Raw genomic sequence first — 72,089 nt, 5'->3', positions numbered from 1 at the left:
ATTTAGACAGAGAGTTTCGATGGGTTTTCAGTATTGGTCTCAGGAGATCGGACCATGACATGTGCTCGTTCTGTCCTAGAACTTTCAGTGACGATGGGCACCTACACATTGACTGACCACTTTTTCGTGGTCGATATTCCGGACACTAACATGATACTGGGTGTTCAGTGGCTTATCACTCTAGGGAAGGTCACGACAGATTGGAAGACCCTAGAGATGGAGTGGGATGATGAGAAGACAGGGAGGCATGAGAAGATACGGGGACAGCACACATATTCGCCTCAGACTGTTTCGGCTCATCGGATGGAGGCAGTCTTCCAGAAGGGAGACATAGAGTGGGTAGTGGAACTGCGTGCATCAAAGGCAGGGACTACAGGGCAGACGGTACATCCAGAGATACAGTCCATCCTTGATTGTTATGCCATAGTGTTTGGAGAGATTCCACCAGGACAACCGCTGGATCGGGGGTTTGAACACACTATCGAGCTTGAGCAGGGCATCCAGGCAGTGATCACCACCCCCTATAGGCATCCCAAGGCCTATCGGGACGAGATAGAGAGGGCCATTCAGGAGTTGCTGGCTCTTGGGCACATCCGACGGAGCACGAGTCCTTTTGCTTCTTCTGTGGTGTTGGTGAAGAAGAAGGACGGTACATTGAGGATGTGCATTGACTACAGGGCCCTGAACAAGAGGACACTGAAGAACAAGTACCCCATACCTAGGATGGATGAGTTGAGAGGAGCACGGTTCTTCTCAAAGATTGATTTGAGATCAGGGTACCATCAGATTCGCGTGAGAGAGCAGGACATTCCCAAGACCGCCTTCAGATGTCATTATGGGCACTTTGAGTTTTTGGTGATGCCCTTCGGGTTAACAAACGCCCTAGCTACACTCCAGTCTTGCATGAATCACATCTTCCGTAGTCACCTGAGGAAGTTTGTGTTGGTGTTCTTTGATGATATACTCATTTACAGCAGGACGTGGGAGGAGCATCTCCAGCATATTGAGACAGTATTACGCATCTTGGAGGAGCAACAGTTCTATGCCAAGCTCTCCAAATGTGAGTTCGGGTTGACGGAGATGTTATACTTGGGACACATCATTGGAGTGGACGGAGTGAGGGTCCACGAGGAGAAGATTAGGGCCATCAGAGATTGGCCGGAGCCGAGAAACGTGACGGAACTTCGAGGATTCATTGGCATTTGTACTTACTACTGGAAGTTCGTCAAAGGTTTCTCACAACTTGCTGCACCCTTGACAGATTTGACGAGGAATGGGGCATTCAGTTTGTCGGATACAACGCAGTGAGCCTTTGACAGGCTTAAGGAGGTTATGAGAAGTTGCCCAGTGCTTGCATTGCCGGATTTTACGCAGCCATTTGTTTTGGAGTGTGATGCGTCGAGAGAGGGGATCGGTGCAGTATTGATGCAGGGAGGTCACCCTATAGGCTTTGAGAGCCGGAAGTTCCTTCCGCACGAGAGGTTGTATTCTATATACGACAAGGAGATGCTGGCCATCATGCATGCATTGGCTAAGTACCGGTAGTATTTGGTGGGGAACAGGTTCAGGGTGAGGACTGATCACAACAGCCTCAAGTTCTTTTTGGAGCAAAAGCAGTTGCAGGAGAGGCAGCAGAAGTGGATCAGTAAGATCCAAGCATATGACTTTGACATTGAGTATGTCAAGGGTAAGAACAACGTGGTAGCAGATGCCCTTTCACGTAGACCAGCCACGTTGTCTCTTATGAGCTTGGATACAGACTGGAGGGCTCGAATCTTAGTAGAGTACTCCAAAGACAGGTTTGCATGTGAGATTCTGGACGGACAGGTGGCAGATGACAGGTTCAGGGTGATTGATGAGATCATCTATTACAGGGATCGGATCTTCTTGACTGAGGGGTCTCAGCTCAAGAAGAAGATACTCCAGGCATCACATGATTCACCATTGGCAGGCCATCAGGGGTTTACCAAAACCTACAGGGCCATTAGAGAGAAGTTCTCCTGGAAGGGCCTCAAGGAGGACGTACTTCGGCATATCAGGGAGTGTGATGTTTGCCAGCTGAACAAGGGAGAGATGAGCCATCCCGCGGGTTTATTGCAGCTGCTACCCATTCTAGAGGGGAAATGGGAGAGCATTTTGATGGACTTCATCACAGGATTGCCCACGATATAGGGCAAGGATTGCATCTTTGTCGTCGTTGACCGACTGACAAAGTACGCGCATTTCTTTGCCATATCCGCATGCTACACAGCAGCACAGGTGGCCGAGCTGTTCTTCAGGGAGATCTTCCTAAGACCATTGTCAGTGATAGGGACCATCGTTTTATGGGCGGGTTTTGGCAGGAGCTTTTCCGGTTGGTGGGGACGGAGTTGACATCGAGTACCAATAATCACCCAAAGACGGATGGGCAGACAGAGATAGTTAACAAGTGGCTAGAGGGCTACTTGCGTAACTATGTCAGTGGGCAGCAGCGAGCATGGTTGAGGTGGCTACATCTAGGGGAGTACTGCTACAATACTTCACATCACATGTCCATTGGTATGTCACCATTCTATGCCTTATATGGGTATCATCCTTTATCTTTTGCTGACGTGATGTTTGGTGATAGCAAGGCTCCCAGAGCCAAGATTTGGATCCAAGAGAGTCAGGATATTCTCCAAGCTCTCAAGGATAACATGGCTACATCACAGAATCAGCAAAAACTGTATGCCGACAAGGTTAGATGGAGAGACAGTTCGAGGTAGGGGACATGGTCTACCTACGATTACAGCCATACCGACAATTGTCACTAAAGTAGAAGGGGGCTGAGAAGCTCAAGCCCCGCTTTTATGGGCCGTACAGGGTGATACGTAGGGTTGGACAGGTTGCATATGAGCTGGAGCTGCCCCAAGGCAGCAAGATTCATAACGTTTTTCATGTATCATGCTTGAAAAAGGCATTGGGGCAGCAGGTGACAGTGACAGATGAGCTACCACCCATGGATGACGAGGGGCATTTGGTATTGCAGCTGGAGGCTATCATTGATACCAGGGAGAGGCAGCTGCAGAGTAGGACGGTCCGAGAATTCTTGGTGAGGTGGAAGAATTTGTCGGATGAGGATGCCACTTAGGAGAGTGAGAGGATCTTGCAGCATCCATACTTTAGTTGCTTGAGGACAAGCAACATTTTGTCGGGGGAGATTGTAATATTCCTAATTAGCTATGGCTAATTGGAATATTCGATTTTGTTTAATTTTTGCTTTCTATAGTTATTTGTAAATAAAAAAGTGAGGAAGGGGGACATAACTCACGTTAGAATAAAAAGTCACTTCCTAGGTAGCACAAAGTTGTGACTTAAAGGGGAGCCAAGGGGGGCAAAGGGGGATGCAGAAATGGAGCCCACACAGACACATGGAGAGACTGCGCAGGAGGGAAGAACACGTGGGAAGAGGAGAAGCACATAGGAGGAGGTGAGCCTAGGGATTGTGAGAGGCAGAGGCTATAAAATAGAGAGGAGCCCCCTCATTTTGGATCATTCAGTTATGTGCATTTTGAGCTAGTCGTTCTGACTTCTGAGCACACTGGCTATTTAGCTGGTCTGTAGCACTGTTTAGTGCATTGAGTGTCTCCGTTCGGAGATCTCACCCTTAGCCTTGGGGGACTTCGAGTGCTTGCTTGGGCAAGGTATTTCCATTGCTATTTCAGTAGTAGTTTTATCAACATTTCAGCAACAGTTTCATCAACATTTTGGAGGACTGCGCAACACTTGGAGAGGGACACAGTTCTTTTTGGTTGTAGTGCTGGATTGGGGTTTTGTGGGTGGAGTTATGTTGGGAGATTGAGCAGGGGTCCAACTCTTGTCTCATTGGAGCATTTTTGGTAGGGTTTCAGGCAGAGTTTAGAGGGGTTTTCTCTAGTGGCAACGCAGGGAATTGAGGAACTGCGCAGAACCCCAAGAGGGTGTTTTTCGGGGGTCGGCCATTCCAGGAAAGCTTTTTGGGTTTTTCTGGGTTTCTTGAGTAGAGCCCGAATCCAGAGTTTCAGCTTTTTCCGAGGAGGGGAGCAGCCCCAAATCATCATTTGTTTTCTAGCAGCAACAATAGCATCCACGCAGAGAGGCCATTCTTGTCATTTTGAGAGTATTTCTTCACTTGCCTTGTGCAAGTCGAGGTGCCATCTGTCTAATCACCTCTTGTACTCATTTTATTGCTCAGGATAATAAAATGGCTTAGCATTTCTCGCTGCATTACTTGTGTATCTGCTTATATTTCCGGTTTACATTATTATATGCTATTCCACTGTTATTTTATCACTTCTGGGTTATTATATCATTTACACATATTTGGTTGGAGTTTTTGCTGGGGTTTGAGGAATATTATGGGTTAGGAATATTACAGTATAAGACCCGTGTGTACCTACGGGTCTTGGCGGGTTCTATAGCGAGACAGGTCACTCACATAGAACTCGTGGTTAAGACTCGTATCGAACCCTTATTCGACTCGTTGACCCTCGATTTGCAATTTTTTTATTTTTCTTCTTTTTCTTGGAAATGAGGTGGAGGGAAAGGGAAATTGGAGGCAAGAAAATACTTTATAAGCATCTCTCTCCCTTCCATTTGTCATTCTCTTATCATTTGAGTGTTTGACTCATTTCTATGAGTATTCAGTGACTCCATTGTACAATGAAGAGCTCTTGGAGGAGGCTAAAGGAGGATAAAGGAGGCTTCATCAAACCAGACCCAACTTCATCACAAACAAGTAGGCTTCATTAACAAACTTTGGATTGCTTGTTTGAATGTTTTCCATGTAAATATTTTTGTTTTCAATTTAATTTTTTTTTGGTTTTTAATTATTTTTTAATTTACAATTTTTTTTGGGCCTTATGGCTGAGTTTCTCAGCGACACATGGCCCCGCATGGCTGAGAAACTTAGCCACAGGGCCTCCGGGCTGAGGAAACTCTCTCCTCATGGGTTTCTCAGCCACAAACAACCTATGTGTGGCTAAGAAACTTAGCCATAGGGCCTGCAGGTTGAGGAGAGAGTCTCTTAAGCTCGAAGGCCATGTGGTTGAGTTTCTCAGCCACACAAGGCCCTGTGTGTCTCCTCAACCCGCAGGCCCTGTGGTTGAGTTTCTTAGCCACAAGGCACAAAAATAATAATTTAAAATTGTAAATTAAAAAATAAAAATAAAAACCAAAAAAAATAAAAAAAAAAGTTGAAACTGAATTGAGAAAGCAATTAAAAAAATTGAAACAAAAAAAATTACATTTAAATTATTGAATTTAGAATTGCAGATTCGAGAATATCAATTAAATTTTAAAAATTTAATTTTTTTCTTCCATATTCCGCCACTATGCCACCAAAGGGTGCTAGAAAGTCTCGTGATCCAGCATGGACGCATGGTCAACGACTCATTGTCGGTAATGACCACCATGTCAAGTGCAATTATTGCGATGCCACAATGCATGCAGATATAACAGGCTAAAATGCCACCTAGCTAGAATTCCTAGGAATGGTGTGAAATGTTGTCAAAAATTGCCCTGATGAAGTCACTGCTAAAATGGTAGCTGCTTTGGAAGCCATTAAAGAAGAAAGTTCTAAGAGGGAAAAAAGGAAGGATGAGATTCTTGGGATAGGTAGATCTTCATCTTAGAGTGAACCACAGATTCAAAGTGCAGGTACTGGTAACTCCTCTTCAAGTGTTGTGGCAAACATGAGTATAGCCTCTTATTTCTCCAGTCCTCGTACAACTCCAGGATCTCAACCAACCTTGGAGAGTTTTAATGAAAAGAATAGGAAGGAGGCAAATATGGTAGTGAGGAGGTTTTGGTACCATAATAGTCTTTCATTTAACTATGCAAAGTCTTATTTTTATTAGCCCATGGTGGATGCCATTGCAAGTGTTGGACCTGGATACAAAGCCCCATCTTATAATGCACTTAGGGGAAAGAGCTAGATGAAGAGCTTGAGCGTGTCAGGGAACAATTGGAGAGCATTAAAAGCTCATGGAAATTTACAGGTTGTACAATTATGTTTGATGGGTGGATAGATTAGAGGGGTAGAACAATAATAAATTTTGTTGTAGCTTTCCCTAAAGGAACCATGTTCCTAAAATCCATAGATGCATCTGCACATGTAAAATATGAACATTTGATTTTTACATTGTTGTCTGATGTGGTGGAGGAAGTTGGGGTTGCAAATTTTGTCCAAGTAAACACAAACAATGCAACAAATTATGTGGTAGTTGGAAGGTTGCTTTGTGCCAAATATCACACCATTTTTTGGACTCCATGCGCTGCCCATTACATAGACTTGATACTAGAGGACATTGGGAAGTTGGAGTGGGTGCACGATGTTGTGCAAGAGTGCAAGAAAATTACCAAGTATATTTATAATCATGCTTGGGTGTTTCACACAGGGTGAGCTTAATCACCCCGTTGTCACATCATTTGCTACAAACTTTCTTTCCCTCCAAATCCTTTTGTATGAGTACCAAGCTTTGAGAAGAATGTTTTGTAGCCAACAATGGATATTTTGGAAAGATAGCACAAAACCAGAAGCATTGTCTGCGAAAGCATCTATATTTGGTGATAGTTTGTAGGACAAAGTCACTGTGATTGTCAGCTTCACTGAAGCACTTGTGAAAGTCTTGAGATTGATAGATGGAGATAAACCTGCAATGGGATATATTTATGAGGGCATGGACAGGGCCAAAGAGGCCATCAAGACTTTCTATAAGGGAAATAAATCTAAATATATCCCTTTATGGAAAATTATTGATTCTAGATGGGACATGCAACTACATTCACCATTGCATGCAGCATGAGCATATCTCAATCAGAGCTTATTCTATAATGAGGGGTCTAACATCCAAAGAGATCCCGAGGTGATGAAAGGTGTCATCATATGCATTGGGAAGATGTTCTCGGATCAAGATATTCAAGACAAAATCAACATACAACGAGATATGTACAAGGAAGCATCTGGCATGTTTGGATTCAGCTCAAGCCAAAGTCTCAAGGACAAGAAAATGCCTTGTAATTGCAAATTGTTAGAATTTAGCTTGTAATTTTGCTAGTTCTGTTTTATATGTTTGGCATTGCAAACTGATAATCTTCGTTGTTATTTTCTTACAACGCATTGGTGGATAAATTGTGGCACTGAGGCACCACAATTACAAGAATTCGCCATCAGAGTTTTGAGTCAACCAACAATGCTTCTTCTTCTTAGCGCAATTGGTCAGTGTTTGAGCACATCCATAGCAAAAAGAGAAATAAATTGGAGCATTAGAGGTTGGAGAAGTTGGTTTTCATATACCACAACCTTTGAATGCTCACAGAACAAGTGCAACCAAAGGATACATATCCAATTTTGTTGGTACTATTGATTTAGAGTCTGATTGGGTTGTGGAGGAGTCCCCTGATTTGAGTTGGCTTGATGAAGAGATTGAGGATCTCTCTAGTTTGCCATCTCAAATGGAGACTCCAAATACACCTGCCTCACAATTGCTTCAACCTTCCGATGTTGGCACTAGCTCCACGAGGGATTATTGTAGGCATAGACGTCCATGAGTGATAAGACTCAAGATTCCTATGAGACAATCATTTATCATTTATGACATATGTATTTGAATTTTGAACTTACTGCCATTTTTTATTTTAATTATGGAATCATGATTCCTTTTCTTATTCAGTATCTAAATGTTTTGCTTACAAAAATCGAATATGTTATCTTGTACTTTTATAGATATGAGATGATGTTATGAATTATTGCATATATTGTGGTTTTTATAACTTATAAGGATTGGAATTGTCATTTTTCTTTTTTGTCCTTAAAATTTACCATAGTTTAAGTTTTTTTTTGTATTTTGACGAGTCGTTCCCGAGTCTTATACGGGTTATTCCCGAGTTTGATATCAGTCGACGAGTCAATAGCCAGACGAGTCTTATACGAGTACGAGTCGTGCAACATTGGCCTTGAGATAAGGGTAGGGTTTTTAAATAGTCATATATTATATTTTGTAGTGTGAAAATTTCCTTGAAATGCAACAGCTAGAATTTATTCTTCTAACTAATGAAATTATCCAGTTTATTTGATAGGACAAATATCGAATAAATCACATTGCAATTTCTTCAAAATAAAAACGTTGAGGAAAATAAATTGGAAATTGAGAAAAATAGAGCACACAATAAAATTGACACCGTTAGTTTTGGACAAATGTCCTTAGGGAAACCTAATGTGGGAAAACCGGTGCAACAGATGAGGGTTTTATTATTATTATGCAGTAGAGAAAATTATGAGTACAATTTGGATGCCAAATGGCGATCCTTAGTAAAACAATCTGGCCAAAAGTTAGTGAGATAATTTTTGTCTCACCCAACCCTGATCTCAACTCTAAAACTGGCTCAAAATGGCTACTTGAACAACCCTGCGTTAGTCTCCGCATAGGCCAATTCGTACTGCTTATGGAACTTCCGACAAATCAACAATCGAATGATCAAACCCCAAAGCGACTTTGTTGTTCCTTATGCTGGACAGCGAAAGCTACTCCAATCACTACTCTAGAACTGCGTCAATCCTTTAGGAGTTGCATCACCCTCTCTTGGCTCAGAGTTTGTTGATCTTCTCTCAGTCTGCCCGACAGAATCTCCCCAACGCTCCCTCTAAGGCCCGACGTCAGCCTCTACGACTTCTGCATCATCTGCGTCAGCCCTCTGCGTCCTCTGCATCAGCGTTACGGCCTCTGTGTCGGCCATTCTAGGGCCTGCGTTGTCTCTCTCGGCACTGTGCTGCCTCTCTGCTATGTATTCTTCAGCCTCAGATGAAAATCCCTTGTTGAACTGCCCCTCGCAGCAACTCTGATCACTAACTCCATTTCCTCAGCAAACCTCTGTTGAAATTTCTAAGTCTAACCCGTTAGAAATTTTCCCGCACTATTTGGTTTATTTCTCCTACTTGTTTAATTACTGAACAAGTTATTTAACCATATAAATACTGAAATAAACACAATGCAGTCTCAACCATCTACAGATAATCAACTGAAATAAATAGACAAACACACAAGGGACACTGTTATTTTTGGACAATCGTCCCTGGAAAAACCCAACTTGGGAAAACCGGTGCAACAATTCTGAGGGTTTTATTATTAAGCAACTTTTCTTGAGTACAACTCGGTGCCAAACTGGCTCACCCGACAGAGAAATCAATCTGGCAGTAATACCTCTCTTCAGAAGCAGATATTCGAAAAGTCTGCTCCATGAAAACTCTCCAATGCCTCTCTAAGGCATTATGTCAGCCCTCTTGGCCTCTGTGTTAGCCTAAAACCCTCTGCGCCAGCCTTCTGATGCTCTTTGCAGGCTCTCTGGCCCTCTGTGTCACTTCTGCAGCCTCTGCGTCACGTAGGCCCTCTGGCCCTCTGCGCAGTCACTATGGCCCTCTGCGTAGCTTCTGCTGGCTTTGCGTCTGCCTCTTTGCCTCTGCGTTGGTCTTCCGACGCTATCTTTGCCTCTCTGCAATACACTCACTGCAACTCTGATCACTAGTTCGATTTCTCTTAGCAAACCCTGCGCTAGAAAATTGAACTCATTGATCAATCTTGGTGTGTCTCCAACTGACCCTCAAGCCTCCTCTTATACTTTTTTTGTTGAGTCTTCAACGGTCGAGATTACATCTCTAATCAATGGCTAAGATTAGATTTGGCTTGATCCATGTCATTTAGAACCTTCTAACTCAATTTTATATTAATACCCATTAATATTTTTATTTTCCTAAGTTTAGACTTAGGAACCCATTAAAAATATTAATTATTTTAATATCTCTCTCACCATGTAGAATTTCCCCAAACCATTTCTGGGTCTTGGATAACTCCTGTGCTTTAGCTTCTCCAACAATTTTCATGGCTAGATCACATTTGATGCTACCCCAAATCAACAACCGCGCCCCAGAAAAATCGAATTCTTGATCCTCTCAGTGTATCTCCAAATGACCCTCAAGCCTCCTCTTAAACTTTTCCTATTGACGATTCAACGATTGAGATTAAGTCCCTAATCAACAACTAAGATTAGATCTCGCTTGAGCCTCGTCACTTAGAACATTCTCACCCATATTTTTATTAATACACATTAATATTTTTATTTTCCTAAGTTTAGACTTAGGAACTCATTAAAAATATTAATTATTTTAATAACTCCTCATCCGGGTGGAATTTCTCCAAACGATTTCTAGGTCTTGGAGATCTTATGTGCCTTAGCCTCTCCACCAAATTTCATGGCTAGAGCACATTCGATGCTACCCAAAATCAACACAGGCCCTTGCGCAGCCTCACTGAGGAAAAACTCAGTCTCTTGTTGTTGCCTCTCTGGAACTGGAAACTCCTCTAGAATCTCACTGCTACTACTTCTTTGCTGCTTCTCTTCTATCTCTGGCTCGAATTCTCTTCCTGGCTGAATCTCTGCTCTCTAGGAAATTCGATATGCTTACATCACTCACCCACTCAATGTAGCTATTTCCCTCCCAGAGTCCCGCTTTCATAATCTCTCGTTGCTGAGCCAACATACATGATTAGACCCCTATCAACGATTAAGATCATCTCAAACTCAACCCGTGTGAGTTTCTAGAGCATTCTCACCTTTCTCAATTAATTTAATCACTTTTCCTAAGTTAGACTTAGAAATATTTAAATATTGATCAAGTAACTTAATTAAGTTGTCTCTAGGTGTTTTCTCCAAAACCTTTTCTAGATTTTGGAGATCTTGTGTTTCTTAGCCTCTCTGACAAAAGTCGAGACTAGAACACATGTCCAATGCTACAAAAACTAACACTCCCTCTTTAGCGAGGAAGGTGTTCTGCCCCATAACATCTTCCCTCACATTGTTGATGGCTGACAACTATGACAACCTACCACTGCCCACTAAGCCACTGCATATACTCTGATTCATTTGCCACTTTGTAGCTGAACCACCATGCATCTGTGTTGTTGCTGACACTAGACTGTGCTTCCCACACTACTGCGAACTCTACTTTGTGCTGTAGTTGATCTCATGCTACTACGACTTCTTCAACTGCTGCAACTAAGAACCAAACTCTGAATCAACTGTGTCCTTGTACTAGCTCTGCAACTGTCTCTTGAGTCTCTAATTGCAACTAGCCTCTCCACTATTTACTGGGTCTCTGTTTGTGCCCTTATTGGTTTTGTGCCCCTCAATAATCGACTGCAACTAGTACTGCAACAGTCCCTCAAGATCTGACTGCAACAAGCTGATACTAATCCATCTGCTACTAAAACTGTGGGCCCCTGTTGTAAGGGTAATGATCCATGAGTAGAGTATACTACAGATGTTGCTCCTCTTTTATGGACCTTGCCCAAAACTCTGCGACTTTGCTGATTAAAGTTCAATGTCACCCTGCTTCTCTCCTAGAGGTATACCTGGATACAAGCAAATTCGTCCTCCAATCTGTTGGACAAATTATGTGAAAATTCTAAAAACCAGAATCCTATTGCAGAAAATGGCATTATGTCTTCTAATTGATAAAATTATTATTCATTTTATTGCTACGGCAACATCGAAATAAACACACTTCAACCTTCTCAAATAAAATTGCAGAAAATAAATAGCGCTGGAACTAAGAAAATACTAGCACACACACATAAAATTAACACTGTTATTTTTGGATAAATGTCCCCGGAAAAACCCAATGCGGGAAAATCAGTGCAGCAAATGAGGGTTTTATTTTATGATGCAACAGTGAAAATCTGAGTACATCTATGGATGCCTAACTAGCAATCCAAACAACAATAATATTTGGGCAAAATTATTGAAGGGAATTACCCTTCCTCCACAAGCAATCCCGACACAACTTGCCTTCAGAAAACTTGGTCTCCAGAAACCTCTACACCAGCCTCTATGCTGCTCTGCGCGGTCTCTTTGACATCAAGCCTTCAAGCAGTGTCTAATGAAGTCGTTTTCCCTGCCTCTACTGAGGAAATCATCTCTCTGACACTTTGGAACCTCTGCCCAACCTCTGGAGCTGAGAACAAATTTCTCTCCAGCAAATCGAACTACTAATCTGAAGCAACTGCGCATTCCTCTGCGCTACCTCACTAGGAATAACTCGACCTTATTGTTGTTGCCTCTTCAGATTTGGAAAATCTCCTCCAGACTCACTGTCCCTACCCCTCACTCACTACTTCGATCTCTGGCTCTCCGGCAACTGACTGCTGCTACTCTGGAAATCGATCCGTCAAGGAAATCGAATTTTTGGTGTTCTCAAGTGTATTCTCAAGTGCCCATCGACTTCCTCTTATAATCCATTGTTGAAGCTCCAACGGTCAAGATTAAAACTTAATCGATGGCTAAAATAGCTTCAGCGACCAAGATTAAAACTTAATCGATGGCTAAGATCATCTTGGAACCGATCCGTGAGTTTCTAGATGATTCTCACTTTGACTTAATTAATACTGATTAATTAACCAGTTTTCCTAAGTTTAGACTTTAGGAAACATTAAAAAATGGTTAATAATCTAATTAAGTCACTTCTAGGTGGAATTTCCAGAAACAATTTCTGGGTCTTGGAGATCTCATGTATTCTAGCATGTCCACCAAATTTCGTGGAAAGAACACATCCGATGTTACAAAAACTAACAAATTATCAATTTCTGCCGAATCTGTTGCCTGCTCCTGCTTCTCCTTCTTGTCCTTCTTCTTCTTGGGACACTGAGTACTGTAGTGACCAAACTCACCACATCTAAAGCACTTAATCTTCAACAAATCTTTCTTCTTCTTTTCTTCTCCCTTTGAGCCTTGTCCCTGACTGGGACCTTTTTTTGCCTTCCCCTTCTATGCAAGGGCAACATTCTCCTCGTCCTTCACACTCATTGATCCTTTGCTACTATTGTCGTTGATATTGCTCTCAACCAGAGCAAGCCTAAACCAAAGTAAGTGTCATCTCTTCCTGTGTGAATTCAATCCACAATCGATCCCAACTCGGTAGATTATCTCATCTAGTGATACCTTGGATGAAAGTAGGCCACTCTTGGGTGAAACCTTTGAGAGTTGTATGCACTAGTTCACTCTCTTGAGGTGTTTCTCCAACTGTTGCAAGCTCATCTCTGACATTCTGAATTCTTGTGAGATAAGGAGTGACCCCTTCACCCTTATGCATCCTAGTGGTCCTCAACTTCTCTTTCAAGAACATCTTTCGATTCTCGGAAGGATTATGGAAGAGCGTAGTAACTACATCTCACATTTCTTTGGTCATATTCATGGCTGTTGCTAGGTGTGAGACTATATGATCCCGAACTCCATCAAGGATCAACTGCTTTGCCTTGGCCATCTCCTTATTGTAATTCTCTAACTGTTGCGGGTCTATAGGTATGGCTATAACTCTCTTTACGTATGTCTTCAAACCATGCTCGTTTAGCCGGAAATACATTCTAGCTTTCCAGATACAATAATTAGAGGCTCCATCTAGCCTATCTTGATCTCAAAGTCCTGTTGAGGCCATTTATACACAACTCAAAAAACTGGAAATTAAACATGAATCTCCGCCCTTTCTTTCTTAGTTGCTTGCTCTACTGCACACACTCCTTTTTGGAATGCGTAGTTTTGCTTGCTGCTACTGTGAAAATTTCTGAATCTAATACATCAGAAACCCTTACTGCAATATCTAGTTTACTATCTCCCACTTGTTCTTTACATTAACAAGTTATTTAATAACATAAACATAGAAGTAAACACAATTGCATCATTCACAAATATACAGATCAACAACTAAAATAAACTGAGACAACACAAGGGACACCATTATTTTTGGACAATCTTCCCTGGAAAAACCCAATGCGGGAAAACCGATGCAGCGTATATGAGGGTTTTATTATTAAGCAGATTTCTAAATACAACTAGGGTGCTAGAAGTGGCTCACCCTTCAGAGAATATCCTTGGCAGTAGCACCTCTCTCCGGAGAAAGATATTATGGAAAATCAGCAACCGGATGAACAACCCCATGGTGACTCTAACTATTCCTTGTGTTGGACAGCGAAAGCTGCTGCGCCACCCTACCTAGAACTGCATCACCTTCTCTTGGTTGATCTGTTCTCAGTCTGCCCCACAAAACCTCCTTAGCGTAGCCTCTTTAGCCCAACATCTGTTGATTTGGGGTAGCATTGGATGTGCTCTAGCCATGAAAATTGGTGGAGAGGCTAAAGCACATGAGATCTCTAAGACCTAGAAATGGTTTGGGGAAATTCTGCCCCATTAGAGAGATATTAAAATAATTGATATTTTTAATGGGTTCTGTTGACCACTACTGGTCAACTACCCATGCAGTACACCCCCCTTTTCTTTGCAAAAAGGGGCAGCACCTGATCAGCGTTTCCGGGCCATCCTACAGTCATCAGCAGCTTGATCAATCTAATTGTAAACCCAGTCTGCATGTATTAATTGTAAATAATCTTAGCAGACATGAGTCGTGTATGTGTATTGCCTAGGTGGACCTAGTTTTCTAGTGGTAATCTACGTCCCGGAAGGTTTTTCGTCTCACCGATCCATGGATCGGCAGAGTTTTCCTTCAAACCTGACCCCAAAGCCGGGATGGATTTTGTCATTAGAACTTTAGGAGAATCCTAGTGTGTTGATCTGCTAGATTATAGTTGTCTCGCAGAACTGGGTGTTTTGTGAGGGTCTGTATTAAGTGGGTTTGTCCCCTTGAGATGTAAATTGTAAAAAGTCATCATGAAATGTGTCTTGAGGGTTGAAAATGTTTTAAATCCCCTTGTGAGTCCTAAGTCCTAGGTCCTAGGTGATGTTTCCAAAGGCTTGGTTCGATGATCCATTTAAAAAATGAAATAAAATAATAAAATAAATAAAAATTAAGAAATTTAAAAATTTAAAAAAATAATAATAAAATAATAAATAATAAAAAATTAAAAAAATTAAAAAATGAAATAAATAAAAATAATAATAAAAAATTTAAAAAATTTAAAAATTAAAAAAAAAAAAAAAAAATTAGAAAAATTTAAGTGAATAAATCGACGGATGAGATCAAGAGATGTCTTGATCCTCATCAACGGTCGAGATCATTTCTACATGGATCATTCGAACTAGCCGTTGGGATCATTTCCTTTATATAGGGTCTTAGGTGGTCATTTCAGATCATTGGATCTGTGAGTCTGATACTGAAGAAGCTCTCTTGTAAATCTGTTTCTGGTTAATAAAAGAAGACTTTGGGGTCCATATCTTGCTGGTGTTACTCTCTTAAAATGCTGTGAGATTGTTTCATTTTCTGCATATGTTATTTTCAGTCGTTAATAATAGCTTTTTGTAGAGTATTGTGAGCACAGGTATCTTGTTCACTTGCTGGGGTTTGGGTGCTGTTAGGGTTTCTGAAGTAATGGCAGGTATCTCCATTACTTCCTGAGATCTAGCAGCATTTTTGCCCTCTTTATTGACAGTTGTTTTGAGCTGTGCAGAAAACATCATTGAAGGAAATTTTGTGGGCGTTCGGGGAAGTTCTCGGCTGAACCAGCCAACTCCCGCAAGCATTTTGTGTTGAGCCCAGTTGGATTTGATCCTGGGTCTATCATTCGGTTTATTTTTTTTAAATTTGCATGAGAGATTTTCTGAAGTTCTTCACAGTGAAAATCTGAGAATCTTTATTTCTTTAAAACATTTCTGTGCTTATTGCTGAAATCTGGCTGTTAAAGGGGCCAAATCTGTAAATTATTAAGCTGATCTAGGGTTTTAAATTTTTGTTTATATATAATATAGGGGTTTGTCCTTTTTCTTCAACAGGTTGCAGGGTATTCTCTAAAATTTCGAAGGGTTTTACTTTGAATTTTCTGCATATATCTGCAAAGGCCATAAGATCACGATTCTTTTATTTCATTAGCCATTTGATACGGCCTGGAGGAAACGTTTGCTAATACGGCCTGGAGGAAAAGTGCAATCGCTTTGATCTCAGAATACATAGTGCAAGATGAGATAGAAGGTGAAGTTGGAACGTGTGGTGGCTGGATCATTGGTGTGCAGCTCGATCCCTTCAAGCAACGATTCTCTGCATTCTAAAAAAAGCATCATGCGGTCCTGTCTGGAGATGTAACACATACAGTGAGCGTTTCTGGGCTCCATTTACATGTCAGTGTGTTGGCTGAGCAATTTCTATGCTAAAGCCGTCAGCAGAGGAAGGTTTTCTCTGCATATGCACGAGAAATCGTTTTTCATTTCTTTTCTCTAAACGTGACTGCAAATGTAAGCCGTCCGTCCTCTTCACTATCACGCCGGAACCTGCAAATCAAATAAAAAAAAGTGAAATGCGGCTGAGCCACCAACTCCAGCGACTGTCTCAACGCATAAGATTTTTTGGATTCACGCCAGCAGCTCCAGATCTTACCGCTGTCGATTCATTTCACCGCGTGAGGGATACAGCCTTCGCCCGAATCTGCAGCTTCAAACCATGCGTTCAGCTCTCTCTCTCTGCGGGTAAATAACAACCCATCACGCATCAACGTTCCAGCTTCTTGGGTTTTACACATCTGCGCAGGTAAGTTTCAATCCGAACGCACGCACGGGGACAGGTAACAAAAACCTCTGTGGAAAATCGTATTCATTTGCATTCATCATTTCTCAGGGTTACGGTCTCATCGCCATCGCATTCCATTCGACTGTCTAGGGTTCACGCGTAGCTGCGATTCTGATCGTATTTTTTTTTTAAATGTATCAATCCTGTAGCGTTTGGAGTTTTTTTTTTTTTTTTTTTGGTAAAGCATATGGATTAGCATAGGTTTTCATATACGCCTTTGGATATAGTTTCATTTAGTTGGAATTAAATTTATGAAAATCAAAAAAGGTTTCACTATAGTTTCGTTGTATATTTAAAAAGAAAAATTTTTGTTAGTTTTTTATTTTTTATTTTTTAGATTTAATGATTTTAGATTTGTATTTTAATGTTTTAGCATTAGTTTAAAATTTGAATAGTTTTGTTTAGATTTAAAATAGTAGATTTTAATATTTATTCTTTAGATTTTGGTTAGATTTTAAAGCTTAGATTTAAATTTTTATTTTGGCTTAGTTTTAAGTTTCGATCTAGATTTTAATTAGATTTTATTTTTTGGTTTTAAAATAAAAAAAATAAAAAAGTCTTTAGGCTTAGTTTAATTTTTTAGTTTAATTTTTATTTTTATCAAGTTTCATTTCATAAAAAAATAAAAATAAATAAATAAATAAAATATATATATATATATATATATTTCAGAGAAATTTTGTGGAAATTTCTCTTCGTCAGATCCAGTCATTTTCGGGATTTATTATCTTTCATGCTGAGATCTAAAATTTTCAAGTCGAGACACGAAATTGACATCTGGTTAATGATTTATGATTCTCGTGGTGGTTTAGCATTCATCTTTTCGAAATTCTCAATTGCTGGATATCGTTTTGATCATTCTAGGAGCATTGTGATTTAGCTGATGATAGATGATTGTTGTTCATTGTCCATATTTTTATATCATTTAACAAGTAATCGTTTTAACCACAATCTCTTAAGGCACTGGTCTGCTAAATTAATCAAATCCATCGAGTGCTTTTTATATCGTGCCTCGTGTCTCCCAACCAACTGGTCGACAGTTAGTCTTGTCATCTCACAGGGACTACCCCCCTTAGCCGCGGGAGATAGGCTGAAACGGAGGGATCGGGGATCAGAGTGACAGCCCCCGGTCTGAGCGTTGTCGTGTCAATCCGCGCGACAACAGGTTCCTAAGTCTAAACTTAGGAAAATAAAAATATTAATGGGTATTAATATAAAACTAGGTGAGGATGTTCTAAAAGACATGGATCAAGCCAAATCTAATCTTAGCCGTTGATTAGAGATTTAATCTCAGCCATTGAAGACTTAACAGGAAAAGTATAAGAGGAGGCTTGAGGGTCAGTTGGAGACACACCAAGAGAGATCAAGGGTTCGATTTTCTAGAGTGGGGTTTGTTGAGAGAAATCGAACAAGTGATATGAGTTGCACTGAGGGGCAGTGAGTGTATAGTAGAGAGGCAGAGACAGTGCCGAAGGACCAATGCAGAGGCAGAGAAGGATACACAGAGCTAGCAAGAGCCACTCAGAGGGCCAGATTGACTGCACAGGGTTTGTGTGAGTGACGCAGAGAGCCAGAGAGCCAGCGTAGAGCAGCAGAAGGTTGACACAAAGGGTTCCAGGCTGACGCAGAGGCCAGGAGGGTTAACGCAAAGCCTCATAGAAGCGTTGGAGAGTTTTTTGTGGAGCAGACTTGCCGAATATCTGCTTCCGAAGAGAGGTATTATTGCGAGATTGATTTCTTTTTCGGGTGAGCCAGTTTGGCACCCAGTTGTAGTCAAGAAAGTTGCTTAATAATAAAACCCTCAGAACTGCTGCACCGATTTTCCCAAGTTGGGTTTTTCCAGGGACGATTGTCCAAAAATAACGGTTCCCCTTGTGTGTTTGTCTATTCTTTCAGTTGACGATCTATAGATGTTTCAGAATGTACTTGTGTTTATTTTCAATAATTATATGGTTAGATAACTTGTTAAGTAATTAAACAAGTAGGTGAAATAAACCATATAGTACAGGAAGAATTTCTAATGGGTTAGACTTAGAAATTTCAACAGCGTCAGCCTCTACAGCCCTCTACGCTGTCTGCAGCAGCCTCTACGGCTTTCTGCGTCACCCTCTGCATCCTCTGTGTCTGCCTCTTCGGCTTCTGCGTCCTCTGCGCTGGCCTCCTTAGCCTTTGCGTCAACCCTCCTAGGCTCTGCGCTACCTCTACCAGCACTTTGTTGCCTCTCTAATATGTACTCTTCAGAGTTGGATCGAAATCCCTTACTAAACTGCCCCTCATTGCAACTGATCACTCACTCAATTTCCTCAGCAAACCCAACCCCAGAAAATTGAATTCTTGATCTATCTTGGTGTATCTCCAACTAACCCTCAAGCCTCCTCTTATCCTTTTCCTCTTGACGGTTCAACAACCGAGATTAAGTCCCTAATGAATGACTAAGATTATAACTAGCTTGATCCTCGTCACTTAGAACTTTCTCACCCATTTTATATTAATACACATTAATATTTTTATTTTTCTAAGTTTAGACTTAGGGACCCATTAAAAATATTAATTATTTTAATCTCTCTTCATCCGGGTGGAATTTATCCAAACGATTTCTAGGTCTTGGAGATCTCATGTGCCTTAGCCTCTCCACCAAATTTCATGGCTAGAGCACATCCGATGCTACCCAAAATCAACACTCCCTCTTAGCGAGTAATGTGCTCTAGTAATGCCTCACCATAGAAGCATCACACTGATCCTACGCATAGGTCCTTTGTGCTGATGCTTGGCCCCACATCTACTGCACTGTTACTTCTTGTACTGCTCCCCATGACACTGCCACTGCCATTGCTACATTTGTATTGCAGCTCCCTCTCAACATGCTGCATCATGCTGCCCATAGCACTACCACTGCTAATTGTTGCACTGTAACTCAGTTACCGAGAAGTAAGTAACTGACTTCACCCAAACATTGACATCATGGTCAGTCTGGAAGCCTCGTGATGCTGAAGCTACCTCTACTGCTATCCTATTCTCCCTCTGCTGCCATTGCGTTGCTGCAACTTCTTCTGTGCCTCTCGCACTGCTGCAACCTCCACTGCATTGCTACAGACTTCTGCACTCTAGCACTGCCTTGCTGCTCCATCACATCTTGCTCCACTCAACACATGTCATCATGCTACTGTCATTAAGGGCTCTCATAGCTACATGTGTGTAGAAATTTTGAATAATTTAACACATTCAACAGAGATTATCTTGATCATGTACTATTGTTGAATACATACACAATACATAAGCTTCTCTACGTTGATCATCAATATAGCAACATCAATAACAATAAAAAGATCAAGAGCATTCACACATTAACACAGTATGTAACCCGGGGAAAGCATCTCGTTAAAAACCCTAACTATCTGTATATTAATGATTGAGAACATGTAACATTACAAAGTACAATGCTTATCACAAGCAATCCAGTACCAGCTCCACCTGTTACACACAATACAGCTTAGATCTGATCTCCAAATCTATTCCACTGCTTGCCTGCCTCTCAAGCTCAATACCTGCTCAAGGACTGATGAGAATGGTTTACCAAACTCGTATTTCACCTACAAATAATCACTCACACTGTGTTGGACGTGAGCACAAGCTACAATTCTTGATATTGGCCAATTCATTGGCATACTCAATCCCTCTGATTGTGCAAATCATCATGCACAACTATAGTCACAACTGATAGCAATCTGATTCTCTAACACCTGTCCCTGCTGAACTGAACATGCACTGACATGCAACTGAGTTAACTGATGTATTCTATAGTTGTATTATGAGTTAATAACTTGTGAATTAATTAATAACTAATTCACCCAACTCATCTCTAGTCTATTTGCCAGTTAGACTAAGTACAACCAGTTTAACAAAGCTAAACTGAACACAACTCCATCAACTGCACCTCCAGTCCACTAAACTCAACTCACTTGAGTTCTAATTGAAGTCCTGCATGCAAATATTAGTCATCCCATAAGTAACCACGTATTTCCTTCTGGGATTTGCATGTACCACATCCGTAGATCATCCTGAAGTGCTCCAAGAGAATAAGATCAAGTTTATAGTCCAAATATTATTATGAGACAATAATATTTGACTTTTCTATTTTTGACAGGCAGTCTAAAAATAGACTTTGATCACTTATACTGTGATCACTCACAGTGTGGTCACCCACACTGTGATCACTCATACTCTGGTCAAAAATAGAACTTGCGCCATAATTTGCATGCGGGCCCACTTAGTGAAGGCGACTCTTTTCAGTAAGCTCCATCATCTTGTTGCAATCTCAACACTCCCTCTCGACAAGATATGGATTATCAACAACCCCTATCCTGCCTCGGTGGTACTCGAATTTGCTCCTGGTGAGAGCCTTCGTCAGAATATCAGCATCCTGATCCTCCGTTGGAATGTATGAAAGCAACATGATCCTTCGCTGCACACAATCTCTGATATGATGGTACCTGATGTCAATATGTTTAGATCTATCATGAAATACAGGATTAGCCGAGAGTTTAATGCAACTCTGGTTATCACAATAAATCACAGTAGGATCCAAATGAGAACTGAACAAACCAACCAGGATCTTCCTCATTCATATAGCCTTGCATGCAGCCAAACTTGCTGCCATATACTCGGCCTCTGCTGAACTGAGTGCCACGGATCTCTGCTTCCTGCTGTACCAAGAAACTGTTGTTGATCCAATACTGAAGACCCCTCCTGATGTGCTCTTTCTGTCCGTTGGGCTCCTTGCCCAATCTGAATCCGTGAAGCCACATAGCTTCACCTCATCCTCCTATCTATACCACAAACCATATCCCGATGTGCCTCTCAAGTAGCACAATACATGCTTGCCCACCTTCCAGAAGAGCTTGGTAGGCTTAACCATAGCTTGTGAAAGCTAGTTAACTGCATAGCATATATCAGGTCGTGTATTGACCAAATACATCAGCGACTCCACCAACTGTCGATAAATAGTGGCATCCACTTCTTCTCCCGAAGTGGCATCCTCCTTCCTCCAACCTCCAAGAAGAGGAGTATCAACAAGCTTGCAGCCATGCATGTTGAACTTCTCCAGTATCTCCCGAGCATACTTGCCCTGAGAAACAAACAGTTCACCACTGCGCTGCCATATTTCCAATCCTAGGAAATAGTGAAGGAGGCCCAAATTCTTCATTTCAAACTCTGTAGCAAGATCCTTCTTGCATGACAGTATCAACAGCTCATCACCCGTTAGAATCAAATCATCAACATACAATACAATGATAAGCAACTTACCCTCCACCACAATCTGGTATAGGTTAGGATCCGCCTCGCTCTTGGAGAATCCAAGTCCTGTGAAATAGTTGTCTATCCGTGTGTACCAAGCACGTGGTGCTTGCTTCAACCCATACAACGCTCTCTTGAGCCTGCACACATGCGATTCGCTGCTGAAGACCTCAAAGCCTTCGGTTGCTCAATGTACACCTCCTCCTCAATGACTCTGTTGAGGAACGCAGTCTTCACATCTATCTGATGAATGTGCCATCCCATCTGCGTTGAGAGAGCAAGAATCATCCGTATGGAAGAATACCTTGTGACAGGTGCAAAGGTCTCCTCATAATCGATCCCATCTATCTGTGAAAAGCCTTGGGCAACAAATCTTGCCTTGTACTTCTCTACACTCCCGTCAGCTGCCTGCTTAACTTTGTAGATCCATCTCGAACCCACCACTGATTTCCCTTCCGGTCTAGGAACAATCTCCCATGCACTGTTTCTGACAATAGAATCATACTCTTCCACCATGGCATCTACCCATGCGGGATCCTCCACAGCTTCCTCGAAAGAGGATGGCTCAGTCACAACACACTTGCTCATAAGAGCCATGTATCCAGTGTACCGATCAGGTGATGTTAGGATATTCCGACACATAGGAAATAGTTAAGTACAACTTGGTCTAGTATAGAGTTAGGTATAGAGTTAGGTAAAGTGTGTTTTTTTACCTTGTACATTTTGTAACTTACAATCCAACGGTCACGATATGTAGTGATCCGACGGTTCATTCTCTCCTCGGTATTACCGACACTTGATCTGTGGCTTGACACCCGATTGGTCCATGATTTCTATTTAAAGCGCATGGAGGGTCATTTGTAGGGTAATCCGTCTATGAGAGAAGCATATCTAAATTTTCATTCTTTTATTAATAAATTGCCTGAAGTGGCCGCGTTAGCTCAAGCCGTGGACTGTTTCCTTCTTTGAGGGTTTTAACCACGTCAAAAATACTGGTGTATTGATCTGCGATCTGGTTGTGAGCGGTGTCCTTTGGTGTTCTATCTGAGGAACTTACCTTGTAAATTCTTACATGGTATCAGATCTATTTGAGGGCCGCGTCCGTTGGTGATCCAAATCTAAAGCCGGTAGAACTACATCCGACTTCTGTTTCCTAGATCTACTGTTTTTGACTGCTTTCGGGCCGAGAGGACTGCTCTGTTGTGTTGGGAGCATCTGTTCCAGTGAGGAACCCCTTCCGTTTCACGCGAAAAGGTTTCCAGTAGCCCTAGTTGCGTCAATTTTAAGATCTGGAGGTATACAGTGTTTATTTGCAGTTTACAGTTATTTTCTCTCTGTTTATTTCGGTTTCGGTTTATTTAGCTTTTCTATTACCGGATTTATACCTTTCATTTCTGCGTATGCTCTTTTCCCTGCGACTCTGTGCAATCTGGGCAAATCAGAAACAGAAATGAAGGATTTTTCTCATGCGTATGCTCTTTTCCTTGCGCCTTAGAGTGATCTCGGAAAATCAAAAACATTGAGGAAAATATTTAGTTTTTGGCTAAAGCTAACTTTGAGCCGCAAGGTTCATTTTTTATTTTAGTTTTTTCGGCTAAAGCTAACTTCGAGCCGCAAGGTTCGTTTTTTTTGTATGTCCGCGTTGGGTTTTGTGTTTTTTGTTTTGTAGGGAAAAAGAGCTTTCTCAAAGAAAGCACGCAACCCAAAGCATCAACCCCCCCTCTCTCTCTCTTAAATTTTTTGTATAGCTCAATTGGTTCAAAGCTATTTTAAGAGAGTAGAGGTCTTGGGTTCAAATCTCCTATTTGTGAGGGCAGTTTTTTCATTTCTGTACATTCCCGCACTTCGTCGGCATCTTCAACAACTTTTTTTAAAAAAGCCATAACTTCTTCATCCAGAAGCCGTTTTCAGAGTCGTTTTTTTTAAACCAGCCTAATTTTTCGAGATCTACCATTGGAACACTTAGTTTCAGCATCTTTAGCTTCAGTTTCCGTTGAAATGGAAAGTCAATACCAAGTTACCCTTGACAGCACCAACTACTTCCAATGGTTATCCTACATTGAGGATTTACTTAGAAGTAAAGGTCTCTACAGAATAGGCTCAGGCCGTTGACTGTTTCCCTCTTTGAGGGTTTTAACCACGTTAAAAATACAGGCTGCTAAATGGGAAAATAGGCAAGATCAAGCACGTGGATTGATAGGGATGTCTATTTCTCCAGATTCTTAGATTCCATATTGCAGAACTTGATACTCCTGATGAAGCAATGAAACAAATCAATAATATTTTTGGGATTAAAAATGAACTTAGAGCCCATCAACTTGAAAATGAGTTGCTTACATTGGACCCTAATAATTTTTCTTGCATTGAAGATTTCTTGTCCAAGTTCAAGACCTTAGATATCTCTTGGAAGGTGTTAAGGTTAAGAAAGAAGATAGTAACCTTATCTATTCCATTCTTACTAAGTTGGGACTAGCCTACTCTATGTTTGTTTCCACCTTCCATTCTACAAGAGAAGCCTTCATTTCTCAAGGAACAAACTACAAGTCCCCTTCCTTTGACTCTTTTTGTGATTCTTTAATAAGAGAACAAGAAAAACTCTTACACCTTGGTCTTCTTAATCTTGGAAACTCTTTCAAGAAAGCGTTAGCCGCCCAACAACAACCAAATTCAAAGAATCCTAAGAAGTCATATCTTAAAAAGAATGGTCCTAAACCAAACAAGGGTCCTAAGCAATCTCAACCTCAAAATGAAAAATCATTTCAACAAAATGATAAGACAAATAAAAACAAATGGAAGAAGACTGATAGACATTGCAACTTTTGTAATCGGGATGGCCACTTAGAATCCAAATGCTTTAAGAAGGTGGAAGCCTTGGAAGCAGCGATGAAGAAACATAACATCCATTTGGAGCATTCTTCAACTTCAACTTCATCTTCAGGAATGGCACTTTCTCCATGTGGTTGTCAATCATCGCGGTCTGGTTATGCATTAAATGTATCTTCTTCTTCTCATTCTCATGAGTGGCTCATTGATTCTGGAGCTTCTTATCACATGGCCAAAAACAAAGCCATGTTTTCTTCTTTAAATGATTGTAACACCAAAAATATATATGTTGGTGATGATAGATCTCTTAATGTTGCAGGGACTGGAACTGTTCATCTAGACAATGGTCAATTTAATGATGTATTATGCGTTCCAACCTTATCCTATAACCTTCTATTTGTATATCAGATAACTCATTCAGGTGAAGGTAAAATCGTTGAATTTTACCCCTCATGATGTTGTAATCAAGGACCTAAGAGATCCTAAACAGATTTTAGCTACTGGCATTGCTGATGATTCTACAAGGTTGTATAAGTTTCACAACTTTGGGTCATCAAATCTTTCCTCAGTATTTGTTGCTCATAACGATGAAGTGAGCAAACTTTGGCATGAGCGATTTGGTCACTTAAACTATCGCTCCCTTCAACATCTATGTAAAGAAAATATGGTGACAAGTCTTCCTATGGTATCTTGCAGAGACGGTGTTTGTTCCGGATGTGTACTAGGAAAACATCATCGGGACAGTTTTGAAAAACGTGCCTCTTTGCACGCCTCAGCCCCTTTACAGCTTGTGCATAGTGATTTATGTGGTCCACTTTCAGTTGTTTCATTCTCTGGCTGCAAGTATTTCTTAACTTTCATTGATGATTTCTCCAGACGCACTTGGGTATACTTCTTAAAACTCAAGAGTGAAGTATTTAACACATTTTTGGCCTTCAAGGCCTTTGTTGAAAAGCAATCTGGACATCAAATTCTTAAGCTAAGATCTGATAATGGCGAAGAATATGTTAAAAACACATTCATCAACTTTTGCACTGAGAATGGAATTCAAATGCAACATACTGTTCCATATACTCCACAACAAAATGGTGTAGCTGAAAGGAAGAATCGCACCTTAAAGGAAATGGCTAATTGTATGCTAGAATCTAAAGGACTTGGTCTTAGTTTTTGGGCAGAAGCAATTAACTGTGCAAATTACATAATAAATCGCACTCCTACTAAGGCTTTAAAGAATATCACTCCAGAAGAAGCATGGAGCTCAATCAAACCAGATGTAAGTCACTTTCGTGTTTTTGGAAGTGAAGCGTGGGCCCATATTCCAGATGAAAAGCATAAAGCTTTAGAACCTAAGAGTGAAAAATGTACTTTTGTTGGATATTCTGAAGATTTTAAAGGCTATAGACTTATTCCATTTAAGTCTAAAAATGTTATCATTAGAAGAGATGTAAAATTTGATGAAAATATATCGGCCTGCGAACCTAGTCCGGCAGATGTGCCACCTCTCCCTATCTCTTCTACTTTTGAAAACATCTCTTCTTTAGATGATGAAAGTGAGGATGACAATCCTCCCCCACCATCTCAGGATCCTCCTTCAGCTCCTCAGCTTCCAAAATGGGTTCGTGCTACTCGAGATGCAGCAGGTGATCTTGTCGGTGATCCTACAGATCAGCGATGCACACGTTCTTAGTTTGACAGAGCCTATTCTTTACTGGCTCAAGCTCCAGTAAATTATGATCCTGACACCTTTGTAGAAGCTTCAGGCCATCCAGATTGGGAAGCAGCTATGAATGAAGAATATCATTCATTATTGGCAAATGATACATGGGATCTTGTTCCTCTACCAAAGTGACGAAAACTTGTTAGATGCAAATGGGTTTACAGAACCAAGTATGGACCAGATGGGAAAGTTGATAAACATAAAGCTCGTCTTATTGCTAAAGGTTTTTCACAGGTTGAAGGCATTGACTACACTGAAACCTTCTCCCCTATCGCCAAAATGAACTCTATCCGCCTTGTTCTTTCCCTTGCTGCCTCGTTCAAATGGGAAGTCTATCAGATGGATGTTAAATCCGCCTTCCTGCATGGGGACTTGCATGAAGAAATCTATAAGGAACAACCTATCGGCTTAAGAAATCCCTTTATGGTCTCAAGCAAGCTCCTCGAGCTTGGTATGCCAAAATGGATAACTTTCTTTTAGAATCTGGCTTTTCTAGTTGTCATTCTGACAATACTGTCTACACCAAGAAAGTGGGCAAGTCTCTCATCATTCTTGTTCTTTATGTTGATGATCTTACCCTGACTGGTAGTGATCCCAACCTTATAAACCATGTGAAGTCTAGCCTTAAAAGGAAGTTTGAAATGACAGACTTAGGAAACTTACATTATTCTCTCGGTCTTCAAGTCTTGCAATCTAAGGAAGGTATTTCCCTTTATCAGTCCAAGTATGCCTGTGATATTCTACGCCACTTTCACATGGAAGACTGTTAGCCAGCCCCTTCTCTCTTTCAGTCTGGAGTCAAACTTTCAGTCACTTGTACTTCTCTTGAAGTTGATGCTACCTTATACCGTCAACTTGTAGGAAAACTTTTGTATCTAACTCATACTCGTCCTGACCTTTCCTTTGCTGTTGGCTTTGTTGCTCGGTTTATGCAAAACCCACGTGAAAGTCATTGGAAAGCAGCTAAAAGAATACTTCGTTATGTTCGAGGTACAGTTCAGTTTGGGATTCATTACAGTGCCGAAGCAGCTCCTCTATTGGTTGGTTTCACTGATTCTGATTGGGCTGGTGACCCTGATGATCGGAAGTCTACTGCCGGTTATGTGTTCACTCTTGGTTCAGGACCTATTACATGGGCTTGCAAGAAACAAGGTGCCATTTCTCTTTCATCAGTAGAAGCAGAGTATCGTGGTGCTATAGAAGCTAGTAAGGAAGCCTTGTGGCTTCGTCAGATCCTGTCAGAGTTTGGCTTTCAGCAGCAGCATCCGACTACACTTTGGTGTGATAATCAAAGTGCCATTCAGCTATGCAAAGATCCAGTCCAACATCAGCGCAGCAAACACATTGAACTGCACATGCACTTCATCAGAAAGCTCATTCATGACCATGTTCTTGAAGTGCAATATTGTTCAACAGATGATCAAGTTGCAGACATCTTTACAAAGGCTCTCACAGAGTCACTAAACTTTGATTTATGGTTGGAGTTCAGGAAGTTGTCACTAAGGGGGGATAGGCTCTAGTGCCTCCTTCTCCTATTGTGTCATATTTGTAAATCCTTCAATCTTATCCCAAGTTGTTCTTAAGGGGGGATGTTAGGATATTCCGACACATAGGAAATAGTTAAGTACAACTTTGTCTAGTATAGAGTTAGGTAAAGTGTGTTTCTTTACCTTGTACATTTTGTAACTTACAATTCGACGGTCACGATATGTAGTGATCCGACGGTTCATTCTCTCCTCGGTATTACCGACACTTGATCCGTGGCTTGACACCCGATTGGTCCATGATTTCTATTTAAAGCGCATGGAGGGTCATTTGTAGGGTAATCCGTCTATGAGAGAAGCATATGTAAATTTTCATTCTTTTATTAATAAATTGCCTGAAGTGGCCGCGTTGGCTCAGGCCGTGGACTGTTTCCCTCTTTGAGGGTTTTAACCACGTCAAAAATACTGGTGTATTGATCTGCGATCTGGTTGTGAGCGGTGTCCTTTCGTGTTCTGTCTGAGGAACTTACCCTGTAAATTCTTACAGGTGACTGTCTCTGCCTGCGTTGGGTTGTAGGTGGTCCTACAACTTTCTCTGCATCTTGAGCCAGTCGCTCAACTTCTGTCAAGTGCTTTCGCCCTCTGATGGTTGGCGCTGCATGAGTGGTCTCTTCCACTCCATGAACCTCGTCCTGTGGCTGATCCACATCCTGAAGCTCATCCTTAGGAAATAATAGCTCCTCATCTGCATGCAAGTGTAGCTCCCTCTCAAGCGAACACTTCATGGCTTTCTCCTCCTGAAATTTTATATCCCGTCGCACGACAATTTTACCACTGTCTGGCAAATACACACGATAGTTGTGGGGCGTATCAGTGTACCCCACAAATATCCCAACCTCTGCGGTCGGCTCCAACTTCTTCCTGGCATCCTTCGTCACATGCATGTAAACGTTAGCACCAAAAATTCTCAAATGAGAAAGATCGGGCTTCTTACCAGAGTAAACCTCCTCGGGAGTACTCATGCCAAGTATCCTATGAGGACAACGGTTCTGCACATAAACTGCTGTATTGCATGCTTCCGCCCACAAGTGAAGGGGTAGGCTCTGATCATGCAACATTGCCCGTGTAGCACCCACAATCGTTCTGTTCTTCCGCTCAGCTACCCCGTTCTGCTGTGGGTTATGGGGAGCTATGATCTCTCTTCGAATCCCTTCTGCCTTGCAGAAATCCTTGAACTCGTCCGAGATGTATTCACCACCATTATCGCTCCTAAGAGCCTTCACCTTCTTCCCCGACTCCTTCTCGACCAGTGCTTTGAATTCGCAGAACTTTGAATATGTCTCGCTCTTCTTCTGCACGAAGAAGATCCAACACTTACGAGAGAAATCATCAACAAAAATCACATAATACCTGTGTTTTGCTGTCGAAGCAACTGAGAAAGGTCCACACACGTCTGTGTGAATTCTCTCAAGGATCGTCGTGGTGCGACTATCCTTCTCATGAAACGTGGCTTTCACAAACTTCCCCAAAGTACACCCCTTGCACTGATCTAACTGCGCAAGTGTGCCTTTAGGAAGCCCTATATGATCTGCTGCAGTATCTTCAAGGCTCCATGGTGAAGGTGACCCAATCTCCTGTGCCACAACTCGCCATCATCCCGGCTCACCAATCCTTCTGCCTTGCCCGCCATTGCTGCGCATCCATCTACATGCAACTGATAAAGGTTCCTCACTCGAACCCCTATCTTCCGAGTCTCACCAGTTGTCTTGCTGCGCAGGAAAGCCTTTCCCTCGCTGAAAACAACATCATACCCCTTGTCTTCTAACATCGCCACTGAGATGAGATTCTTCTTCAATCCTGGAACATGCATGACTTCCTTCAATACGAAGGGTTTACCAGACTCCCTCTCAAAGGAAATGGTACTGATACCGGTCGCACTGTATCTACCATCATCGCCCATCTCGATGTGCACTCCAAGATCTTTGTCCTCCAGATCAGAGAACAAATCTCTATCTCCCGTCATGTGAAAAGACGCACCACTGTCCAAGAACCATACTGATCCCATCACACTTGAAACCAAGCATGCGATCAATGAAAAATCAAGCTCAAACTGTGAGGCTAGAGCCTCTCCTGCTGAAGATCTAGCACCCTGCTTGTTCTTCTTCTGCGAATAATTAGTGGCATAGTGTCCGTGTTGGTGACAATGAAAACAATTCACCTTGGACATATCCTGCTTCTTACCTTTCGCACCAGACTGAGAAGCTCTCTTGCTCTTCCCTTTCTTTGCTTTGGCAGCCAAAGCACAATTCTCTTCATTAGCTCCCTTTGACGAAGATCCGTCCCTGGTACTCCGTCTGATCTCCTCCTGCACAAGATCTGACCATAGTCTTTCCCATTCTGGCAATTTCTCCCGACCATTGACAGAGTCCTGATAGGAATGCCAACTCTTCGGAAGACCAAGGAGAGCCAAGCTCACCAAGTCCTCATCATCGACAGTAACCCCCACACTTCCCAGCTCATCTCGACATTGAGTGAACTTCTTGAGATACTTGGGTATACTGTCACCCTTCTCGCATTTGATGTTTCTGAGTTTATCTTTGAGCGCCAGCTTCCTTTGATCGCTCTTGCTTTGGAATAATTCTGTTAATGATTTCCACATCAAATATGGAGTAGCCTTTCCATGGAGGCTGGACACAATGTGATCCTTCATGCCCTCCAACAGAATCCTTCGACATTTTGCGGTCTTCTTTTGCCAAGCATCAGCTTGAGTAGCATTAGTAGGCTTTGGGACATCCATCTCTATGAACTCCTTAAGCCCGTTATCATCCAATATTGCCTCCATCCTGTCCTTCCATGCAATATAGTTTGAGCTGCCCTCAAGAGCATACTCCAATCGCAATCCGTTGAAAGACATTGTTGCGTTGTCACCAAGAAAACACTGCTGCAAATTCGAATTCCACCAGCAACCAACTCAACCACCTCAGATCTAAGATTCGTGAGAACACAATATTTCTCGTACAGAGATTGACTGTATGGGCATTCACCGAATATCTCACGTTCCAAAGGAAGGATGAATCCAGAGGCTACCTGGCTCGATTACAGACTCTGCCTGAAGAAATAGAATGTAAACACTTCCTGAATAGTAGATCTGATGATCAACAACTCCGATACCATGTAGAAATTTTTCTACAATTATCTAGCTCGCTCTGATACCATGTAGAAATTAACACATATTCAACAGAGATTATCTTAATCATGTACTATTGCGGAATACATACACAATACATAAGCTCCTCTACGTTGATCATCAATATCGCAGCATCAATAACAATAAAAACATCAAGAGCATTCACACATTAACACAGTATGTAACCCGGGGAAAGCATCTCGCTAAAAACCCCAACTATCTGTATATTAATGATTGAGAACATGTAACATTACAAAGTACAATGCTTATCACAAGCAATCCAGTACCAGCTCCACCTGTTACACACAATACAGCTCAGATCTGATCTCCAAATCTATTCCACTGCTTGCCTGCCTCTCCAACTCAATACCTGCTCAAGAACTGATGAGAATGGTTTACCAAACTCGTATTTCACCTGCAAATAATCACTCACACTGTGTTGGACGTGAGCACAAGCTACAATTCTTGATATTGGCCAATTCATTGGCATACTCAATCCCTCTGATTGTGCAAATCATCATGCACAACTATAGTCACAACTGATAGCAATCTGATCCTCTAACACCTGTCCCTGTTGAACTAAATATGCACTGACATGCAACTAAGTTAACTGATGTATTCTATAGTTGCATTATGAGTTAATAACTTGTGAATTAATTAATAACTAATTCACCCAAATCATCTCTAGTCTATTTGCCAGTTAGACTAAATACAACTAGTTTAACAAAGCTAAACTGAACACAACTCCATCAACTGCACCTCCAGTCCACTAAACTCAACTCACTTGAGTTCTAATTGAAGTCCTGCATGCAAATATTAGTCATCCCATAGGTAACCACGTATTTCCTTCTGGGATCTGCATGTACCACATCCGTAGCTCATCCTGAAGTTCTCTAAGAGAACAAGATCAAGTTTATAGTCCAAATATTATTATGAGACAATAATATTTGACTTTTCTATTTTTGACAGCCAGTCTAAAAATAGACTTTGATCACTCATACTGTGATCACTCACATTGTGGTCACCCACACTGTGGTCACCCACACTGTGATCACTCATACTGTGGTAAAAAATAGAACTTGCGCCATAATTTGCCTGCGGGCCCACTTAGTGAAGGCGACTCTTTTCACTAAGCTCCATCATCTTGTTGCAATCTCAACAATGTGATCCTTCCCCTGCATGTATTCCTCTCGACTACAACTCTATGTCTCTCCACCTCTTCTCTAGAGACGCATGAGCACTCATGGCACAATCGTCATCAGTCTCGACATCCTTTTCGCCTTTGCTGGAGCTGCCTTTGAGTCAGAAGCTTCTCCCTTGCCTTTCTTCCTGGGGCACTAAGATGCATAATGTCCCAGCTCCCCACAGTTGAAGCACTTGACCTTGGAGATACCCTTCTTCTTCCTCTTCTGAACCCCTTGTTGTCCCGCAAATGCTAGAGCCGTATCCTCCTCCTCCTCTTTCTTGACTCAACCTCCCTTACTGCTACTCCCCGCCTTGGTCAACCTCCTGATCTCTTCCTGTTGAAGAGTTGCCCACATCTCCTCCCAACTGGGGAGAGTCGTTCTACCCAAAATGCTTTGGACAGACGTCTCCCAGTCATTGGAGACTGCATTCAGAGCAGTCTTGACCATAACCTTTGGATCTGGTGTAGACCCCACAAAATTAAGCTGGTCGCGAATTCCTTGCAACCTGAGAAGGAAGTGATCTATTTCCTCTCCTTTCTGCATATGATATGACCTCAGCTGATTTTCCAATAACATCTTCTGCTGCACGGAAGAGCCCTGGTATAAGGTGGTCAGGGTCTCCCACATTGCCCTTGTTGTTGACTTCTCAACAATGTGGTATTACATGATCCTTGAACCCGTCTAGAATAATGCATTTCACCTTCACCATGGCCTTTTCATACTTCTCATTTGCGTCAGGGTCAACTGGGACAACTACGGTTTTCAAGGCATACTCCTTGATGCGATAATATCCAGGATTGACAGGATCCTGGCCTTCCAGATGACAAAATTGGAAGCCCTGTCCAATCTATCCTGATCCCTTAATCCATTTACTGCCATCTCTGCCCCTCTTTTACACTCCCTCTGAGTCTCGACTTCCCTCCTAGAAATCCTCTAGCCAACTGTCGAGTCTCTCCTCTCTAATCCTCCTTTTCCATTGCAGCTTGGACTTAGATTTCTTGGCTAGAAATCTGTCGACTTAGTGCTCCCCTCTACCTTGGTTCTGTCTCCTTAGACACTGTTCTGCACAGATAGAAACAACATCCCACTAGCACCTCAAATCACAATCTACATAGCTCCCTTAACCCCGACAACTGAAGAATCTAAGCCCTTCAGGCTCTGTGCAATCCCGGTATAAGCTGAACTGCTACTCCCATCCCACCAGCACCTCAAATCACAATCTACACAGCTCCCTTAACCCGACAACTGAAGAATCTAAGCCCTTCAGGCTCTATGAAATCCCGATATAGGCTAAACTGCTACTCCCGACCAATTGCGTAAATCCTTCTTAGCTGAGAAGGATGACGTAGCTCTGCGGGAGCTTATTTTGTTCCTCTCTACCTTTGTGCTGGCCCTCCTGGCTCAGAATGCTGACGCATGCTCTGCGTGAGCCTCTACGTCACCCTCTTTGCACTGTGTCACTCCTCCTCTTACCTCTTCAACTCTGGAACAACGCTGTCTCTCGGGACAACTGCTTCTCTGCTGCAAATTCTCAGATTTCTTCGGCTAGTGTCTTCAGTATTCTTTGATTTGCAATCTCTCTGATACCATGTGGAAATTCTGAATCTAACACATCAGAAACCCCTACTGCAATATTTGGTTTACTATCTCCTACTTGTTCTTTACATTAACAACTTATTTAATAACATAAGCATCGAAGTAAACACAATTGCAGCCTTCACAAATATACAGATCAACAACTGAAATAAACTGAGACAACACAAGGGACACCGTTATTTTTGGACAATCATCCCCAGAAAAACCCAATGCAAGAAAACTGTTGCAACATATATGAGGGTTTTATTAATAGGCAGATTTTTGAATAAAACTAGGGTGCCAGAAATGACTCACCCTTCAGAGAATATCCTTGGCAGTAGTACCTCTCTCCGGAGACAGATATTCCGGCAAATCACCAACCGGATGACGGTGACTTTGAATGTTCCTTGTGTTGGACAGCGAAATTTGCTCCAAGCACTCCTTTGGAACTGCGTCACCCTCCCTAGAAATGCGTCACCTTCTCCCGGCTGATTTGCTTTCAGTCTACCCCACAGAACCTCCTCAGCACAGCATCTTTAGCGTAGCATCAGCCTCTACAGCCCTCTGCGTTGTCTGCGTCAGCTCTACGACTTTTTGCGCTAGCCTCTGCGTCTGCCTCTCCGGCTTCTGCGTCCTCTGTGTCTGCCTCTTCGACTTCTGCGTCCTCTGCGTCTGCCTCTTCGGCTTCTGCGTCCTCTGCGTTGGCCTCGTTAGCCTCTGCGTCAGCCCTCCTAGGCTCTGTGTTGCCTCTTCCGACACGTCACTGCCTCTAAGATATGTACTCTTCAGCCTTGGATCGAAATCCCTTGCTGAACAGTTCCTCACTGCAATTAATCACGCACTCGATTTTCTCAGCAAACCCAACCCCAAAAGATCAAATTCTTGGTCTCTCTTGGTGTATCTCCAACTGACCCTCAAGCCTCCTCTTATACTTTTCCCGTTGACGATTCAATGGCTGAGATTAAGTCCCCAATCAACGACTAAGATTAGAACTGGCTTGATCCCCGTCACTTAGAAATTTCTCACCCATTTTATATTAATACACCTTAATATTTTTATTTTCCGAAGTTTAGACTTAGGGACCCATTAAAAATATTAATTGTTTTAATATCTCTTCATCTGGGTGGAATTTCTCCAAACGATTTTTGGGTCTGGGAGATCTAATGTGCCTTATCCTCTCCACCAAATTTTGTTGAAGTTTCTAAGTTTACTTAATTTAGAAACCCTTCCTGCACTTTTCCTGATTTATTCCTACCTACTTGTTAATTTTTCTCGAACAAGTTATTTACAAAGTAAATATTGAAAATAAACACCAGTGCATTCTCAACATATTACAGATAAACAACTAAAAGAAACAAGAACAAACACACCACATGACAACATTATTTTTGGACCAATGTCCCTAGAAAAACCCAATGCGGGAAAACTGGTGCAACTATCTGAGGGTTTCCTTATTAAGCAATATCAGAGTACAATTTGGGTGTTGTAACTGGCCTACCCAACAAAGAATTTCCTTAGCAGCTATACCTCATAGTTTGAGAGAAATCTCTTGGCTGAAACCCCGAAAACCCTTTCCGCAGCTCCTCAACACAAAATTGCTCCTACAACCCTAGCGTCTGCCCAATTTGGATTGCGTCAGCCCCTCTCTGTCTCATGCTGGCTCTGCGTCAGCGTTTCTTGGCCTGCGTCAACCCCAGGAGGTCTTGCATCAGCTCTGGGAGCCTCTGCGTCAGCTGCGCTGGCCCTTCTGGTGCTCTGCGCAGCACTTGACTGCCTCTGCATGGCCCTGCATGAGCCCTTGCTGGCTCTACGTCACTCTCCTTGGCTATTGCGCTGCTTTCCCGACACAATCTCTGCCTTCTCTATTCCTTTGTACTCAATGCCCCTCAGCTGCTTTCCCGATCACTAATTATATCTCTCTTAGCAAACCCTGCTCTAGAGAATCGAATGACTGATCACTCTGGTGTGTTCTCCAAGTGACCCTCAAGCCTCCTTTTATACTTTTCCTATTGACATCTCAACGGGTCGAGATTAAGTCCCTAATCAACGGCTAAGATTATATCTGGCTTGATCCATGTCTTTTGGACCACTCCAACATAGATTCATATTAATACACATTAATATTTTATTTTCCCTAAGTTTAGACTTAGGGACTCCATTATAAATATTAATTTTTTTAATATCTCCTGATCTGTTTAGAATCTGCACAAACCCTTTCTGGGTATTGGAGATCTTATGTGCCCCAAATCAACACTCCCTCTTAATGAGGATTGTGCTCTAGCAATACCCATCACTGAGTATTACTCTGATCATTCGGCATTGATACTTGTGATGATGCTAGGCCTTCTTCCCACCATCCTTTGCATTGTTGCCTCCTGTACTGCTGCCTATGGTTCTGCCACTGCCACTGCTGCCTCTGTACGACAGAGCCCTCTACATCTGTGTTGTTGTTGGTCCTTTCTCCCAGAACTGCATCCGCACTGCACCTCCTCTCATCATGCTACATCGTGCTGCCCACTGTTGCACTGCAACTCAGTTACTGAGAAGTAAGTAACTGATCTCCCAACTGACCTCCTTGTTGGGCTAGAAACACCCACTGATGTTGAAGCTCCCTCTACCGTTGACAAGTTCTCCCTCTCTCTGACCTCTGCGCTGCTGCAACACTTCCCTGCATCTTGCACTGTTGTACACCTCTCTGTGCCTTCCTGCACTGGTGAAACACTCCTGTGCCTCTCGCAACGCTGCAGCCTGCTAGCTTTGTGTTGTCTTGGGACTTCTGCACTGTAGCTCTCTCTACTGCTTCATCCACATCCTTCTCTACCCACTCAGCCAGTCCTGCTACTCCTCGTCAGGGCTCTCGTAGCAAGGTCTAATCGAAGAGGCTAGGTACTTCAAGGATCCTGCGCCTCATCGCATGTAGTCCATTTAACTACAGATCAATGTCTCCCCATTTCCGCTCAAGTGGTGCATGAGCACTCATGGCACAATATTTTTCTGCCATGTGTTTTTTCTCTATCGGGTGAGTTGGTTAGGCACCCAGTTGTGCTCAAGTAAATACTGCATAATGATAAACCCTCATAATAGTTGCATCGACTTTCCTGCATTGGGTTTTTCCAGGGACATTTGTCCAAAAATAGCGGTGTCACTTGTGTGTTTGTTTTCTTTCAGTTGATGATCTGGAGATGTTGTGATTGTATTGTGTTTATTTTGGTATTTAAATGTTTTAAATAACTTGTTCATAATTTACAAGTAGAAGAAATAAACCAGCAGAATACAGATTAATTTTCTAACGGATAGACTTAGAAAATTCAACAAGAAGGCTTAGTTTCTTCAGTTTCTAGGGCATAGAGAGTTGTGGGCAGATTGTGGATTCGGAAGTTGGTGGGGTGTTGTTGCTGTCGAAGCAGAACAATACCTAACAGGACAAAACCAAGGTAGAGGGAGTCGCTGCCTTGATGGATTTCTAGCCAAGAAATCCAGATCCAAGTTGCAGTCGCAAAGAGGATTGGAGAGGAGCAGTTTGATAGTTGGCGAGAAGATTTCCAGTAGGGAGTCTAGGAGGGAAGTCGAGACTCAGAGGGAGTCCAGAAGAATAGTGGAGACAGCCGTGAACAAGCTGAGGGACGAGGATAGGCTGGACAAGGCTTCCAACTTTTCCATCTGGAAGGCAAGGATCCTGGCAGTCCTGGATAAACATTGCATCAAGGGCTTCACCTTGAGAACTGTGGCTATCCTAGTCGACCTAGCCAATAATGAGAGGTATGAGGATGCAATGGCGAAGGCAAAGTGCATAATCCTTGATGGGGTCAAGGATCATATAGTACCACATATTGTCGAGAAGAACACGACAAAGGAGATGTGGGATACTTTGACGACATTGTATCAGGGCACTTTCGTGCAGAGGAAGATGCTGTTAGAGAATCAGCTGTGGTCATATTAGATGCAGAAGGGGGAGCAGATAGATCCGTTACTCCTCAGATTGCAGGAGATTTGACCAACTTACTTCCATAAGGGCCACGTTGGATGAGGAGTTTATGGTGAGGACCGCCTTGAATGTTGTCTTTGAGGAGTGGGAGACATTTGTCCAAGGGATTTTGGGCAGAGCTACTCTTCTAGGATGGGAAGAGATGTGGGCAGCTCTTCGCCAAGAAGAGATTAGACGACTGACCAAGGTGGGGAGTAGTGGCAAAGGTGGTCGAATCAAGAAAGAGGAGGAGGATGTGGCTCTGGCATCTGCGGGACAATAGGGGAAGAGGAAGAAGAAGGATATCTCCAAGGTGAAGTGCTTCCATTGTGGGGAGCTGTGTCATTATGCATCCTAGTGTCCCAGGAAGAAGAACAAGGGAGAGGCTTCCGACTCCAAGGCAGCTCCGGCTAAGGTGGAGAAAGAAGTCGAGACTGATGACGATTGTGCCATAAGTGCTCATGCACCTCTAGAGAAGAGGTGGGGTGACATCAAGCTGTAGTCAGGAGGACTACAAAAGATGAGGGGTAGGATCCTTGAGGTGCCCAAACTCTTGGATCATATCCGGCTACGGGAGCCCCGAATGACAATAGCAGGATGTCAGATGTTGGGTAGAAGAAAGATGCGATGGAGCGACAAGGCAGTGCTAGAGTGCAGAGATCTGTAGTAATGCAATGGTGGTTGCAGCAGTGTGAGAGGCACAAAGGTGTTTGCAGCAGTGCGAGAGGCATAGAGGAGGTTGCAGCAATGCAAGAGGCACAAAGGTGTTTGCAGCAGTGCGAGAGGCACAGAGGAGGTTGCAGCAGTGCAAGAGGCACAAAGGTGTTTGCAGCAGCGCAAAGGCAACAGAGGGAGCACAAGATAGCAGTAGAGAGGTATCTTCAACATCAGGAGGCTTCCGGACTGACAAGGATGTCAGTATTTGGGTAGATCAGTTACTTACTTCTCGGTAATTGAGTTGCAGTGCAACAGTTAGCAGTGATAGTGCTATGCGCAGCCTGATGCAACATTTTGAGAGGGAGCTAGAGTACAGATGTAGAAATGGCAGTTGCAGAGCCATGGGCAGTAGTATAGGAGGCAACAGTGGAATGGATGTTGGGCAGCAGGCCAAGCATCAGCACAGGTACTGGTGCTGGAGGATCAGTGTGATGTTCATTGGAGGAACATTACTGGAGAACATTCCTCGCTAAGAGGGAGTGTTGATTTGTGGTAGCATCAGATGTGCTCTAGCCATGAAAATTGGTGGAGAGGCTAAAGCATATGAGATATCCAAGACCCATAAATGGTTTGGGGAAATTCCACCCGGTTAGAGAGAGATTAAAATAATTAATATTTTTAATGGGGTTCTTAAGTCTAAACTTAGGAAAATTAAAATATTAATGGGTATTAATATAAAATTGGGTGAGAATGTTCTAAATGACATGGATCAAGCCAAATCTAATCTTAGCCGTTGATTAGAGACTTAATCTCGGTCGTTGAAGACTCAACAGGAAAAGTATAAGAGGAGGCTTGAGGGTCAGTTGGAGATACACCAAGATTGATCAGTCAGTTCGATTTTCTGGAGCGGGGTTGCTGATAAAATTCGAACAAGTGATCTGAGTTGCAGCAAGGGGAAATGAGTACATAGCAGTGAGGCAGAGATAGTGCCTGAGGATCAGCGCAATGGAAGAGGGGCTACGCAGAGGCAGCCATAGCACACAGAGGCAACTAGTGATTGCACAGAGACTGAGGGTCCTGCGTGGGTGATGCAGAAGGTCAAAGAGCTGACGCAGAGAGGCAGAAAGCTGACGCAATGGGTTCAGGAGCTACGCAGAGGCTAGCAGGGCTGACGCGGAGCCTAGGAGAAGCGTCAGAAGGATTTTCGTGGGGCATACTAGTGCTGAGAAGCTGAATATCTGTCTCCGAGAAGAGGTATTACTGCCGTGTAAAAATATCTGTTGGGTGAGCCAGTTCGACACCCTAGTTGTACTCAAGATTCTGCATAATAATATAACCCTCAGAACTACTGCATCAGTTTTCCCAAGTTGGGTTTTTCCGGGGACGATTGTCCAAAAATAACGGTGTCCCTTATGTGTTTGTTCCAGTATTTCAGTTGATGATCTGTATATGAGTTAAGGTTGCATCTGTGTTTATTTTCAGTATTTATAGTTACAAATAACTTGTTAATGTAATAAACAAGTAGGAGAATTTAAACCAGAGGATGCAGTAGGGATTTCTAACGTGATAGACTTAGAAATTTCAACAATATGAGGAATTCGAATACTAATTTTAGGCTAATGCCCCTAAAAATCATAAAATAATGTGCTACTACAAGCTGGGTCACATGCCGACCTAGTAGCCAATGACAAAAAATAAAATTTGTCCCACATATGTGAGTTGTTGGGGAGAGAATTTTGAGGTTATGGATGCATGATCCCTTCTAGGGCTAGCATTGACGACTAGGGGTGCCATGAAATGTGTATAAGCCCTAGGAAATCATTCTCTAAGGGTTGGCCCTTAGATCTTTGCTAATCTCCCTATGTGGACCCCAATTTTGACATTGGGGCACAAAAGTGGTTGCATGGGTCTCTAGGTGGTCAAAATGCCTATCTCTGCTCCAACGTTGAGGGCTTCCAAGGTGCTGCTAGCCCTCCCATGTCTCAAGGTGTGAGACTAACCTCCTCTGGGCCCTGGATCAACTGCCTTCCCTTTGATCAATGTTAAGTCGGTTGGGGGCATGCTAGTCTAGGTGCATCGTCCCATAGAAGTCAACAATGCAGGGCAAAGTGCTGGAATGTTGTGGGTGTTGGAGGTGCCCAAGGATGCAACTGATCCTCTACAATTTCTCCGAGTCCCATGGATCTCAACGCCTCAACTGTGGGTGTCAATATATGTTCCTCTATAGGACGTGGACCCTAGTTAAGATTCCCAACCCATGGATGGAACCTCTTGTCAATCACACACAATATCGAGTGTTGCAACCTTCACCATTAGGTACATTTAATCATTTTTGCATCTAAGTGAACCAAGCTTGCAAGAAATGAGCAATTTGACACTTCATACAAGACTTCCCTTCCAAAATTAAGGCTTTGAACTTACAATGGTGTTACCTTCCTAGGTAGGAGTGGTTAACAGACCACCCTATTAGGTTCTTCCAGCCCCTAAGGGTAAGTGACATGCCCTGGTCCACCCTTCAATCAACAGGTGTCAGTGAATAATGATGATAGAACAGAGGGGAGAAGACTTCATGGCCAAGTGCCATGGTCAAAGGGACGAGCATGATGGGGAACTCCAGATCTTGAGTGTATAGATGTGAAGGGAGTAATCATGGATGCATGAGTTACCAAATTGACCTTTGTTTTTCCACCCCTCTTATGCCTTTTACTTTTTCATGATTTTTCTTTATATTACTACTTATAGCTCAAACAGTTAGAGCGTGCTTTGTAAGATGTATAACAGTTATTAACTGCTTAATAATGTGGCAGCTCACCGTCCATTAGGTTTTGGGACATGCAAGGGTTTCTTTTCTTTTATGTGATAGGTGACATTGGCCCAAGAATCGGGTGATGGCCATATGAGTGAGCTAGAGCTCATGCTTGGCTTTTTCCCATGTGCTAATCTTATGACTTGACCATCTTTTTCATTTTGATATTCTTTTCTTTTCTTTTGTGGCCCTCTTATGCTCTTTCTTGTTCGTTTAGCTGCATTAACCTCTCGGGGCAAATTTCCAAGCCCTACTTAGGTATGTGGATGGGGAAGTGGGTTGGTCAGTTGAACCCGAAGAATGGAGGTGAGATAAAGGCTTGTAATGTGAGATGGAAAGTGGTAAGTATGGAATAGGGAGAGATGGGACTATGCTATCTCAATCAGGGTTTTCCAAGTAGTGCCCCTCCTATACCCATTGGGCCATTAAGGGAGGTCCCACTGGACTAGGATTGAAGATTGATCCCCCATTAAGGTGAGGGAACAAGATGAAGATCAAAACCTCTCTTTCTTCCAGGTTACCTCATAATCCATGTCAAATTCCCAAATACAAACTTGCATAAGCACCCAATTACAAAATGAATAAAGTATCTTTTGATCAGAAGCCCACCTTCAAACATGCGCTCTCAACAGATGGACGAGGTAATAGATGAATAATGCAAACACATCAACATCGGCTATAGGCTGCTATCAAGGGTTGATGGCTGGTTGATTGGAAGAGATGATGGGAGACAATTTCTCTTGTGGGGTCACCCACTTTTGGTGGGTAACACTACTGACATCGTTGTACCTAGGATGTGAAAACATGGATCCATTTTTCAAAGGTCATGACTTGAATTGATTTTTGCATTACATTGCTCGTGTTTGGGTAAGTGCAGGTATCATTCTCTTACATTCTCCTTTTAATATTGTGTTTTAGCATTTAATTTCGTAGTATAGCTAAGATTCTACCTCTATGATAGTTACGTTAGCTGCTTCTTGTCTTATTTAAGTAATTGAATGACATAGCCTGGCTATTGTATTAGAATTGAAGTAGTTAGACTTGTTTGTCCCAGTGACCTACATCTATGATCATTTGTTGGACATTGATACATTTATCTTATTTTATTTTATTAGATCCAACCATAGGTGTTCGTTCTCATGGATTCATAGCCCTAGCTCGGGGGTGGCCTATTGTGAAAATATTGAGTACAACAATGCCTACATACATCAGATTTTCAGACATACATCTAGATTCTAGACTCTACATTGTAAATTTGTAAGTTGTAACTTGTAACATTATGCATACAACTACAACCGTGACAGATACATCAATGATCCAATAGGAGAAAGACAAGAAACTACAATTTTTTCATGAAGTCATTAAAATCAAAGTGTGTTACATAGGTACTAATTCCTGAGGACTCTTGACTAGCAATGCCAATGGCAAATAGAAATAGAAAATACAAAACAAATACTAGTTTTTTCATTAAGTTATTAAAATCAAAGTGTGTTACATAGGTACTAATTCCTGAGGACTCTTGACTAGCAATGCCAATGGCAAATAGAAATAGAAAATACAAAACAACTACAAGGTAGTAGGTATCTCATCAATCATCATCATCAAAATCAACATCAGTATCATGGTCACCATTGCTCTCCTTTGCATCCTCCTCCTCTATTTCCAATGTAATCTTTGCATCTCCTCATGTGGAGGATGACCCCTCAAGAGTATCACCATCATCAAAAGTGACAAGCTCTAACCCTGGCTCATTAAGATCCAGGTTGGCCAATGCCAACTCAACATTATTGCACATCTTTGTCTTTCCCTTCAACCACTCCTCCCTCTGCCTATAAATAAAGCAAAGGTTGGTGTGCACATACACCGTTGTCTTTGCCCTGGGCTTCTCAAGCACTCTCTTCTTCAAACTATACAAATTCCCATATATGCTCCAATTCCTCTCACAACAAGAGGATGAAAGCAAAACGCACTTACTGGTTTCTTGAATCACCTCCAAAAGACTCCTAAACTCTTTGCTATCGGCTCCAACACACCCACAACAAGAGAGACACATTACAATGAAGAGAAAGTTGCCCAAATCGGGTTTTTAAAGAGCCGTGGTGCACTTTCGAGAGGGACACGTGTCCCAAAATCATGACACGTTTCTCGGGTGAATCATATTTGCTAGGTCCATGAATCCCTCATGTTCGAACAGGCTCGACCCACGAATCGGACACATGTCCCTCGAGAATCATGTCTGGCACGCAAGATTCCGGACACATGGTGGCGGAAGGACAAACCCAGTTTCGTAGGCTTAGATACATGCATGTATCTATCTTTCAATGTTTCTTTTTGACATGTTGTTTTAGTGTTTAATTTCATATCCGATTATTGTTTACTTTCATGCTAGTTAAGATTTCTACTTTGTGTTATTTCAATAGTTACATTTCATAATTTAGTTCTTGTTTTATTTTTGTAGACGTTAAGTTGCTTTTCTTCCGACCTTCACATTCTTTGCTTGATTTGCATCTTTTCTAGTTGGTGTAGTGAAACTTCTAAGATTATGACAAGTATAAATCTTGCTTCAACAATAAGAGTATCACACTTGCATTTTTTGCACATCTTAGTAGGATTCTAGATCGACAATGCTTGTTCTTAAGAACACAACATATTTTTAGATCTTCTCCATTTCTTTTTTGTATTTTGTTTAATTCAATTTTGGATCTTGCTTTAAAATAACCACATCTAGCTTGCTATCATCACCAATTGGACTCTCATTTTTAATATGTGTGGCTTGAAGAGGGGTTGCATTGTATCTCAATCACTTGGGTAAGTGTAGGTTTTATCTTAGTCTTTAATTGCATTTCAACACTTATTTTCATAGGCTAGCTAATATTGCATGCCCATGGTAGTTAGGCTTGTTATTGCTCAATTTAATTCAATACTTGCATATGATAATTCAATTGTTGTTGTTAAACTTGTTTCTCTACTCTCCCATAAATTGAAGTTTGATAGTTCAGTTGTTGTTTTAATATTGTTGTTGTTAGACTTGTTTCTCTACTCTCCCATAAATTGAAGTTTGAAATACATATTCGCTTCTTCTATTTCTTTTTCTTTGCCTCTATTTTTCTTTGCTTATGTTTCAGACAATCTTTAGATTTCCCTTATATCAAGTATTGGCATGAGATAGGTGTGCTAGTGTTACCACCTAATAACTTTGTGGGAATTTCACAAGCAGTGAGATCTCTAGTCTCTCTTTCTAGCTGTAAGTTGGCATGGTCGCTTCTTGCCTTAATTGGTGCTTCACTAATGTAGCTACATCCTGCCCTTTCTACTCTCACCTCAACTCATTTCGTGTACTTTCTAAGGAGAAGGTGTTTCCTCCTCCTCTACTCTAGCCAAAGAAATGACTTTATCATCGTAGGTATATTGATTAGACAATAGGATTACAATGTTCACAATTCTTGCATGCCTAAAGAACTTCGAGCTCACTAGTTTTTGTGCATAGGTAAGCACATGTATCATTTTTCTGATCTTTTCACTTTCATTTCCACATCTTGTTTATGGATCTTATTTACAATGTTCACAATTCCTGCACGCCTAAACAACTTCGAGCTCACTAGTTTTTGTGCATAGGTAAGCACATGTATCATTTTTCTGATCTTTTCACTTTCATTTCTGCATCTTGTTTATGGATCTTATTGTGTTCTACTCACATCTCTCTCACTAGCATGCGAAAATAGGGTCTCATTTTTCGAATGGCATGCCTTTAATTGGCTCTTGCATTGCATTGCTTTGCTTGCATCTGGGTATAAATGTAGGTGTCATTTTCTTATATTCTCCCTCTAATGTTGTGTTTTAACATTTAATTTCGTAGTATGGCTAAGATTCTACCTCTATGATAGTTATGTTTGTTGGTCCTTGCATTATTTAAGGAGTTGCATATCATAGTTGGGGTATTTTATTTAGAATTAAAGTAGTTAGACTTATTTGTCCTAGTGATCTAATCAATGGTCGTTTTTGGACATTAATACATTTATCTTACTTTTTGCACTTTCACCACAGTTTCAACTTCACATAATGTCTTGGTTTCTTCCCATGTCAACTTCACACAATGTGTTGGCTTCTTCACATTTATTATTTTGCTTATACTTTCTTGACATCATATTGCTCACAATCAATCCTTGTAACTTTGTTTTGCATCAATGATTAGGTATAAAGTTTTTTTGTATGAGATTTGGGGATCCAGATCTAACCTATAAAGCTACCCTTGTAATGATGGAATTATTCTTTCCTATTTCTTCCATTTTTCCTCCCTCTGTTTGCCTTTTGTTTCATTTATTTTCGATCACCTTACTAGTGATTGGTTTCATCTAGGTTATTGTATTGAGTAGGGCCCGACTCAATATAACTTCTTCCTAGATCGTACTAGTCACCATGCTATTTGCTACTCATCTCTTCTCAAAAACATTGGTATTGGTTGTTGCATCCTTTAGACTGCAGCTATGGGATTGCTTCCTAAATCATCTATCCAATGTATTCTTCTCTAAACTCTTGCATCTTGACTTTGCTAGTACTTCCTTGGTGTTGTCGATACCTTTCTTTTCTTCTTCGCTGTCTATGCTTCTTCATTTTTTCATTCTCTCACTAGCTACATATCGATGTCCAAGATTTCTATCTTTGTTTGTACCTCAAAAGAATTGTCGTCACTCACCCCAATCTTGTTCCATGCTAGTGTTGCATGTTGTATTATTTGCTGATGGCTCCCTATAGTCATTGCCTCTTGTGCTATAACTACATTTGTGCTAATATTTCTAGATTTGACTTCATTAACAGCCCACCAATCCTCACGTTTCTTGCAACCTACTTGACATTGCCAAACCTTACCTTCCTAGGTATTTCATGAACTTCTCCATCTTTGATGCACTTTCTTGACTTGTATATACATTTCTGGCTTTAGTCATCGATTGCGCTTCACCACTATTACTACCTCCGTTGTTTTCTTCTCTTTTTCATTTGCCTCTTGTCCTTCTTAGTGAGTTGGTGTGACCTTCAATCCTCCACCAAACGCTTTAACATTGTTATCGTCAAAACATACCATATTTTGGTAAGGAGATTACAATGCTCACATCTTTCACATTCTTCAACAAGGAGTGATTTTGATCTCTGCATTAGCAATGAATATTTTTATATATGATGAATGGACGAGGGAGAACTAATGTAATATTTAATCTCGTAAATTGAAAGTAATGATAATAAAATACGTGATTTAGATCTTTGGATTAGCAATGAATATTTGTATATATGATGAATGGACGAGGGAGAACTAATGTAACATGTGAACTTATAAATTGAAAGTAATGATAATAAAATACATCATTGATTGCAAAGAAGGACAAGAACTTGGGGCTGTGATTCCACAAGAGAAGCAAGGAGGTGTACGGGGGCTCAAAGCGATCAAATGCAAATTGTAATATTTTATTCCTAGTTAAAGTCCCAACTTATGCCATTCTATGTCTTACCCACTTTTTTTTTATAATTTAGGCACTTTGTATTACTATTTCGAATTTGAAAGGTTACATAGTAAAAAAAAATCTACCCATCCCATTGGGAAACTAGACTAGAGGTTGAGCAACAAAGTCTTGAGGTTGTGGAAACATCTCTTGATAATAATGTCTGCTAAACAAATAGTCCAAAACATGAACTAAGTACACAGATTGGCTAAACATAGACTTGGAGAATCCATTATAAGAACTGTAGACAAAAAATTGAACTTACATGCTGGCTATTGCTTGGAATTGTCCTGCTTGGGTGTTTGCTGAGGAATAGCTGCACTTCCAGGGAAGGGGTTGTTGTTGCATTTGCTAAGGAGGATGTTGAGCTTGTGATCCATTCCATCTGGCTTTTCCTCGAATTCAACAAGCTTGCCAATGCTTACCTGCTGGGCATTGTTGTAATCTATAAGGATGCGCTTAAGAAGAATTTTTATGTGCTAGTAGACATTAACGGCTTGCATATAGCCTGCATATATAGAGCGTGTGAAGGTACCTAAGTTGGGAACCCATTCCTGGGTATCAACATGGATGTGATGATGTGATGATCTAGAGTGTATTGGTGCTCTTTTTGAACAATGGCCTCAATTTGTTCAATCTCCTAGCAGATTAGCTCAAGGATAACCTGTTCATAGCGAGCCAGAGAGTGTCTTGCTTGAATTTCGGCTCTCAGTTGAGAGGATGAAGGTAAGTTACTGACGATGGAGCGGTGACAAAGGGGTAAGATCTACCCCTGGCCAAACGATGAGCTGGCTGTCGTCTGCAAGTCAAGGTGCAACAAAGATACTGGTCGGGGGAATTTGTTAGTTGAATTGACAACAATTGAGGAGCAATGAAAGGGTGGTCAAAAGGGGGGGATGATTCTGGCGCAGTGGCAATTGGAAGCAAGCAAGAGGGCTAAGATAGTTGGGATTTGATGCTCGAACAAAGGCTTGAAGGAGATGGTATGCAAGCAGAGGGTAAGCAAATGGAGAGGCTGAGCAGAGGGTCGAGAAGGGAGAGCTTAGGAAGGTAGAGAATGGATAAAAGGCCGAGTTGAATCAAATAGTTGGCCAGAGATATGCCAATCCATAGACTAAGATAACGAGAGTAAGGCCTAAACAAGAATAATTTGATGCAAAGGAAACTGAGCTGGAGTGAGAGTAGTCTTACCCTGGAGGTGGAGAGGCTTGGGCCGAGAAGCCAAATAAACCAGTTTGTGACACGTATAGCAGCATGCACTGAGTTGAAATCTCTAACCAGGAGGAATGTTGTTCTTAATAACTCTAGATGGTCTTGATGAGAGGACGAGAGATTCTTGGTATGCACAATTTGACTGAGATAGAGGGAGATCGTATTGCCATTAATCTAGGCGCACTAAGCATGATTTAAGGGCACTGCACACTACTCAGAGTTGTGATAGAGGTATTGTGTGGCTCCCATGGAATCCTTGGAGAACTGATTGAGGGTGGTCTAGCACTAAGTGATAGTCATCATTTCAGCTAATCAATAAGAGTATTATATGGGTGTGAGTCATCAGGGTGACACATAGGTCAACCTCTTGGTGGTGGCTTAGCATTCAGATAGATTATATCCTACAATAATTTAAAACCCCTATTTACTCCATAAGTCACCTTATATTTACGAACACTCAAAAAATGGGTTATATTTAGGTGAAACCTATGGCCAAAATACTATGGGACAAATACCATGGACTAGATTGTTATTAATACCATGCAAAAAACCATTATTAACCCTAATATTAGAATTAATAAAAATAAAAATGGCACATGGTATTGACCCATGGTATTCACCAAAATGGCACATGGTATTGACCCATGGTATTCACCTGGAATGTAGCCTATTTAAATGGGGGAATTAAACCAGCATGTAGCCTATGCTAAGATTCACTAGGACTTTACAAAGTTTTATTATTTAGTGAAAGACTCGCCAAGATCTTACAAGATTTTATAATTGAGTAAAATATTCTAATAAAAATAAAAATGGCACATGGTATTGACTCATGGTATTCACCAAAATGGCACATGGTATTGACCCATGGTATTCACCTGGAATGTAGCCTATTTAAATGGGGGAATTAAACTAGCATGTAGCCTATGCTAAGATTCACTAGGACTTTACAAAGTTTTATTATTTAGTGAAAGACTCGCCAAGATCTTATAAGATTTTATAATTGAGTAAAATATTCGCCATGATTGGTGAGAGATTTGCCAAAAAATTATATATACATATTATATTATTGATAAAATCGCCTTCCATTTTTCCTATATACCATGGAGATTCGCCCATTTATTATATTTATAAATTTAGGGGGGGTTCTTAAAATTTTCCCTGATTATCACTCACCCCCAATCTTGTTCCATGCTAGTGTTGCCTAATGTACAGTTTGTTGATGCCTCTTAGAAGTCATTGCCTCTTGTGCTACAACTACATTTGTGCTAGTATTTCTAGATCTTTCCTCCATTGATTCTCCACCAATCTTCGCATTTCTTGCAGCCTAACCCTGTAGATTTTACCCCTAATAGGAAAAATGACTTGGAGCCAAGTATTGGATCGAGATTTCAATACATAAGGTACCTCGTGGCTAAACCAAGATAGAAGAGTTATGCTCTGATTGGACTTTGGTTCCAAATCGCCTACCCCTAATAGGAACAATGACTTGGAGCCAAGTATTGGACCGAGATTTCAATACATAAGGTACCTCGTTGCTAAACCAAGATAGAAGAGTTATGCTCTAATTGGACTTTGGTTCCAAATCGCCTATAGGTCTCCTTTTAGTCAAGTCTTTGCATATAGGATTGTTAGGAACACTGTGAGAGGGAGTTCGAAATTTAGCTATGAGAGTCGAGATATAGTGCCAGAACACAGGGTGTGACACTGGAGGGCGAGAGGGTTGAATTTCTAGACATCAGGAGATCAGTGGAGGAGGTGACATAGAGCCCAGAGATTGTGATGCAGATCTGCGTAGGTTGACGCAGAGGCAGCGTGGGGCTAGCCTTCCAGAGCCTGATCAGTGTCGAATCACCAGTAACAGTGTGAGATTTTTCTCACTAACTCTTTGCCAGTTTATTCTCTGTATTAGATTGCCAAATTGGGCATCTAACAATTTGTACTCATAAACTATTGCATAATAAGAAAACCCTCAGCTGCTGAATTGATTTTCCCAAGTTGGGTTTTTCCGAGGACATTGTCCAAAAACAACTGTGTAAATGTGTGTGTGTTTATTTCTCTCTAGCGCAGTATTTAGTTTCCGCAATATTTATTTTGTGTAGGTTGCAGTGTATGTATTTCGATATTTGTTGTAGAAAACTGCAAGTAATTTGTTTAAGGAATTTAACAAATAGGAGAAATATCATCAGTTTGCTGCAGTAGCAATCGGGTCGCCGATTTTTCACATTAGGCAACTTAATTGGGGCCCAAGCCCACTAAAGGATCATATTTACATTTGCAGGGGATGCATTGAAAGCCATGGGATTCCATCATGTGTATTAGCATCATTCCATGCCATGGGCACCCTCAGCACCTTCAACAGTTTGTTCATTTCCCCACATTATTCGTGAGATGATGCACTTGGAGCAGCATGATCAAGGCAATTCATCTAAGGCCCAGAGGAGGTTTGTCTCGCCCTTGAGACATGGGAGGGCAAGCACCACCATCAGAGCCCACATTTGGAGCAGTTTACGGGCTTATCTTTCATCAAGAGACCCATGAGACCTGTTGTCGCGCAAACTGACACGACAACGCTCAGACCGGGGGCTGTCACTCTGATCCCCGGTCTCTCCGTTTAAGCCTGTCTCCCACGGCTAAGGGGGGTAGACCCTGAGGAAAGATGAAGGCCAACTGCCAAACAGTTGGGCTGGGAGACGAGATGCACTACGATGATTTTATTAATTTGATAGATCAGTGCCTTAAGAGATTTGGTGCTTAAATGATTACTAACTGGACGATATAAGAATATGAACCACAGGCAGCAATCACTTACATCAAATAAAGAGAACAATGCTTTAAATATCCAGTAAAACACAATGTTCATCAAATAACGATATCCAACAAACTAAGAGAAATAAATTGCTTTAAAAATCAGTGAATCCAGATATCTATTTTTGTGTTCAGATCTCAGCATGAATAAAAATACTGAAACTGGCAAAATGAAATTTTCCAAATTTTTTTTTTTTTTTTTTTTAAAATAAAATAAAATCTAAAACCTAAATTAAAATCTAAGAAATTTAAACTAAAATTAATATAAAATAAAAAGTTTAAAATTAACCCTAAAAAAAACAAAAACAAAAACTAATTAAAACATAACATTTTTTGATCTTGATTTATTTATTTATTTATTTATTTTTATATTTGAAAATTTTAAAATCTAAAACCTTTTGAACAAACTAAAACGTTAACCAAATAAACTACAGCACTACAAACTAAAAAAAATAAATTTAAAACTATATGAAAATTTAAATAAACTAAGTTCTAATAAACCTAAACTAAAACTAAAGAAACTAAAATCTAAACAAATCCTTTTTTATTTATTTATTTATTTTTTATTTTTTATTTTTATTTTATTTTAATATTTTATTTATTTTCTAAATGGATCATTTGAACCAAACCGTTGGAAACATCCCCTAGGACCTAGGACCTAGGACTCATGAGGGGATTTAAACATTTCTCAACCCTCAAGACACATCACATCATGACTTTTACAATTTACATCTTAAGGGGACGAACCCACTTTAACATAGACCCTCATAGACCACCCAGATCTGCGACACAACTATAATCTAGCAGATTAACACGCTAGGATTCTCCTAAAGTCCTAATAACGAAATGCATCCCGGCTTTGGGGTCGGGTTTGAAGGAAAACTCTGCCGATCCATGGATCGGTGAGACTAAAAACCTCCCGGGACGCAGATCGTCATTAGAAAGTTAGGTCCACCTAGGCAACTTTACATACATGACTCTGATCTGCTTAGATTATTTACAATTCAAACATGCAGACTGGGTTTACAACAGGAAAGATCAAGCTGTCGATGACTGTAGGCTGGCACGGACATGTCGCTCAGGAGCTACCCTTCTCTGCCAACAGAAAGGAGATGTACTGCATGGGTAGTTGACCAGTAGTGGTCAACATCTGGCTCTACTTGGGGACACGTTGCTGCACTGGTAGGAATGTGAGAATCCAGAATCTGCATCCATACAACACACAAATAAAAATAAGTAGCGTCCATTCCCAAATCATCATATGCATTAAGTACAGGAAAGATAAAAGCTCTTCATTTATTGACTAACTAATAACATGAAAAGTAAATCTAATCCTAAAAACAGAAATAAAATGCTGAAAAGACAAGGAGTAGGGATAGAAATACAATACAAAAGATGCCCCATGGCATCAGATATCATCTCTGAAGAACAGCTTGAGCATTTGGCCGTTCGCTGGTAGATGAAGTGGTTCACCATCCAATCTGCTCAAGTGGAATGAGTTTGGTCCAGCTATGTCTCTAATGATGTACGGTCCCAACCACAAGCTGTCAAACTTTTTATGCTTTCCTGGTTTTTCATTTTTGCAATCCCAAAGTAAAACCATATCTCCAACCTGCAAAGATCTAGATCTAGAGCATTTATCAAAGCTTTTCTTAATATTAGATTGATTTTTGCATATAGTTTCAAAAGCTGTCCGACGAGTCTCATCTAACTCCACAATCTGATCTATCCTATTCTGAACAACATCTTTATCAGTGGAAAAATTTTGGAGAAGCTGATAGGCTGGCAATTTTAGGTGCACAGGTAAGGTAACATCCAAGCCATAAACCAATTCAAAGGGAGATTTACCAGTAGATTTCTTCTTAGTAATTCTGTCTGCCCACAAAGCATACTTGATTTTGCTGTCCCAAGACTTCTTGTTATCTCCTACTATTTTCTTGATAATGGTTATGAGATTTTTATTACTTGATTCAGCCAAACCATTACCCTGAGGATAGTAATTCGACGAATGAGATAAGACAATGCCATATTTGAAACAAAAAGATGTAAACTCTGAAGAACTGAAAGCCTTGGCATTGTCAGTAGTGATCTTAGCGGGGACACCAAATCTAGTAATGATATTATTCTCAATGAAATCCATAATCACCTTTTCAGTGGCATTCTTAGCAGGAATGGCTTCGACCCATTTAGTGAAATAATCAGTAGCAGTCAAAATCCAAGAGTAGCCATTGCTAGAATTTTCATGGAACTTCCCTATGAAGTCCAGACCCCAATGCTGAAAAGGTGCCTCTACAATAACAGGTTGTAGGGGAAGGGCAGCAAGCTTCTGTTTCCCAGTGAACAGTTGACAGGCTTGACACGTTCTAACATACTTGTGCACATCAGAAAAAATCGAAGGCCAATAATAGCCAGCTCTCAGGATTTTGTGGGCAGTAGTTCTAGCGGCATAATGACCACCACAAAATCCTGAATGAAATTCGGAGATTAATCTTTTGGACTCAATATCGTCAACACACCTAAGCATTATGCCCTCAGGATTTCTCCATCCAAGGCCATCCTTCATAAGGCAATACTTAGTGGCCTTTAGTCTAAGAGCCCTTCTCTTATGAGCGACTAAATGGTTAGGACACGCAAGATTTGTCAAGTAGTAAACTATGTCCTTATACCATTCATGCTCTGCTAATTTTCTCAATTCTGGTGAAGTTAGATCGTCAAGGCAAAACAGACCAAGAGTCTTTTCATTACTTTCAGCTAACATTTGAGCTAAACCTTGGCCTTTGATCAGCTCAGTGGGTCTAATCTCTAAATCATACTCCTGTATCTTAGTAACCCACCTAGCACGAGTCCCTAAGCAATCAGTTTGAGTTAATATGTCTTTAACAGCAGAATGTGGGACGAAAGCGATGATCTTAGAATAACCCACATAAGTTTTAAAATGCTTAAGAGATTTGACTAGGGCATAAGCCTGCTTTTCCATGGTATTGTACTTCAATTCGGAGTTTTGAAGTGCTCTACTCATGAAAGCGATAGGCTGCTCATGACCATCTTTATTCTTTTGAAGTAAGACACCGGCAATGGTATCCTCAGAAGCGAAAGAAAAAATCATGAAATCTTTGGAGTAATCAGGACTAACAAGGACAGGAGCTTTCGCGATAGCAGACTTGATTTCTTGGAAAGCCCTTTTGCCCTCTTCCTGCCAGACAAATTTCACATCTTTCTTCAGAAGACTTTGAATGGGCTTAGCTATTTCCGCATAATTTGGGATAAATCTTCTAATAAAATTTATCTTTCCAAGGAAAGACTGAAGGGACTTGAGGTTATGCGGGAGAGGAATCTTTTGAATTGCTTCAACTCGTTCAGGATCGACCCTGACTCCTTCCTTAGAGATGATATGACCCAGAAGTTTCCCTTCAGTTACCCCAAAGACAGTTTTAGCCGGATTCAAAGAAATTCCATATTCTCTACATCTATCGAAAACTTGCCTAAGATGATCTATATGACTGATACCATCTTTAGAGAAAACAGTAAGATCATCTTGATATATTTCGATAATTTTCCCGATTAACCCTTTGAAGGCATAGTCCATGGCCCTCTGGAAAGTAGCTCCAGCGTTTGTTAACCCAAATGGCATTCTGATGTATTCAAAAGTGCCCCATGGTGTTGTGAACGTGGTCTTGTGTCGATCTTCCTTTTTAACCCAAACTTGATTATACCCAGAAAAATCGTCTAGCAATGACATCATTCCAGACCCAGTTACTCTTTGCAACAAAGTTTCCATTTTTGGCAAAGGGTAATTATCCTTCTTGCACGCTAGATTAAGGTTTCTAAAATCGACACAAAGTCTTATTGTACCATTCTTCTTCCTGACAATCACCAAATTCGAACACCATGTCGAATGCCTAGTTTGAGCGATGATTCCTGCTGCAAGCATCTTCGCAAGCTCTTTTTGGACCAGGGGGGCTAACTTAGGATTAATCTGCCTAAGTTTCTGCCGAAAAGGTTTAGCATTTTCGTCCTTTAAGGGAATAGTATGCTCCATAATATCTTCCCTGTAGCCCTTCAACTCATCATAGGAAAAAGCCAAAACATCTCGATATTCACGAAGTAAACCCATTAACTTTTTCCTTTCCTCCAGACTAGTACCTTTACCGATTTTAACCATTTTCGGATTTTCAAAAGTACCAATGTTAACTTCAAGGTACTCGCCTGGGTCCAACTTGTCTTCTTCTCTCAGCTTCGTGGCATCATGCCGATCAAAATATTGCTCTAAGGCAACTACATTTCTGGGAGTGGGATTTATGATATGTCCTTGATCTAAAGACCCATCCTCGCCAGAAACTAACCGGAAATCCTCAAACTCGTCTAAACTATTGAGAAAACGAACGACTTGCTTTTCATCATTAAAAACTTGCCAATGCTCTGAGTTGTCTGGGACAGATGGTCTGAATATTATCTCCATTTTAATTTTATCGTTGATTAACTCATCAGACAACTGGAAAGTGCTAGCAGCTACGGCAAGTTCATCTGCCGAACTATTTAGCTCTCTAGGAATTGCTTCAAGGTTAAGGGCATCGAAGTGCTCCATAGTATCCCACACAGCATTTCGATAGTTTCTTAATCTCTGATTTCTACATGTGAATTTGTTCTTAAGCTGCATGATAACCAGATCGGAATCCCCCTTTATGTTAAGCAATTTAATCTTCAAAGCTTTGGCCAATTCAAGGCCCAACAATATGGCTTCATACTCAGCGACATTGTTGGTTGCTTCAAATTCTAGACGATAGGCAAACTTGAATACGTGACCAAGGGGAGACTTAAGCACAATCCCAGCACCCTTACCATGACTAGAGAACGCACCATCGAAATACATATACCAGACTTCATCTTTAAGACTTTTGACCTTTTCGTCGGGAGGAGCTATGAAGTTAGACAGGATAGCATAGTTCCCGATGTCAGATTGCTCTCTAATTATTTCGTTATGAGGCTTTTTAGGATTTTCAACATGAAATTTCCTCTCAGGCTCTCTATTTAGTCTAACGAAACCGTCACCGCTGGGAGAAGGAATCATAGCATATGACCAATTCATCTGAATGCTTCCCCCTAGATCAGAGGCCCACTTTCTGGATAACAGCATACCCCAAGCATCAGGTACATCAACGACAACAATATCCATAACAACCATGATGTCTGGGTAAACCGAAAGATGGACTTGCAAATCCTTGATTAAACCATGAACTTCGATTTTCTTAGAATCCATGGCACATATATTATAGTAGGGTCTGGAAACTCTTAAGTTAAGCTGTTCCATAACCCTTTTAGTCATAACACAAGCAGATGCACCTGAATCCAACATGCAGTTATTCAATTTATACCCATTGACTAACAAGGTGATAAAGAAGGGTTGATGATCCTTGTTATCAGCATCTACGCTTTGCAGATAAATAGGAGCATCATGATAGTCAACCTCACGAATCTTCTGTTGAGAAGCGTTGACTTGAGGACCCTGAATTGCTTTTAGTAATTTGTCTCTTTGGGAAGGGATCTTAGCGATCTCGGACACGGGAACCCAGATTTTAGCATTATTAAACCAACTCCCCAAATCGACATCTATTCCCGAATTTATACCAGGGTTTAAAGTTCGAGGAGGAATTTGATTCCCGCTCTGATCCTTATCCCTTCTCTGGTATGTCAAACCCTTATCTCTAGCAATTTCCAGAATTTTCTCAGGAGAAGGTTTCTCACCATATAACCTAGCCAAAATGTCATCTTCGTCTTCAAGGTTATTTATACTAAAAGCGGATTGAGGATTCACGACATCATAGCTCCTTTCCTTAACCTCTATCCAATCATTCATGGGCAAAGGAAACTTGCTCCCTACCACGTTTATTTGCTCACCTGTCCCAAACATTCCATTATCGAAAAGTCTTTTGATAATGGGACAAGAGGATTCTTCGTGAAAATCAGCACAAGCACGACAGTAGGGAGGAGCATCATCCACCAGATTGGTAAGCGGATTAGGGGGCCTCTGCTCACTAGTTTGACCCTTTCTTTGCCAGTTACTATTTCTGTTATTATTATTTCAAGGCTGAAAATTTTGCGGTTGCGCTCTTTCCATTTGAATTAACCTATTCTGCAAAGTGTTTATCTCCTTATTATGATTGATTTCCATGGTTTCAATTTTCTGAAGCAATTTGAGAACAAGTTCATTTTCAGGCTCTTGGACTGCTTTTCCCTTAGGTTCCTTTAGTTTTGTAGCAGCCCTATCAAAACCTGGGATTTCAGACTTCCCAGAAGCTGCCTTGTCCTTTTCAAGTTCTACAGCTAAGGCTTGGCAATCTCGATAATCAGTAAGTTTAGCACGCCTTAACTCGTAAGATGGTTCGGGACCAAAGGCGTCAATATAAAAATCTTGGAGAGTTTTATCTGAAGGTTTATAGTCTTGAGGTAATTCTCTAATAATACCATTAAACCTTCTGTTAAATTCTTCAACAGTTTCGTCTTCTCTCTTTTTCATCAGAGTAAGAGCTCTTACAAGATGTCTTCCCTCTCTCTTATCTCCAAATTTTTCTCTAAATGCATTAATGAGTGAGTGTAGAGAGTTAAAAGAGTTAGGAGGTTTTTCTGTATACCAGTCATGAGCATCACCTCCTAGAGTCAAGACAAAAAGGGTCATCCTGACATCTTCATGATCAAAATCAGGAGATCTAGCATACTTAGCCATCCATATGTTGAAATCACGCAAATGGGAATTAACAGTAATGGCATTATCTCCATGAAAGCTAGGCAATTTGTCTATCCCAACAGATGGAATATCATTGGGGGCTCCAGGAATGTTAGAAAAATCACAAGGGGCAAACAGACTCATGGTGTTGCGCTTAACTTGACCTTTAAAGAGCAAATGAATATCGGAGAGGGCTTCTTGTCCAAGATTTCCAAGAAGTGTACGAGAAGCGAGTTTGTGTGATCGCACCCTATAAACCTTTTCAGGATCAGGAGTAGGATTGCACAGACTGCTCGGATGTCTTCTAGTGTACACTCTTGCAGATAATATAGGAAGTGGAGTCGCCACTTGAACAAGAAGCTAAGCACGGAAAAGCTTGAGAAACAAGGACCAAGGATAGAAAAACTCTATTCCCCGGCAGCGGCGCCAAAAAATGTTGTCGCGCAAACTGACACGACAACGCTCAGACCGGGGGCTGTCACTCTGATCCCCCGTCTCTCCGTTTAAGCCTGTCTCCCACGGCTAAGGGGGGTAGACCCTGAGGAAAGATGAAGGCCAACTGCCAAACAGTTGGGCTGGGAGACGAGACGCACTACGATGATTTTATTAATTTGATAGATCAGTGCCTGAAGAGATTTGGTGCTTAAATGATTACTAACTGGACGATATAAGAATATGAACCACAGGCAGCAATCACTTAACATCAAATAAAGAGAACAATGCTTTAAATATCCAGTAAGACACAATGTTCATCAAATAACGATATCCAGCAAACTAAGAGAAATAAATTGCTTTAAAAATCAGTGAATCCAGATATCTATTTTTGTGTTCAGATCTCAGCATGAAAGATACAGCATGAATAAAAAGACTGAAACTGGCAAAATGAAATTTTCCAATTTTTTTTTTTTTTTTTTTTTTTTAAATAAAAAATAAAATCTAAAACCTAAATTAAAATCTAAGAAATTTAAACTAAAATTAATCTAAAATAAAAAGTTTAAAATTAACCCTAAAAAAAAACTAATTAAAACATAACATTTTTTGATCTTGATTTTTTTTTTTTTTTTTTTTTTTATTTGAAAATTTTAAAATCTAAAACCTTTAAAAAGGAACAAACTAAAACATTAACCAAATAAACTACAGCACTACAAACTAAAAAAAATAAATTTAAAACTATATGAAAATTTAAATAAACTAAGTTCTAATAAACCTAAACTAAAACTAAAGAAACTAAAATCTAAACAAATCCTTTTTTTTTTTTTTTTTTTAGATTTTTATCATAAAAAATGAACCCAAACTCTACACCTAACCTAAACAATGTAAAACAAAAAATTACAGACCTATGCCTAAGCTATCAAAAGAAAACACATCGAATTTATTCAAAATCTATTCATGTGGGAACGAAAATGAAAAGGGAACGCAGCAAAAAAAAGGGAACACGTAATGGGCAGCGAAATCGTATGAAGACCGAGCCCTAACTCCACGCCTCCCTAACACGCATAACAAACAGCCCGAGAGAAGTAATGAAAACGACTGCAGCCAAAAGAAGCTAAGGCGTGAAACTCAGCACGTGAATCAGGAAGCAAGATCAAGGTTTTTCACAGACGTCACCAGCATAACCAGATCAGGTTTGGATGATTTAGTAAAGGTCGATGCGGAAGGTGGAGTTCAGAAAACGCTGCGTCCACTGATACATTGACTAAAACCGCAGGCAAAGAAAAGATGGCACACGCAGGACCCTCCAGGACGCTTTAAAAAAAACGCACTTGGCTCAGATACGAGATACAAAACAAATCAAAGTCAGAGAAATCGATTTGGCTGTTACTGTGCATACATGATGATTTCGATATCTTTCATAAATCGATAGATTTTGCCCTGAAGCCGCTGTTTGCTTTTGGACAGGATTTCGATGGCATTCAGATAACAACCCGAAAAATGAAACGGAAACACTTGGGTCGTAACCCCTAAAAAGCCTGAAAATGCATAAGATTTAAATGCGTAAAAGAAAATCGTTCGAAACTCATCTGAGGATGGCTTGCCTGGTTTATTGCTCAATACGTTTGCCAGAAATCAAATCACAAAATATCCAAATCGACAACCTAAGTTATATATGCAGTCACGCTTCCATTGTATTTCAAAAAAAAATTCTCTGTCGTTCCTTTTTCTTTGTTTTTTTTTTTTTTTTTAGTGATGTGCTTGCAGGTTAATGAAGACAGCAGGGTTTTTGACATACCAGGGATGATTTAGCCATAAGAAAGCGCCCTCATTCACGTTTACTTCTCACGTTGGTGTAGCGGTGGATGTAAGCCAGTTCACCAATTTACAAATTTGTTGAATGCCAAAATCAGAAAAAGGCTGTAACCCTGATGACAGATATCCTGCAGAAACAAAAGAAATTTGGCAGATACACAGAATTTTTGCAATAAACCCTTCAAATTTGCCCAAAATCACAAACAATTATAGCTCTGGACAGCCTGATTTAAAAAATAATTGCAGTAATGCTTTCACTATATCAGAAATTTGACCTTTACTGTGAACAGAAAGAAACTTTTCTCATGTAAAACCGAAAATGAAATTCAAATAATTAACCCAGGGCACAATTAGCTGGGCTCTGCACAGAAAAGCCTGCGGGAGTCGGCTGGTTCAGCCCAGAACTTCCCCAAACGCCCACAAATACCCTTCACCTAAAAATCTCCTGCAGACCTCAAGCAAACATCAGTAAAGAGGGCAAGAAACACTGCTAGATTTCAAGAAATAATGGAGATACCTGCCATTATTTCAGAAACCCTACAACATTCAAACCCTAGCACATGAGCAAGATACCTGTACCCACAATGCTCTGACAACCAGCTATTATTAACTGCTGAAAACTGAAATATGCAGAAAAATGAAAACCTCACAGCAATTCCAGAGAGTAACACCAGCCAGCTTTGAACCCCAAAGTCTTTTTATTAATCAGAAAATCAGATTACAAGAGAGCTTTCTCAGTACAGACTCACAGATCAGATAAACCTGTAAAATGACCCCCTAAGACCCTATAAAAAGGAAATGATCCCAACGGCTAGTTTTGGGTGATCCATGTAGAACTGATCTCGACCGTTGATGAGGATCAAGACATCTCTTGATCTCATCCGTCGATTTTATTTAAAAAAGATATTTTGCATGTGTTCACAAAAAATATTATTATTTTATTATTTAGGGTTTTTGCTTTGTTTTATGAATTTTATTTTTTTTTTTTAATTTTATTTTAATATTTTATTTATTTTCTAAATGGATCATTTGAACCAAACCGTTGGAAACATCCCCTAGGACCTAGGACTCATGAGGGGATTTAAACATTTTTCAACCCTCAAGACACATCACATCATGACTTTTACAATTTACATCTTAAGGGGACGAACCCACTTTAACATAGACCCTCATAGACCACCCAGATCTGCGACACAACTATAATCTAGCAGATTAACACGCTAGGATTCTCCTAAAGTCCTAATAACGAAATGCATCCCGGCTTTGGGGTCGGGTTTGAAGGAAAACTTTGCCGATCCATGGATCGGTGAGACTAAAAACCTCTCGGGACGCAGATCGTCATTAGAAAGTTAGGTCCACCTAGGCAACTTTACATACATGACTCTGATCTGCTTAGATTATTTACAATTCAAACATGCAGACTGGGTTTACAACAGGAAAGATCAAGCTGTCGATGACTGTAGGCTGGCACGGACATGTCGCTTAGGAGCTACCCTTCTCTGCCAACAGAAAGGAGATGTACTGCATGGGTAGTTGACCAGTAGTGGTCAACAAGACCAACAAATGTGCCCCAAACCCACTTTGGGGACCCATATGATGACTTGCATGGAAAATTAGGGGCCATCCCCTTACTCATCTTTATTGGAACCCTATCTCTCATCATGGCACTTAGAGGACTCAACGAGGCCCTCCAACAACCCTTCTACATCATGACGTCAACAATTTGGCTTACTTCGGGATGGCTTTTTCATAAATTGTGATAGCTACTTGGTTGGCTTGTAACCAAGACTTGTTGTTAGCACACTATTTTATAATTTTTGGGGGCTCATTAGGCTAAATCGAATTAGGAGAGACTCATATAAATAGAGATGAGTCTCATTTGTGGGAATCTTTCTCTTGTAAACAAATTCGCACTTTTTTCTTGGTATGCTATTGGAGATTCTTTGATGCATTTCGATATTTGGAGCTAGAATTTTGATCTTCTTTGGAGCTACTTCATGGTTTATGGTTGGATATATCTTATTGTCATCTTGTAAGTGCTTCTTGTTGAAAATTCCTCTTGAAATAACAACTAATGTATGGAATTGTTGCAACTAGTTAATGCTCTTGTGCCCTAATTTGTTGAATATCATTGTAAAAGGCTATTTGGTTGGCAATTGCATATGTTACTCATTGCATGACAATAGATGAATGTTCCTAGTGGATGAAATTGTGTTTTCCTTCCATGAAAATCCATAAATCTTGAGTGGGTAAATGTTAAAGGTTGGTTGCTAGGGCATCAATCTTTAGCCTCCTTAAGGATGGTTTTGGCCAATTTTGAATCATCTTAGACTCCATAGCCCAAGGGACTAGGCACTGGTCCGAGAAATTTGATCAACCTCTCTTTTCTCCTCTTAAAAAATTCAACTACTCTTTTCTAGGACAACTAGCTAAGGCATTAAGTGAATTATCTTGGAGAAGAAATTTTGAGATTTCGTTAAGATAGAACTCTTCCTTAGCATTTTGCCTTGATGATCTCAAATTTTGGTGGAATTCTCACAATTAATTCTACATAAATTCTTGTGCCCTAGAGGGGAACCTAGCTTGTTTTCCTTGGATAGGTGGCTTCCATAAGGATATTAGATAGAATAAATCATAAGAGACCCTTTCTTCTCTCTTACCTTGACCTAGTGAATACCTTGGTGGAATTTCTTCCCATGAGTATCCCTACAAAACCCTAGGTCTAGTGTAAGCCCTCATTAGGTCTCTCAAGAAGAGCGAAGAGCCTATTTGAAGTCTCAAATTATCTTATAAAGCTTCTTGAGAGGTCCTATCTCATCATCCGAATCTTGATCTTAGGCATACCTATTATCATTGCAAATCTCAAGCCCTAAGTCTTGATCTCCATCCAAAGGTCTTTCTTGGAGAACCAATTAGCTTCCTTGAAGCATTGAGCCTTTATTGTGTCTCTCCTTGAATGGGCTTTGTGAAATCACTTCATACCTAGTTATTGACGGAGTGATTTCCCTCCTACCAAGACTCCTCCCATTAGTGAAATTCCATAAAGAGTAGGGGACATTGGTTGAGGTGACAGTGGGTCTTTGTCCCATTGTTGTCACTTGGTCTAGTAGTTGTTCCATAGATTCCCCTCCTAGGGCCCTTCTAGGTTGTGTGGTAAGAAAAGCTATGCTTACCTAAGTTATTGAGATACAAAACAAGGCCTCTTCAAGCCACGCCATATTAAAAATGAGAGTCCGCTTGGTGATCATAACAAGCTAGATGTGATTATTATAAAGCAAGATCCAAAAATGAATTAAACAAAATGCAGAAAAGGAATGGAGAAGATCTAAAAATATGTTACATCTACTTCCATAGGAAAAAGCACTGTCAATCTAGAATGCTTTCGAGATGTGCAAAAAATGTGTGTGATAGCCTTATTATTGAAGCAAGATATGCACATGTGGTCACCAACTTAGAGGCATCATTGTACCAACTAAAAAAGATGTGAGTCAGGAAAAGAATGAAGGACAGAAGAAAAGCAACTTAATTTCTACAAACACAAAACAAGAACTATGTAATGTTGCAAAATAGGGAAAACAATGTATGCAAGCAAATAGCAAATTTACACCACAATTTTTTTTTAAACAATTTAGTAAACACCTAGAACAATCAGAAATATGGAAGCAGTTGAGCCATTTTATTATAACTGGTGCAAGAGTACAAATATATGGAAGGAATACACCTGGGCTTGCCTTTTTTGGCAAGTGGAGCAATGCCCAGGTGAAGCAATGATAACCTAGAAACTGTCCAACTGCTGCTCTGCGCTACCACAACAAATCTGCACTGTCTGCTACAAAGATATGGCTGAAAACCCCACCACTGGTGCTCAGAAATTTCTAAAAATTTATTTCTGAGGTCCTTGTCAAAAACTCAGAAAAACCCAGAAATGGTTTGACCGGATTTTGACCTTCCAAAATTGACCCCCAAAGGCCCTACGCCCTCCAAAACTATTGAAGCACACTGTCTGCCAATATACCAGCAAAATCCTCCTCAAACACTCTGGAAAAGTAGCAATCACCTCCACTAATGTTTTCCTTATCTCTCCCGAAAAGGATCAGCCTCAATGGTCGAGTCTCCACCTCCCATGTGAGCACAAAATGTTTCCTTTGCACTGGCCCAGGAAGTGTGAAAGTCACACTGAATGGGAGTACTCTCCTCTAGCTCCAAAACTCTCCAAAATGGCAGAAAAACGCCTATGCCTCCTCTCCAGAAATTCTCCCGACCAAAACTCCTCCACCAGATACCACAAACAAACTCGACCTCCCTTCACTGCATCCTCCAGAAATACGCACCATCTGGAGATGGATGCAACTGCTGGAAACTACAATGAAATCCTCCTACGGAAAAATGAAGATAAACCTCTCTAGGGTGGCACTCGAAGTCCCCCGAAGAAAGAGTGAGCTTTTCACTTGAAGAACTCTTTCTAAACAGCAAGTGACTTGGCTAAGCAACTCGAGCAACCAAAGAGAAATTCGATATGCCAAAGATGATGAAATGAGGAGAGTTGCCTTATATAGATTTCGTGGAGCACTTTTCCCTCCAATTTTTCCCTCCATCGTGGGCCCTCACTTAACCATCAACTTTTCCTCTCCAAGCAATTTGAAGTAGGGAGTGTGTATTCCCTAGTGTGAGTGGCCCCCACGTAGAACTTAACCACAACAAAATAACTTCTCCTGAGTCTAATCTCCTAATAAAATCGAATGGGCCCCACTATCTCCAAAATTGGCCCCAAAATGCAATAATTAGTCTTGTTCCAAATTAATTTAGGAAGGGACATGACAGTCCTCCCCTCCCAAATGTTGCTTGTCCCCAAGCAACTTCAGTGTTGAATGCTCAAGTATGTGCTCGCCCTCCCAAGTAGCATCCTCATCCGGCAAGCTCCTCCAATGCACCAAAAATTTCTTGTCCTCAAGCAGTGCCTGAATAAGCGCCCTCTCTGACAATGGATCCCCACTGTCGCTGCAAACTTGACCAGGGTCCCAAATATTACATTGGATCGTCCCTGATCATTGTACTATCCTATAGTGAAGGAGTCCCTCGATACCAGGATCCAACTGCACTACTGCCAACTCTGCTCTGCGCTGCTCAGTCACTGCATCTCACTCTGGCACCTGACTGCACCAACTGCCATTGATCCATCCTGCTACTGCATGTCTTGGGCTCCTGTAGCAAGGTACTGATTCATGAGGTGGACCTCCTCAAGAATCATGCCCATCTTGTAGCTCTCTGGGGCTACAACTCCAGATCACTCCACCTCACCCTTAGAGGTAGCTCGACGATCATGGCAAATTCTTCCTCCAATCTGGAGGACAACCTGTCGATATCAGCGGATGTAGCCTGCTGATCTTGCTTCTCCTCTTTGTCCTTTTTTAGAGGACATTAAGTGTTGTAGTGGCCCAGCTCACCACACTTGAAGCACTTGATCTTCAAAATGTCCTTCTTTCTTCTGTTGAAATTTCTAAGTCTAACACGTTAAAAATTATTCCTGCATTATCTGGTTCATTTCACCTACTTGTTTATTTCTTAACAAGTTATTTAACCATATAAATACTGAAAATAAACACAAATGCAGTCTCAACTCATCTATAGATCATCAATTGAAATAACAGACAAACACACAAGGGACATCGTTATGTTTGGACAATTGTCCTCGGAAAAACCCAACTTGGGAAAACTGGTGCAGCATTTCTGAGGGTTTTTATTATTAAGCGGATTTTCTAAGTACACTGGGTGCCAAACTGGCTCACTCGACAAAGATAAAAATTTGGCAGTAATGCCTCTCTTCGGAAGTAGATATTCTGAAAATCTGCCCTACGAAACCCTCTCCAGCACAATCTAAAGCATTGCATCAACCCTCCTAGCCTCTGCGTCAGCCTGGAACCCTTTGCGTCAGCCCTCCGAGGCTATATGCAACCTCTTTGGCCCTTTGATTCACTCCTGTAGCCTCTACGTGGATGACGTAGGCCCTTCTGGCCTCTGCGCAGTCCTCGTTAGCCTCTACGTGGCTCCCTTTGGCTCTATGTCTGCCTCTCTGCTTCTGCGCTGGTCTCTCGACACTATCTGTGCCTCTCTGCCTCGTACTCATTGCCCCTTGCTGCAATTGATCACTGATTCAATTTCTCTTAGCAAAACCCGCTCTAGAAAATCGAATGACTGATCACTTTGGTGTGTTCTTCAATTGACCCTCAAGCCTCTTCTTATACTTTTCCCATTGGTCCTTCAACGGCCGAGATTACATCTCTAATCAATGGCTAAGATTAGATTTGGCTTGATCCATGTCATTTAGAACCTTCTAACCTAGTTTTATATTAATACCCATTAATATTTTATTTTTCCTAAGTTTAGACTTAGGAACTCCATTAAAAATATTAATTATTTTAATATCTCCTTAACCGGGTAGAATCTACCCAAACCATTTCCGGGTCTTGGAGATCTCATGTGCTTTAGCCTCTCCACCAATTTTCATGGCTAGAGCACATCCAATGCTACCCCAAATCAACATCTTTTGCGTTCCTCCTGCTGCCCCTTTCATGCAAGGGCCACGTCCACCTCTTCCTTCACGTGCTTCATCCCACTACTGCTGCTACTGATGGTGGCCTTCACCAGATCATGCCTCATCTACTCCTGTTGCAGATCAGCTCACACATGTTCCCAATCCGATAGTTTTTCTCTGCCTCAGATACTTTGGACGAAAACTTGCCAATCTTTAGAAACGTTGTTCAACACTAATCGAACAAACTCTGTAGGCTGGGCCATTGATCCTATTGAATCCAGTTGGTCCCAGACATCCTAAAGCCTAGTAAGGAAGGGGTCTACACGCTCCCCTTTCTGCATCCTCGTGCATCTTAGCGTCTCCTCCAAGTACATCTTCCAATGCTCAGAAGGTCATTCGTATAATGTAGCTAGTGCTTCCCACATCTGCCGAGCAGTATCCTTGCCAGCTATGTGAGATACCACATGATCTCGAACCCCATCAAGAATAAACCTCTTAGCTCTCGCCATCTCCTCCTTGTACTTCTTGAGCAGATCCGCATCTGCGGGTAAAGCTACCACGCTATCGACATAAGTTTTGAGATCATGCTCATCTAGAAGGCAGGAAATCCTTCCCTTCCAGATCACATAGTTGGAGGCTCCGTCTAATCGATCTTGATCTCTCAACCCATTTGATGCTATCTCTCATGAAAAAAACTCGAACTGCTTCCTCTTCTCCTCTGCGTAGCTGCTGCCCAGCTATTCTCACTCCCTTCTGGAGTGAGAAATCCTGCACACAACCATTGCTGCTTTGCTAGTAAAATTCGAACTTCTTGGCTAAAAGTTCCCCTGAGGAAGGAATTCCCTCAGCGTGTGCTCTTCCTTCCTCCCGACTCTATTTGCACTAGCAAACTGCTGCACAATCTGCGTCCCAGTTGAAGATCTACTCTATAAGAAAAATATTGCTGCTCCCTTCCACCTCTAGTAAGATTTGATCTGGGGTTACGAATGGCTGCTTATGCAGAAATTTGAACCTCCTTCTCCTCTTCTGCTACTGAGCTCTTCGGCTTACAATCTGTGCTCTGATACTATGTGAAAAATTGGCGACCCAATTCCTACTGCAGTAAATTGATGATATTTCTCCTACATACATACACTGCAGCCTACACAAAATAAATATCGTGGAAACTAAATAATGCGCTAGAGAGAAATAAACACACACACATTTACACAGTTCTTTTTGGACAATGTCCACGGAAAAACCCAACTTGGGAAAACCGGTGTAACAGCTGAGGGTTTTATTATTATGCAATAGTTTATGAGTACAAACCGTTAGATGCCCAAACTGGCAATCTGATACAGCGAATAAACTAGCAAATAGTCGGTGAGGAAAATCTCACAGTGTTATTGGCGATCTGACCCTGATCAGGCTTTGGAAGGCTAGCCCCATGCTGCCTCTGTGCATCCTCTGCTTCAACCTACGCAGATTTGCGTCACAATCTCTGGGATTTGTGTCACCTCCTCCTCTGATCTCCTGCTATCTGGAAATTTGACCCTCTGGTCTCACACCCCGACTTTTGGCACTAGATCTCAACTCTCCTAGCTGAATTTCGAACTCCCTCTGAATCTTTGTGTTGCCTCTGCGTGGCACTGTGCTGCGTCTCTGAACCTCTCTATGCCTCCTCTGCCTTGTACTCTCCGGATCTGGAAAACTCTCCTCTGGACTACTATCCCTGCCCCTCACTGCAAGAAGATCACTCGATCTTACTCAGGCAACTCAACACTGCTACTCTTGAGAAATTCGATCTCTTGATCTTTGTCACTCGATATGTTCTCCAAGTGCCCATAAAGCTCCTTCTTATAATCTCTCGTTGGAGCACCAACGATCAAGATTAAAACATAATCAAAGGCTGAGATTAACTGGGAGTTGATCCTTGTCTTGTTCTAAAAGATTCACACCAGATTTGATTAATACCCTTTAATTAACAAGATTTCCAAAGTTTAGACTTAGGGAACCATTTAAAATTTTTAATTATTTCAATTAAATCATCTCTAGGTGGAATTTTCCCAAATGACTTCTAGGTATTGGAGAATGCATGTGTCTTAGCCTCTCTGCAAAATCTTGAGGCTAGAGCACATCTAATGCTACAGAAATCAACACCCAACCCATGATGGTACCACCTGCCAATTACATAAAGATCCAATGTACTTCCTCACCTTTAGGTACAATAATTCATTAGTGCATCTAAGTGAACCAATCTTGTCAATCAAGGGCACAAATGAGACTTCATAATGGGCTTCCCTTCCAAATTTTGGGCTTTGAGCATGTAGTATTGTTACCTCCCTAGGTAGGAGTGGCTACCCTATTAGGTGTTCCCAATCCCGAAGGGGAAAGACAGGTCCGAGGTACATCTTTCAAGTGATAGTGGTCATGTGAATAATGATGAGGTGGATAGGGACACAGGGGTCTCAAGGCCCAATGCCATGGGGTCAAGGGTGGTAATGATGAGTGATGTCCATATATTTACTTGTATAGATGTAGGAGGGAAAAATTATGGATACATGAGTTACCCCGACATTTGTCTTTTCCACCCTTTTTCATATGCCTTTTGCCTTTTCTTGTTTTTTCTTTGTATCATTGTTCGGGGCTCTAGGAGATGAGAGCATGCTGTGAATGATATAAGCATTTATTATCCCCATATGGTGGGGCAGTTCATCACCCACCATTGGTTGGGACGTCCATGGGTTCCTTAATGATGCGGAGGGGGCACTCATGGGGCCTTAGGAACCAAGGTGGTGGCCATAATGAAGGGGTAGAGCTCATGTTTGGCTTTGGTCCATGTGCTATCTTAATGTCCCGGTCATCTTTTGCATTTTATGATATTCTCCTCTTTTTTTGTGGCCATGATATGCTTTTAACCTTTTTTTTTAGTTGCATCAACCTCAGGGCAACATTTCCAGGCCCAACCCAAACATGTGGACAAGGGGAGGGGGTGTACCAGTGCTCATGTGGACCTAGAGAGGGAAGATGATGAAATAGGGCTTGTAATGTGCGAAGGGGAGTGAAAAATGTGAAATGGGAAAATAGAACTGCACTACAAAAATCGAGGTTTCCCAAGTAGTGCTTTTATTGAAGCTATAAGCCAATTGAGGTGATCCCATGGGACTAGGATTGAGGATTAAACCCCCATTTAAGGTGAGGGAACAAAACTACAGTCAAAACCCTTCCTTCTTCCAAGTCACCCAATAATCCATGCCCAAAGTGCCCAAGGAAAAACAAGCATAAGCACCTAATTGCATAATGAAAAACATACCTTTAGGATTGGACTGCCCACCTCCAGACATAAGCTCTTGACAGATGGGCGGGGGGACATATGACTGGCTCAGGGAGCAAAGATCAAATGGAAAAATATATCGGCCACACTGGTGACTATCAGGGGTTGCCTACTGAAGACAATCTGGTGACTATTGTATCCCTATGGTAGTTAGGCTTCTTATGTCTCATGTTAGTTCAATACTTACATATGACAGTTCAGTGATTGTTCTAATATTGTTGTCGGTAAAATTGTTTCTCTACTCTTCCATCATTGTAAACTTGAGATACATCTTTGCGTCATCCATTTCATTTTCTTGCCTCTATTTTCCATCTTATTAGTTACGTTTCCACTTGATAAATTTGTGGGTGTTTCTGTAGGATTGAGACCACTTGTTTATGTTTCTAGATGCAGGTTGGCATGGTTGTTTCTTGACTTAACTGGTGCTTTACTGATGTAGTTACATCTTTTCCTTTCCGCTCTTACATCGACTCATTTCTTGTACTTTCTAAGGAGATGGTCTTCCTTCCGCCTCTACTCAAGCCAAAGCAATAAATTTATCATAGTAGGTATGTTGATTAGACAATGAGATTACTATGTTTCACATTTTTTGCATGCCTCAACAACTTTTAGATCATTATTTTTTGTGTATAGGTAAGCACATGTATCATTTTTCTAAATCTTTTGACTTTCCTTTTTGCATCATGTTTATGGATGTTATTGTATTTTACTCACATCTTTGTCTCTAGCATGTGAAAATAGGGTCTTAGTTTTTTAATAACATGCCTTTATTTGGCTCTTGCATTGCATTGCTTGCATTTGGATAGGTCTTATTTTTTAATAACATGCCTTTAATTGGCTTTTGCATTGCATTGCTTGCATTTGGATAAGTCATTTCGGTAAGTGTACGTGTCATTTTCTTATATTTCCCTCTAAAATTTTGTTTTAGCATTTAATTTCATAGTATAGCTAATTTTCTACCTCTATGATACTTATGTTAATTGCTTGTTACCTTATTTAAGTAGCTGCATATGCTATTGTATTAGAATTGAAGTAGCTAGACTTATTTGTCCTAGTGACCTACTTCAATGGTTGTTTTTTTGGACATTGTGTAATATTCCTAATTAGCCATGGCTAATTGGAATATTCGATTTTGCTCAATTTTGCCTTATATAGCTATTTATAAATAAAAAGGGTGAGGAGAGGGGGACATACTCACTTCATGAATAAAGACACTCCCTAGTAGCACAACGTTGTAACTTAAAAGGTGAGCCAAGGGGGGCCAAAGAACCACGTAGAGGAGGGGCCCACGTAGACACTTGGAGTGACTGCGCAGATGGTGAGAAACACATGGCAAGAGGAAAGCTACGTTGGAGGAGGTGAGCCTTGGGATTGAGAGAGGCCAACGCTATAAAGGAGAGAGGAGCCTCCTCATTTTGGCATTCGATTATGTGCATTTGAGCTGGTCACTTCGACTTAGAGCACGCTGGCTGTTTAGCTAGTCTGCAGCACTGTTTAGTGCATTGAGTGTCTCCGTTCGGAGGTCTCACCCCCTCGAGGGACTTTGAGTGCCTGCTCGGGCAAGGTATTTCCATCAGTATTTTTGTAGTAGTTTCATCAGCATTTTGGCAGGAGGATTGAGCATCTTGGATGATTGCGCAGTGTCGAGAGGGATGACGCAGTTCTTTCTGGGAGCAGTGTTGGATTGAGGTTTTGCAGGGGGATTTGTGCTAGGAGGTTGAGCACGGGATCAACCCTTGCATATTGGAGGATTTTGGCTGAGTTTTAGGCAGAGTTGTGGTGGGTTTATTTTAGTGGCAACGCAGAGCCTTTAGGGATTGCATGGGTCCTCAAGGGGGCGATTTTCGGGGTTTGGCCATTTTATAAAAGCTTTCTGGGTTTTTCTGGGTTTCTTGAGTAGAATCTGATTCCAGAGTTTCAGCATTTTTTGAGGAGGGGAACAACCCCAAATCCTCATTTGATTTCCAGCAGCAGCAGCACGACAGTTCTCCAGCAGCTTGGACGTAGTTCAGAGAGAGGCCATTCCTTTGCTATTCTGAGTGTATTTCTTCACTTGCCTTGTGAAAGTCGAGGTGCCATCTCTGTGATCACCTCCTGTACTCATTCTATTACTCAGTATAATAAAATGGCTTAGCATTTCTCTCTGCATTTCTTGAGTATCTGCTTATGGTTATATTGTTATATGTTGCACCATTGTTATTTTTATCTCTTTGAGCTTCCCGGCTACTATACCGCTTGTGTGTTTTCTCCTATACTCTTAGACAGAGTCTGGAAAGGGCCAGGTAGCCTCCAGATCTCGTCCTCTTTTCAGAGGCGACATATCTGGTAAATGCCCTCCCAGCCCATCTCTGGTTGGAGTTTGCTTGTGCTTGAGGAATATTCCTGATAAGGGATATTACACATTGGTACATTTATCTTATTATTTCTACTATCTCCTTATTTTCAACTACACATAATGTATCGGCTTCTTCCCATTTCTTTTTTCTTTGCTTATACTTGCTTGTCATCATATTTCTTACA

The sequence above is a fragment of the Pinus tabuliformis genome, chromosome 6, assembly GCF_031772625.1.
Source record: "Pinus tabuliformis cultivar Carrire ecotype Pingquan chromosome 6, CPIR1, whole genome shotgun sequence".
Taxonomy (NCBI): Eukaryota; Viridiplantae; Streptophyta; class Pinopsida; order Pinales; family Pinaceae; genus Pinus; species Pinus tabuliformis.
Note: the sequence above shows the minus strand (reverse complement) of the source record.